Source organism: Gossypium hirsutum, chromosome A06, assembly GCF_007990345.1.
Source record: "Gossypium hirsutum isolate 1008001.06 chromosome A06, Gossypium_hirsutum_v2.1, whole genome shotgun sequence".
NCBI classification, from domain to species: Eukaryota; Viridiplantae; Streptophyta; class Magnoliopsida; order Malvales; family Malvaceae; genus Gossypium; species Gossypium hirsutum.
This window is the reverse complement of record NC_053429.1, coordinates 37,053,874-37,119,183: the sequence shown is the minus strand read 5'-3', so window position 1 is coordinate 37,119,183 and position 65,310 is coordinate 37,053,874. Positions and strand designations below refer to the sequence as shown.

General features: G+C 32.8%; 5 protein-coding genes across 11 annotated transcripts; 3 read left to right on the top strand and 2 right to left on the bottom strand.

The window, feature by feature from the left end:
- The first annotated feature begins 11,744 nt into the window (after positions 1-11,744).
- Positions 11,745-14,065, top strand: LOC121230627 (TSET complex member tstD). 2 transcript variants are annotated; one of them, XM_041115649.1, is made up of 4 exons: positions 11,745-11,838; positions 11,982-12,099; positions 13,409-13,488; positions 13,626-14,065. In XM_041115649.1, exons 2-4 carry the CDS (start codon positions 11,987-11,989, stop codon positions 13,715-13,717), a joined length of 285 nt encoding a protein of 94 aa, XP_040971583.1. In that variant the 5' UTR covers positions 11,745-11,838; positions 11,982-11,986; the 3' UTR covers positions 13,718-14,065. The 2 variants fall into 2 exon arrangements, with proteins under 2 accessions (XP_040971583.1, XP_040971582.1); XM_041115648.1 differs by lacking the exon at positions 11,745-11,838 and having other exon boundaries at positions 11,934-12,099.
- A 1,157-nt stretch (positions 14,066-15,222) lies between these two features.
- On the top strand, positions 15,223-19,317 carry LOC107962896 (SPX domain-containing protein 2). The gene is made up of 3 exons (XM_016899446.2): positions 15,223-17,278; positions 18,278-18,404; positions 18,739-19,317. The coding sequence occupies exons 1-3, from the start codon at positions 16,985-16,987 to the stop codon at positions 19,173-19,175; spliced, it is 858 nt and encodes a 285-aa protein (XP_016754935.1). The 5' UTR covers positions 15,223-16,984; the 3' UTR covers positions 19,176-19,317.
- Positions 19,318-19,617: 300 nt separating this feature from the next.
- On the top strand, positions 19,618-20,768 carry LOC107962895 (probable carboxylesterase 17). The gene has a single exon (XM_016899445.2). It carries the CDS (start codon positions 19,618-19,620, stop codon positions 20,548-20,550), a length of 933 nt encoding a protein of 310 aa, XP_016754934.1. The 3' UTR covers positions 20,551-20,768.
- LOC107962897 (protein BUNDLE SHEATH DEFECTIVE 2, chloroplastic) lies at positions 20,595-22,187 on the bottom strand. 4 transcript variants are annotated; one of them, XM_016899449.2, is made up of 5 exons: positions 21,899-22,187; positions 21,713-21,819; positions 21,538-21,601; positions 20,973-21,069; positions 20,595-20,892 (listed from the first exon to the last, which is right to left on the bottom strand). In XM_016899449.2, exons 1-5 carry the CDS (start codon positions 21,954-21,956, stop codon positions 20,820-20,822), a joined length of 399 nt encoding a protein of 132 aa, XP_016754938.1. In that variant the 5' UTR covers positions 21,957-22,187; the 3' UTR covers positions 20,595-20,819. The 4 variants fall into 4 exon arrangements, with proteins under 4 accessions (XP_016754938.1, XP_040971581.1, XP_016754936.1 ...); XM_041115647.1 differs by having other exon boundaries at positions 21,713-21,816; positions 21,899-22,182; XM_016899447.2 differs by having other exon boundaries at positions 20,595-20,898; positions 21,899-22,173.
- A 1,050-nt stretch (positions 22,188-23,237) lies between these two features.
- Positions 23,238-28,002, bottom strand: LOC107962898 (DEAD-box ATP-dependent RNA helicase 15). Of its 3 annotated transcripts, none has more exons than XM_016899450.2 (12): positions 27,776-28,002; positions 27,536-27,655; positions 26,902-27,002; positions 26,382-26,554; positions 26,039-26,270; positions 25,819-25,937; positions 25,196-25,252; positions 24,922-25,106; positions 24,111-24,255; positions 23,929-24,012; positions 23,786-23,849; positions 23,238-23,572 (listed from the first exon to the last, which is right to left on the bottom strand). In XM_016899450.2, the coding sequence occupies exons 2-12, from the start codon at positions 27,649-27,651 to the stop codon at positions 23,562-23,564; spliced, it is 1,287 nt and encodes a 428-aa protein (XP_016754939.1). In that variant the 5' UTR covers positions 27,652-27,655; positions 27,776-28,002; the 3' UTR covers positions 23,238-23,561. The 3 variants fall into 3 exon arrangements, with proteins under 3 accessions (XP_016754939.1, XP_016754940.1, XP_016754941.1); XM_016899451.2 differs by having other exon boundaries at positions 27,536-27,652; positions 27,776-27,894; XM_016899452.2 differs by lacking the exons at positions 27,536-27,655; positions 27,776-28,002 and having other exon boundaries at positions 26,382-26,651.
- Positions 28,003-65,310: the final 37,308 nt, after the last annotated feature.

Here is a 65,310-nt window from a genome sequence, read left to right as displayed (position 1 = left end):
ATGGAAAATCGTCCCTTGGAAGTGGGCCCTACATCTTGATGTCGAATTCCAAGTCATGGACATTAACCCTCTTATAACTGCCTTTGGGAAGACCTTGGATTCATTCTGCTGGAGCAGTCCCTCATCCCTCCATCAAAGTGAATTCATCATGGATGGCTGTTTGGTACAGTCGAGGGCGAAGAAGACATCTCGCATCTATCTCTGCTGATGCGCCATACCTGGAAGTAGCAAGGATGCAGTGGAATGTTCCTTTCGATCCCTTGAATTCATCATGCACTTTCGTCGCTGAGGGAAATAGAATTTCGATGCCAAACTGTCGAGAAATACCAGATAGGTGTCAAGTTGACCGTAGGAAGGGGAGCTCGTGCGAGAGAGGTTTGGGAGACATCTGCAAAGATAGTGAGGGCTTTAAAGCCAATGCACCACAGGCCTGATACGGTTTGGGGTTCCAGCCTGACATGCGCCAAAGAAGAAGACAGTGGAAGAAGGATCAAGAGAGAAGAATTGCAAGAACTTTGGGCCGAGAACCAGAATGGGAACCAATAGAGTACCCTCCTTTGTCAAAACATTTACATCTGCGGGAATGATGTACCCTGGACAAGAGGATCCATGAAACATGCTGGGATTAATTGAAAAGGATTTTCCGATGCTAGTATAAATGTCATTGACAAGAAGCTGGTGCAAGTAAAGATGTCTCGAGGTACGCCCTTGTCCTCCTGGTTTCATGTTGAACAATTGGATTGCTGAGGAGCTTCTTGTAGTTTATAGCCTTCAGAGTAATGTCAAACACCAACCTTCTATTGTGTCCTTAGATTAATAGAGTTCTTTTGTAGAGTTTGCATTCGCTCTTTATCATTTAAATGATTTCAATGAAGATGTATTTTGTCATGATTTTTCACATTATCACTAATTTCATAATCATTTTCTCATTTCATAGCCTATCCTTACATTTGCCTCATTGCCATGACATAACATTTTGTTTGTTGTTTTCAATACTTGGATGCCCCCGATAGCTTCATTTTCCATTCAACTTTCAGGTGTCAGATATTGATGACATGAATAAGCCCGTTACGAATCTTGAAATTGATGTTGAGAAGGCTGTTTGCTTATGAGATTTGAAGCCGAAGAAATGCTGAAGATTATGTCTCGTCTCCTGAATTGTTAAGAATGGTGGAACAAGAGGATAACAGGTTCTGCCTCATGAAGAATCTGTAGAAACAATAAATTTGAGCACTGAAGAGAGGAAACAAGAAATGAAGATTGGGACTTCTATTTCAGAAAGTACCAGGCGTAGTTTGATCACTTTACTCCGCGAATACAAAGATGTTTTCGCGTAGTCATACCAGGACATGCCAGGGCTAGATGAAGATTTAGTGGTCCATAAGCTCCCATTAAAGCCAGAATGCAAGCCCATCCAGCAAAATTAATACGGATGAGGCCCGAATGCTGTTGAAATAAAGAGGAAGTCAAGAAGCATTTGACGCTGGCTTCCTACAAGCCTCCAATATCCAGAATGGGTGGCTAACATAGTCCTGGTACCAAAGAAAGATGGAAAAGTATGAATGTGCGTGGATTATCATGACCTGAATCGAGCAAGCCCAAAAGATAATTTTCCCTTGCCACATATTGACACGTTGGTGGACAACACAACAAAACATTCATTGTTTTCTTTCATGGATGGATTCTCGGGGTATAATCAGATCAAGATGGCTTCTGAGGATATGGAGAAACTACCTTCATAACAATGTGGGGAACTTTCTGCTACAAGGTGATGCCATTCGGGTTAAGAATGCTGGGGCAACATATCAGAGGGCTATGGTGATGTTATTCCATGACATGATGCATAAAGAAATAGAGGTCTACGTCGATGATATGATTGCTAAATCTCGAGGAGAAGAAGAGCATGTAATGAACCTCAAGAAGTTGTTCGAAAGGCTGAGAAAGTTTCAGCTAAAGCTTAATCCAGCCAATGTACATTCGGGGCTACCTCGGGAAAGTTGCTAGGCTTCATTGTCAGTGAAAGAGGTATCGAAGTTGATCCAGATAAAATAAAAGCCATCCAAGATTACCACCTCCGCGCACGCAAAGGAAGTTAGAGGATTTTTAGGGAGATTAAATTACATCGCCCGATTTATCGCTCAAGTTACCAACCAATGTGACCCAATCTTTCGGCTTCTTCGAAAACATAACCCGGGAGAATGGAACGAGGAATGCCAAGTGACCTTTGATAAGATAAAACAATATTTGTCCAGTCCTCCAGTGCTAGTACCGCCAACTCCGGGAAGACCATTAATTTTGTATCTGACAGTGTTCGAAAGTTTAATGGGTTGCGTACTGGGACAACATGACGAGTCAGGAAAGAAAGAAAAGGCGATCTACTACCTCAGCAAAAAGTTCACTGAATATGAGGTAAATATTCGTCTGTTGAGAAATATTGTTGCACTCTGGTTTGGGTAGCTCGGAGACTCAGACAATATATGTTGTATCACACGACATGGCTAATTTCAAAGCTGGACCCAATAAAATACATGATGGAATCGCCGGCACTATCAGGAAGAATGGCACGATGGCAGCTCCTCCTTTCGGAATATGACATTGCCTATGTAAGTCAGAAGTCAATAAAAGGGAGCGCAATAGCTGACTTCTTAGCAACTCGAACGATAGAGGAATATGAGCCTTTAAGATTCGATTTCCCAGACGAAGACTTAATGTGCATCACAGAAATAGAATCCGAGTCATCAAAAGAGAAGTCATGGAAGATGTGCTTTGATGGTGCGTCAATGCTTTAGGGCATGGAATTGGAGCAATCCTGGTATCACCAGACGGGAATCATTATCCGTTCACTGCAAGACTGAACTTCTTCTGTACCAATAATATCGCAGAATATGAGGCCTATATCATGGGGCTTCGTGTAGCTATCGAATGAAACATCGAGATCTTGGAGGTGTACGGGGACTCAGCCCTAGTTATTTACCAATCCGTGGAGAATGGGAAGTGAGGGACTCAAAATTGATAAGTACAGCGATTTAGTGGTGGATTGATCAAGGAATTCAAAGAAATAACTTTTCATTACTTCCCACGAGAAGGAACCAACTGGCTGATGCCCTAGCCACTTTGGCTTCAATGTTCAAAGCAAGTAGAGAAGCAGAATAATGCCCCTCAAATGAGCATATACGAGGTCCCTGCACATTGTTGTAGCATTGAGAAAGAAGTAGACGGACGGCCTTGGTTCCATGATATCTTAGAATATATCAAGAATCAAGGTATCCCGAACAGCGAATGAGAACGATAAAGAACAATTAGAGAATGGCAGCGGGATTTGTTCTTGATGGGGATATCCTGTATAAAGAGGAAAGGATCATATGCTTTTGAGATGTGTGGATGATGTTAAACCAGAAAATACTTGAAGAGGTCCATGAGGGAATTTGCGGAACGCATGCCAATGGTTTCATATGGCCAGAAAGATCATGAGACTCGGTTATTATTGGCTGACAATGGAAAATGGCTGCATCAATTTTGCCAGAAAATGCCACAAATGTCAAATCTACGGCGATAAAATTCATGTAGCCCCTTCACCCCTTCATGTCATGACTTCTCCGTGGCCTTTTTCTATGTGGGGCATGGATGTCATAGGGCCAATTTCTCCAAAAGCTTCAAATGGACATCGATTCATTTTTGTGGTTATCGATTACTTCACAAAATGGATTGAAGCCGCTTCGTTTGCCAATGTGACGAAGACTGCAGTGTGCAAGTTTTTGAAAAAGGAAATCATTTGCCGATATGGTTTGCCTGAAAGAATCATCTCAGATAATGCCACGAATCTGAACAATAAGATGATGAAAGAAGTGTGCGAGCAGTTCCAAATAAAGCATCATAATTTCTCGCCCTATCACCCAAAGATGAACGGGGCTGTTGAAGCAACTAACAAGAACATTAAGAGGATCATTGGGAAAATGACTGAGACATATAAATATTGGCACGAGAAACTTCCATTTGCTTTGTTTGCATATCGCACATTTGTGCGAACATCTACGGGAGCAACTCCTTTCTCTCTAGTCTATGGAATGGAAGCTGTGCTACCTATCGAGGTTGAGATCCCCTCTCTGGGAGTATTGATGGAATCAAAGTTAGAAGAAACAGAATGGGTTCGAGCTCGATATGATTAGTTGAACCTCATTGAAGAAAAACGTCTAAGGGCAATTTGTCATGGGCAAATGTACCAAAAGAGAATGATCGCAGCCCATGACAAGAAGGTACGACCAAGAGAGTTCCATGAAGGAGAACTCGTTCTGAGAAAGATTCTCCCAATACAAAAAGACCTGCGAGGAAAATGGGCACCAAATTGGGAAGGACCATACGTTGTAAAAAAGGCATTCTCAGGAGGAGCTTTAATCCTTACCGAGATGGATGGGAAGGAGTTACCGAATCCGGTGAATTCGGATGCGGTGAAGAAATATTATGCTTAAGATGAAACCCGAAAAGGGCATCTAAAAAAAGGGCGAAAACCCGAAAAGGGCGTCTTGATTAGTACAAAAGATTAGGATGAAACCCGAGAGGGCGTCCTAATGAAACAAACCTGGCGGTCGAACGATAGGTCAAGTAGTGAGACTACAGTATTTGAAGCACTTCTGAAAGCTCGAAATTTTCTACGCAAGAAGTCATGCTCGAAAAGATTATTGATTGAGGAACGTGGAAGAGTTCATGTGTTGAATATCTAGAGCATTTGTATCCGTTGAATACGACCTTTTCTTTCTTTTTGACATTTTTACTCTCATTGGTTAACTTTCTTTGTTTGCCACACTTGAAATAAAGGAATATGAGATATCCTTTGTGTCCCTACCTGACCATTTTCATGCATCTCATTATGTGTTTATTTAATGATAAATAGTGAAATGACATACTCTAAACAAAAGAAATGTCAAGCATTACCCGGATAAGAATTTGATAAGTGCAAGATCTTCAAAGCAAGAACAAAGTTTAACCAAGGGCAAAAGGGTGATATCTGAGAAACGTCGATTACTCGTAAAGCTCGAAGACAGGTATGAGGCCTAAAGAGAAGGTCGAGAATCAAAGCAATGAACGCAGATCCTCAACAATCATGGCGAAAATGACATACGACCAATATGCTTAAGGAGCACTGCATAATCATGTAGGCATAAAGGCATTTAAGACAAACATGTGCATATCATGATGACATCATGCATGGCATATACAGGTAATCCAGTAAAGCAAGAAATCTTGAATGAGAGTCGCACTGAATCAAAGGAAAAGATACCCGAGTTCTACCAAAGGACTGGTTTTGGTATTTTGATGTTTAATATTCATGCTTTCCAAGGAAAATCAACTCATATTGCGAGAAATGAGTTGAGCCTCAAGACACGTTGAGGTATTTTTAAATTTTTTAAAAAATCAACTCATATTGCGAGAAGTGAGTTGAGCCTCGGGGCACGCCGAGGTATTTTTAGTTTATGTTTTAAATTGACTCATATTGCGAGAGGTGAGTTAAGCCTTTTAATTTTTGTTTTTCAAATCAACTCATATTGCGAGAAATGAGTTGAGCCTCAAGACACGTTGAGGTATTTTTAAATTTTTTAAAAAATCAACTCATATTGCGAGAAGTGAGTTGAGCCTCGGGGCACGCCGAAGTATTTTTAGTTTATGTTTTAAATTGACTCATATTGCGAGAGGTGAGTTAAGCCTTTTAATTTTTGTTTTTCAAAAGCAACTCATATTGCGAGAAATGAGTTGAGCCTCGGGGCACGCCGAGGTATTTTTAGTTTATGTTTTAAATTGACTCATATTGCGAGAGGTGAGTTAAGCCTTTTAATTTTTGTTTTTCAAAATCAACTCATATTGCGAGAAATGAGTTGAGCATCAAGACACGTTGAGGTATTTTTAAATTTTTTAAAAAATCAACTCATATTGCGAGAAGTGAGTTGAGCCTCGGGGCACGCCGAGGTATTTTTAGTTTATGTTTTAAATTGACTCATATTGCGAGAGGTGAGTTAAGCCTTTTAATTTTTGTTTTTCAAAATCAACTCATATTGCGAGAAATGAGTTGAGCCTCAAGACACGTTGAGGTATTTTTAAATTTTTTAAAAAAATCAACTCATATTGCGAGAAGTGAGTTGAGCCTCGGGGCACGCCGAGGTATTTTTAGTTTATGTTTTAAATTGACTCATATTGCGAGAGGTGAGTTAAGCCTTTTAATTTTTGTTTTTCAAAATCAACTCATATTGCAAGAGGTGAGTTGAGCCTCGGCTCACATGCTGAGGTATTTTCAATTTATGTTTTTTTCAATCTATGCTTTTCAAAAATCAACTTATATTGCGAGAGGTGAGTCGAGCCTCAAGGCACGCTGAGGTATTTTCAATTTCTGCTTTACTAATTCTACTTTTCAAATCAACTCATATTGCAAGAGGTGAGTTGAGTCTCAGGCTACACGCTGAGGTCTTTTCAAATTCTGTTTTTAATTTCTGTTTTTTTTTAATTTTCGTGTTTCAAAAAAAAATCAACTCATATTGCAAGAGGTGAGTTGAGCCTCAGGGCACGCTGAGGTATTTTCAATTTTTACTTTTCAATTTCTGTTTTTCAAAATCAACTCATATTGCGAGAGGTGAGTTGAGCCTTTTAATTTCTATTTTTCAAAACCAACTCATATTGCAAGAGGTGAGTTGAGCCTTTTTCTATTTTTCAAAAAATCAACTCATATTGCGAGAGGTGAGTTGAGCCTTTTGCAAATTCTGTTTTCAAAAATCAACTCATATTGCGAGAAGTGAGTTGAGCCTTGGCTCACGTGCTGAGCTATTTTCAATTTCTATTTTTAATGTCTAGTTTTAAAGAGTCAATTCATATTGCGAGAAATGAGTTGAGCTCAGGATCACATGCCGAGTAAAGAATAAAGATTGGACAATTGAACAAAATTTAGTGCTTTTAAGTCTTTGCACTATCCTTGTTTCACAATGATGAGCAAAGAGGGGCAGTTGTAAGCACTAAATTTTTGTCCGACTAGAATTTGTGTTTAATTTTCAAAATTTCAAAAAAAAAATTTTAAAAATAAAAATTGCATTTTGACCCCTAAACTTTTCCTAAATTTCATTTTGACCCTTAAACTTTCTTTAAATTTCACTTAGACCCCTAAACTTTCATTAAATTTCATTTTAATCCTAAATTTTCTAAAAATTACATTTAGCCCCAGAAGTTTTGCTGCATTTGTGATTTGGTCCTTTAGACAGGTTACGTGATTTGGGGCACCCACTTCCCAGATTTTCAGGCCACAAACATGGGTGGCTGCTCCTTCTTCACCTACCACCTGCAAAAAGGAAGCAAATATCAACTATAAAATGGGTTTAAAACCCCAAAATCAAACCCCCACACCCACGAAAAAATCAAAAAACTTGCAAAAAGAGAGATTTTTTCGAAGGAAAAAAGAAGAAAAGAGAAGAAAAGAGAAAGAGGAGAAGAAAAGAAAGAGTACCGGCATCGGAGGAGGTAGCGGCGGCGTAAGCGGTGGTGGCGGCTAGGGTTCGTGTAGGAGGAGGAGAAGAAGAAGAAGAAGAAGAAAGAAGAAGAAAGAAAAAAAATTTAACAATCGGGTCAAACCGACCCGACCCGACCCGTGACCCAAGAAGACCCAGCAGCAACCCAAACCCAAACCCAACAGCCCAAAAAAAATTAATTAAAAAAACAACACAAAAAAACAAATCAGCCCAAAAAAAAACCAAAGCAAAAAAAAGCAACCCAAAAAGAAAAGGCCCAAAAAAAAAAGAAAAAACAGCCCAGAAAAAGAAGCAGGCCACAGCAGCCCACCAGCATCAGCAGCCCGCGCGGCCCAATCCCAGCAGGCCCAGCAGTCCCAGCCCAATCTGAAGCAGGCCAGGAAAAAAAGAGAGAAAGAAAAAAGAAAAAAGAAAGAAGAAAAAAAGAAAAGAGAAAAAAAGGAAAAAAAGGAAAAAAGAAGAAAAAAAGAAAAAAAGAGTTTCAATTCGTGTAACCCGTTCAACGAAGCTCGTGTTTCGGGAGTTTTTCGGTAATTTCGTTTATTTTATTTTAAATTTAACCATCGTATTTTTATGTTGTTTCCTTATAATATTATTAACATTTTATGCATCTTTATATTTTTATATTTTGGTATTTATATTTTTAATTCAATTTTAATTTTATTTATTTTAGATAATTTTAATAAATAAGGCAACGAATCGATTTAACATAAAATCGTTGATTTCATCGCTACGTTGGGTGAATATCACCGGTTCGCGTTAAAATCGATACGCCCTTTTTAAAATAAAAAATATTAAAAAAGTCTCATATTTACAAAAAAAAAATTTATATTTTTCAAAATTTTTCGTGCCTTCAAAAATTTTTCTCGTGTTTCAAAAAAAATATATTCGTGTTTTTAAAATAAGACAATGAATCGATTTGACACTAATTCGTTGATTTCATTGCTATGTTGAGTGAATATCACTGATTCGTGTTAAATACGATACGTGTTTAATAAAAAATCAAAAATTTTGTGTAAAAAATCCAGTGTTTTCAAAAAAAAAAATCCATTTTCCAAATTTTTAGTGTCTTCTAAAATTTTTGTGTTTCAAAAATTTTCGTTTTCAAAAATTTCCGTGTTTCAAAAATTTTCGTGTTTTCAAAATTTTTCGTATTTCAAAAATCCTCTTGTTTTCAAAAATTTCGGTGTTTTGAAAATTTTCGTGTTTTCAAAAAAAAAATCTCGTGTTTCATAAATTTTGGTTTTAAAAAAATATTATGTCTTAAAATTCTCGTGTTTTCAAAACAAGAAATTCTCGTGTTTCAATCGGATCACGATTAAATATTAATTGAACTCGTATTTTGAAAATTAAGATAACACGCGTTTAACAAGATACCAATTTTGGGCGTCGCGAGGGTGCTAATACCTTCCTCGCGCGTAACCGACTCCCGAACTCGAATTTTCTCTGGATTCTTACGTAGACCTAAAATTACCTCTTTTTTAGAAATTTAAAAATAAAATTTTCTTCTAAAAGAGAATTTATTAGGTGTCCGATCACACCTAAAAAAAAAAAGATCGGTGGCGACTCCTTTTTCAAATAAAATCGAGATTCAGTTTTCAAATTTTCAATAATTACTTCGACTAGCGCCCGTGCCCAATTTTTAGGTCGCTACAACAAGTTATCTCTCCAATTGAACTTATAGATAACATAACAATCCCCAATTATTTCAAACATTTGCTCAATCTGATCCTATGGACTATGGACAATTTAAATTACCTACTAATAGAAATTGTCTTCTCACATTATAATTTTTCTATAAATGAAACTTAATATTTGTTAACCTTAGATAATCGATGAGTCAATATTTGTTTATACATTTTTATTTACTTGCAAAAACGATTGAGGTCAATACAACATAGAGATAATGAATAACATTTGTTTATTTCCATGAATAATCAATTTTGTCATTTTAGTAATTTATTAAATATGATGAAATTACTACACTGAGAGCACAAAAATCATAAGACAAGTAAGACAATGAATCTTCAACAAGCAATTATATGTTTCAGTAGTATCAAAATGATCATGGTTGGACTTTGGTTATATGTCAAAGAGGCTAATGAAAAACATCTCTCCTAGGCACGAACTTAAATTGTCACCTTGCTCCTAAAGACAAATTTAAATTGTTCATCTCAAAGGAAGAATATGATGCTCCAAAACATGAGCTTAAATTGTTCATCCAAAATATAATCTCTTAAGCACAAACTTAAATTGTTTATCCAAAAAATAAGGCTCCTAAAATGCAAGCTTAAACTGTTGTATCACTCCAAAGCACTGTATTAAAGTGCACATCTAAAAAAATAAAACTACGTCAAGACCTCATCTTTCAAAAAAAGGAGGTTATATAGGCAACCAGGTCTAATTGTCAAGTTTAGTCCAAATGAAAAAAAAAACTTTGACGACTAAAAATTGTAAATATTATCAAGAAACATTAAATATGAAGAAATTCTCGGCATCGGAAGCAATTCAAGTTTCATGATTTGCCTACTTTTACACTCCATAAAATTCATGTACGTGACCAAATATGGGGAAATGATTGTATGAAACAATGGCGCCACGTCATCTGTATCCCTTTCTAATAGTTTTATGCTACATCAGTATTCTTACCCAGAATTTCAGGATTTTATGCTGAAAAAAATTAAATTCAAATTAAAATCCTGAAATTCAGGATAAGAATATTGATGTGGTATAAAACTATTGGAAAGGGATACAGATGATGTGGCGTCACTGTTTCATACAATTCTTTCTCCCAAATATGAGGGACATTTGTAAAAGGAGAATTTTTGACCAATCAAAATTCATTGTGGGCCATTATTATTTATTTCTAATTAAATTAGATAATAAGATATTAATCAAGAAACTAAAAATTTAAAAATCTTTTATAAAGTTGTCATATAATCTCCTTTTGAGCGAGCTTATGAAAATGTTTTAACCAAACAACTCGATGCAATCAATTCCAATAATTAGGGGAAAAACCATACAACTTTTTTGTTTCTAGTTGTATTTGGATATTATTTATTATTTTAGTTTGCTTTAGATTATTTTCATTTCATTTTATTAATTTAATAAATTTAATGAATATTTAAAGTATTATTTTATCTCTAATTAATTTAAATTATATGAGATAAATTATAAATGAAAGATTTTAATCCTTACTTATCATTCAAATAAAAAAATTATGTTTTACAATAACTCCCTCTTACTTGATTGGCTAGCACTATAAAAAAGGATCACTTCTAAGCTATTCAACACAACTTGATAAGTTCGTAAGTGTAAAAATTCATAATTTAAAGATTGAAGAGAAGCTTTTGAAGCCTAGATGCTTTTTCTAAAACTCCCAAGAAAACTTTAAAAACTATTATATGATATCGTTTAATCAATAGAAAAGAGTCTAAACCATTCTTCAATATTAAGTCCAGAAGGAAATTTAAGCAAAATCATCCATCCAAAATAAGCCTTAAATACCTTTGATAAAAACTCTCCCCATTTGGTTGCATCAAATTAAAAGAGATAAAAATTTATTTTTCAATATAAAGTCTTGACAACCTTAGAAGCAAATCTCATTGATCCAAGATCAAGTATTAAAAACTCTCGAAGAAAATTGCATCAATCCAACATCAATCCAAAATCAAATCTAGATGATACTTGGACTAAAACTCAATAAAATAGAAGGATTAAAGTATTTATCCAAAGATTTTAATTCAATTTTATTAACAATTACTTTTATTTCAACTTTTAGTTCTTATTTTAACTCAAAAAATTTATGTCTACAATAACACAAAATTTTCACAAAGTAGTACGCATTCAAAGTCATTGGCATACATATACATTTTTATTTAATTTGAAAATTTACAATATTATCTCTTAGTGTGATAATGATCTTATGTATATACTATGCCTTAAAGTTTGGTTCTTTTTACAATTGAAGTTCATCCAAGCAAAACCCATCTTTCTATAATAACCTCAAAAATATATATTAAATTGATGCAATTTATTGGGACCTTCCTCGGGAAAGAACCTGTTTGAATTGGTCTAACACTGTATTCCTCACATTTTCTAGGGTTATTAGCCAATGATGATGAGTAAAATCATTTCTATAGAGGTGGTTTTCTAGGCATATCAAAAAAAAAAAATTTAACTCCTTCCTTGTGTTATTGCATATTTAATCCAACATAATAACATTGGTATAACCAAAAAAAAACAATTATATTCAAACACACATTTACATCGACAAACCAGATCATATGTTGCTGGCAATACTCTTCTCTAACTTTGCTGGACACATTATTCTAAAGAGGTACCTTCAAATGTGTTTATATGTACGTATGTTTGTTTGTTTACTTTCTAGTGCGAGAATATATATATAACTCTAAAGAAATTACATTGAAATTCTGGTTTTTTTTTCCTTTGATTTGATAGTGCATATTTTTGGTACTGCAGGTTCAATGGAGTTCCATCTGAGGAAAGATTACACTGGAGAACTTTCTTGGTTAAATTGGGAGCTGATAATCTCAAGGGTGCAAGAAATGAAGAGCGCGCTTTTTGTTTCTTCACAAAAGTATGTTAAAAAGAAATTTTCCCATAATTTTTGTTTGATTAGTTCCATTATCAAGCTGTAGTGAAAAAAACTTACATGGGTTCAAATTATTGATGTTATGTCAGGTTTAATTGTGTTTGTAACTCATTCCCTTTTGTTATTGTATTTACTTGTACCTAAAAAGGAAAATTCAATTATCATAAGATAATCTTGCATTTGATTAAGCAAACTCATCTCAATATCAGATTGTTTGAAACATGAAATTGAAATATTTATTGTCACATTAATGATAAAGTGAGATAAGGGTAGAGAATAGCCAATAGCCAATAGCCCATAGCCAAGGCCAATAGCAAAGGGGAGGGTAAATGGCTACACCTTTTTGTCCTTTCTTTTCATCTTCTTAATAATGACATTAGTTGCTTTAGTCCTCCCTCATAAAAGACAAAAAGCTTTAGTTGGTACGCACATTAATTTGTTTTTGTTGAACTATGTATGAAAACTAAGATAATAGTTTAGTTATTGGTAAACACAAGAATTTGAATTTTTTATATTTGTTAATTTGTTGTGTATAAATTATTAAACCGTAGATTTTTATTGTGTCTTATATATAAATTGATAAATTGTTGAGTTTTAAATCTGCAACGGTAAAGTCAATTATGTTATCGAAATTAGATTAAATTCTCAATTTTTTTTGTAAAATATAATGACTAAATTTTAACAAATTAAAATAGAGAAATTAAATTATTAGTGTTCATAAAGTGGAGGATGAAATTCATAGTGAAACTAATTCTTGACTTCCCACCTAGTTAACTTTAAGGCCTACATCTTTAATTACTATAGTTGTTAAAAAGTTTTGGACTTAAAAAGTGAACATAGTCAAGTATATAATGTATATAGGGTTAATATAATTTGTAGTCCCTAAATTTAGTAATTAAATATATTTTGATATCTATATTTTTTTTGTCAATTTTGATATTTAAACTTACTAATTGGGTTCATTTTAGTACTTGAATTTGATAAACATAAAAGTTTAATAATGTGACATTCTAAGATTGTGTCACATCATCACCTAAAAAAAATTAAGTGATAACGTGCACAATCTTAGAATGTCACGCAAACATATTTTGATAGAATTCAAATTCAATTACAAGTATGAACTTAGTTGTCAAATTCAAGTATCGAAGTGGACAAAAAATACAAGGATTAAAATAGGCCTAATTACCAAATTCAATTACTAAAATTTATATTTAGCCATATATATGTTCAATTATGGATGATTGAACCCCTTTTTATAAACATTGACTTTTGCTTCTTGGTTTGACTTTATCAGGTCAGTTTACATTGTTTACACAGTGCTGGGAGGTGTCCGCATATACATTGTCGGCAAGGATGAGTATGATGAACTTGCTCGTAAGGGCTTTTTGTCCTCTTAGTGCATGTAAACTCTGTACAATAGACCAAAGAAAAAGGGATCAATTCTACTAAAAAATTGTTAAGAAATACATGTTAAATGATGAACTAATTCTGGGTTTTGAATGTTGGTGTAGTGACTGAGGTGATGTTTGTAATAACCTCTTCAATCAAGGATGCCTGTGGGAAATCTCCAAGTGAACGCTTGTTTCTTGATAAATATGGATAGATCTGTTTATGTCTTGATGAAATTGTTTGGAAGTTAAAGGGATTTTTTTTTGTCTGTTTGGTTCCATTTTTAACCAATGTTTGGTTCTGAAACACGTTTTTTAATAATGTTGTTGCCAAGGGAATCCTGGAAAACACAGAGAAAGATAGAATCAGAAGGCGGATAGGATTAAAGCCTCCAAATCCAACAGAGATTTGATCAGTTCTTGTCTCCGGTTGAAGGCTGTGGTTCTTGCCATTCCCCCTTTCTCTTAGAAGATTGGACAATAAACTTTCTGCAAATTGGATATTTTAATTCTTTGATCTTTCCATTTGTTAAAAGCTTTGTTTTTGATCAAATTAAATACAAGAGGAGTTGTGAAATATATATATATATATTTTAAACAAATTTTTTGGTCAAAGTTGTCACCTTCGGAATAAAGGAAAATATGGAGCGGTGAAATCAAGAAAAGATTGTATACTAGTTTAGTATTTGAAAAGCACCTAGCAGTCAGCTTCGAAATCAAGAGCAAATTATATGCTAGTCACTATACTTAATTCCTTATGAATGCATTACAGTTGCGATTGAAAAGTGTTGTATGCTTAGTTCCTTATAAAAGTGTAATTTAGCATTACTGTTGCAGTTCAAAATTGATTTTGAAAGCATTTAGCTGTCAATTTCTTGGTTTGGTTCCAAAAGTAAAAAGTGTTTTGGATGGCAAAAGTCTTTGTTTAACATTGCTTTTGCTGTCAAAAAGTGCTATTGGATAGCCAAAAGGCAATGCTATGGTACAAATCCCTTTGTTACCATACCAGAAGAAAAGGCATATTTGATGTAAATACTTTTACGGTAAATGTCTCCAAAAGCTTCAATTGAAAGCAGTAAACCACATAGTCTTGGTGGTAGTTCAGGTCAGGGGACTCTCTATTCAGGCCAGCACGACCATATATTTATGGCTCATAGCTTAGTTTTCTTAAACGTAAAAGGCTAAGCTTCAACTTCAAAGGCTTCAAAACATTAAATATTTACCTTGCAATCTACCTGTGAGCTAAGTTTGAATGTGGATCACTATCAGCTTGTCCATGTTGTTAGCATGGGGAAAAAATAGTGAATATAGCCTGTAAGGACCATTTTAACAAAAGATTCATCTCATACAAGACAAACTAAACCAGTTCTGCATTGGACCATCTATGCCTAGATTCAAGAACTCATCTAACACCATGATATACGCAATAAATGCAGTCAAGAGTTGAAAGGCCAAAAATATCTACCATGCATATAATACAGTAAGGGAGAAAATTCAGCAACATAATTCCTAACAAGCATGGAAATCAATTTTAAATAATAAAATAGGTCATATAGCTAGCAGTAGAAATGATGTAACATTAGAAATCAACATTACAATTTATGCTTCAACAAATTGTACTGGACAAAAAGATCCGAATGCCACTCGTACTCAATCAGCTACGTAGCTCACAAGAGAGTCAACGTTTCCCATTCCCCGGCGCCTTACATTTTATTGTAGCAAGCTATTCCATTCCAGCGTTGTATAGGTTGATGAGAAGCAATGCCCCATCATCCTGGCACCACATTGAGCAACATTTGGGTTTCAAGAACTTCCCCATCCAGCCTCTTCTAGGCATTATAAACTGGACGCTATGTTGACATTCTCTTGATTGATGTGTCTCAGCAGGTTAAAGACAAAGTCCTCTGATAACTGATATATGCCTTGGTTGGTGTGCATTACAGCATTCACCAGAAACTGAACCCTTTGGTTGTGATGACTATAATGCAAGGGATTCGGCATGGATGCCCCCGGAATTAGGCTCATCGCTGATCCGAAGTGGCAATCTGAGGTAGTCCACTCCACTGCCACTCTTTGTTGGCATTTGAACCATGAGCAGCACAAATTATGACTCTGTATGTATTGCACCCACCGATAGCTCCATCAAGGGTGAAATCTGTGGTTCAGATCCACTAATCATCATCGTCCTCAGCAGTTCTATACCAGACCCAAGGTGAGCTTGAAGTCCCATTTTATCCTTTGTATCTCTGAGAAACAAAATTTGCACCAGGGTTCCAATCTCCAGTGGGACATGAGCTAAATTAATAGGTATGGTAGTCCTCCTCCGATGATTCAAGTAGTAAGGATCTTCAGGCCCCAATCTAAACCTTCAATGGCTCATTATCCAAAACACTAACTTGTCTCACCATTCCATGATCTCCTTTTCACTCCCTTCTCAACTCCATATATTTCAGGAATTTAAGCTTTTTCCCTCTAACACTCAACATAATCATGAAAAAACTTGATTCTAAGAAAATAACACTGATTAACTTTGCATGAAAACTTCTGCAATATTAATTCTTTACATCTGCACTTTTATCTCAAATTAAACTTTGAGCATATGTCAATTTTGGAGATTAACATAGACAAAAAGAATTTAAAGAATAAAGCGAAAAAAATTGTCAAGTTCAGTCACTAATTGTTATTTTATCAAAATAAAATACCTGTAAAAGTAAAATGGTGATTTTTGCTTTATTTTTTTAAGGAGTAAATCTTGTTTTTATTTTTTTATCTAATTAAATTAACATTCAATGACACTAAATTTAGAAAATAAAAATTAAGTTAACTAGATTGGGTGTTAAAATTTTAAGTTAATTAAATTAAATGGTACAATGTTGGTAGAAGATTTTATTAAAATTTATGTAAAAATTAAATAAAGTTTAAATCAAAATGGAAAAGCTAAAATTAATAAAAAAAATCATGTTGTAAATTTTAAATATTTAAAAAAAAAGAAAAGAAACTGACAAGTAAAATAACATTCTTTTACTATTTTCAATAATATAACTTACTCTGTAAAAATGTTTTTTAATTATTTTTTATGTTTTACAAATCAGATTGACTATCAATTGATTTAGTCATATTCAAATAATAATTAAATAAAAAATTTATAAATTTGATTTATCTATGGATTTTTTTTTAATTTCGAATAATTTATCTAAAAATCAATTCCAATTAATGGGGTTGGATTGTAGTAACATGGTTGTATTTGTAGTATAATTTCACTAAATGTGTGGGAACTGCAAAACCCAAAAATATCGTCTCCTAGCAGGAACAGAGAGTAAGTAATAATATAATCCAATTTTCGAATATTCTAAGAAAAATATGACTTTCACTTTTCTTTCTCTTTTATTCTCTATTATAAACATCGCTGGCCGCAGAATTTACTCTATTCACAAACAAAAAAAAGGGGTGGTTTTGATCTTTGATCAGGTGAGTGGAGTAGCATGAAGTTTTGTAAGAGCTTAAGCATATTGATCGAAGAAGCGTTGCCTGATTGGAGAGATAAGTTTTTTCCTTACAAGGATTTGAAGAAGCAGTTGAAGTTGATATACCCCAAAGATGCGAGCGAGAAGCAGCCTAACAAACGGCCCAGATTAGATTCATTGGACGGTGGGGATGGGGAGGAGAGCGAGGTTTCCAAGGAGGTGATGGATTTCGTTTTGTTGTTGGAAAATGAAGTGGAGAAATTCAATACCTTTTTCGTTGAAAAAGAAGAGGATTATGTTATCAAATGGAGGGTAAATTTTCTAAAAATTCCCCTTTTATTTTTATTCCAAAGTTTTAGTTTTTTTTTTTGGTGGGGGGGGGGAATCCCATTAGGTATTCTGGGATTAATTGTTGATTAAATAAAGGGGTTTTGTCTCTTTTTTTATGCTATTTATAGAGGATTATTTTGGAGCTTTGCTCTGAATTTAGTGATGGGTTTTTTGAAATTTTGAAGTTAATGAAGTAAAAAATGCATCTTTTCCCTCATTCAGAGAGCTCTATTTATAGAATTCTCTGTTGAATTGCCTGTTTCAATGTGAAAGATGGATGAATTTGATACTTTGTGGTGAATTTAGTGATGGGTTTGTTGAAAATTTTGAAGTTAATTAATTTAAAAAAAAAATAAAGAATCTTCCCCCATTCTTCAGTGTGAGAGATGCATGAAAGGCATATCTGTTTTGGTACTTTGTGGTGAATTTAGTGATGGGTTTGTTGAATATTTGAAGCTAATGAAGTAAAGAAAGAATCTTTTCCCTCTTATTTTTGTTATTATGTCCTTTATTATGAATTCAGAGAGCTTTGTTTATAGAATTCTCCGCTGTAATGTTTTTGTTACTTTTGAGATGTTATGTTTGAGTCTCCAACCATTTATGTTTCCCTCTCACACTCTAGAGTCCATTCCTGTTTGAGTCTTTCGAGTCCACACTATTTCAGCCCAGTCCTTTGGGAGATGTAGCATGTTTTCCTTTGAAAATAGAAAATTACAACAATATTCATGGTTTGAAAATACATTTTCACGTCCACTGCCACTAACAAAGAAGTTTCAATATGAAAAACGGATATTACAATGGCAAAGCCCACCTTGAAAATGCCTTGTCACAAAAAGAAAACTCTCCAGAGTTCTTATGTCTCCCACAGTCAGTTGGATGCAAGTCGAGTTGGTGGGGTCGGATGCTTGGCTTCTTTGGCACTTCCGACAGATTTCCTTTTCCCTGCAGCGTGTTTTATTGCTTTCTCCTTGTGACTTGCAGGAACTGCAAGATAGAGCAGAAAAGGCCAAAGCATCAGATGGAGAGTTGATGAATGTTGGAAGGGAGATTGTGGATTTTCACGGAGAGATGGTTCTGTTGGAGAATTACAGTGCCCTTAACTATACAGGTACTAATCTGTTTTTTTCTTCTTTTTTTTTTTTTTTTGCTTCAGTCCATCTTGTCAGCAAATGACTTAAAGCATAGACGGAACTAATTGATGTTCCGATCTCGGTGGTGCCTTACATTTTTCAAAATTCAAGAATGTATTTGTGGAATTCAATCTTCTCAGTAATTAGCAGTGTTTGTGCTTTGCTAATGTTAGCAACTTGCAATCTTGATGGCTTATATGGTCTAAAAGGACTGTATGAAGTTCATACGACCTTTCATAGATTCGAGAGTTGGTTGAGACTGCGTTCCATTACAATGTGTGAAAACTTTTGAACCTATATGATGTTACACAGGACTAGTGAAGATAATAAAGAAATACGACAAGCGAAGCGGTGCTCTTGTTCGCTTGCCCTTCATTCAAAAGGTCTTGCAACAACCGTTCTACCGGACCGATGTTCTTAATGAGCTTGTGAAGGAGTGTGAGATGGTACTTGATCGTCTTTTCTCCACAAATGAACCATCGGCATTACCTGATGTAACCAACGAGAAAGACCACAAACCTGATACTTCTAGCAGAAATAATGAAAACTTGCTCAAAGTTCCAAAAGAACTTGCAGAAATCAAGGATATGGAGAACATGTATATGAAGCAAACTTTGTCAGCACTACACGTCTTGAAAGAGATCCGGAGCGGAAGCTCAACCGTGAGCGTGTTCTCACTGCCGCCTTTGCAAAATCGTGCATTGGATGATCAGAAGAAAATTACTGTGTTAGAACAGGCAGCCAAATAAGCTCCCACCTTTTCTTTTCTTTTCTTTTTTTAACATATACTGCTGCAAGATACTTACAAAGCTTTGTATCCTAAATCCATTTTCTGATTGGAACATGTATGACACCTTTTCATGGCTAAAAACCTTTTAAGTGTTAGTTTAACATTGTTGTTGCGGTTTTGATTTTTTGTTTGGTTCTAACAGTATTCCCATGTGTTTTTGGATGGCAAAAGCCCCTTGTTTTAAAAGTGGTTTAGAAAAACAATGCTAAACACACTCTAAACTCTAATCTGAGACCTTAAAAGCAGATATCCAATGCACTTTACATGAATGAGCTAACATTCAAGAACCCTTTTTTTAACTTTCCCATGAAAATCTTCTGTGAGCCTGTGCTTTTTAAACCTCTAAAAACCCCACAAACCTTTCCAATGGTTCAGTCTACAACCCACCATTTCCAGTGAAAATGTCTATAGTAGCAGAAGCACCCAATTACCTTCAGGTCTTTTCTGATGGTTCCGTAAAACGGTTTGCACCTGAAATACCTCCCACCTCTGAAGAATCCTCTAGTGGATACAAGTCTAAGGACGTGATCATCGATCTGTCAAAAGCTATAACTGGGAGGATTTTCCTTCCTGATATCCCAGGACCATGCACCTCATCACTTCCAGTTCTTGTCTATTTTCATGGTGGTGGGTTTTGCATCGGCTCAACCACGTGGCTTGGCTACCATCATTTCCTTGGAGATTTTGCCGTCGTGTCACATTCCATTGTTCTTTCGGTTGACTACCGTTTGGCACCTGAACATCGCCTCCCTATAGCTTACGATGACTGTTATAGCTCCCTGGAATGGCTGTGCAGCCAAGTTAGTAATGAACCGTGGTTGAAGCAAGCTGATATCTCTCGTGTGTTTCTCTCCGGAGACAGTGCCGGTGGGAACATCGTTCATCAGGTTGCTATTAAAGCAATGAGAAACGAAACTTTACGTGTTAAGGTTAAAGGGTTATTATTGATACATCCATTTTTTGGCAGTGAAGAAAGGACTGAGAAAGAGAGGGCAGATGGTGCAACTGGCTATGTAGCAATGAATGACATGTTTTGGAAACTAAGCATACCCGATGGTTCAAACCGTGATTACTTCGGATGTAACTTCAAGAAACAAGAGGTTTCAGAAACCGAATGGAGAGAATTTCCTGCGGTGACGGTTTACGTGGCTGGCTTGGATTTCTTGAAGGAAAGAGGAGTGATGTATGTAGAGTTTTTGCAGAGGAAAGAAGTGAAAAGGGTGAAACTCGTCGAAACCGAAAACAAGTCCCATGTCTTCCATGTGTTTCATCCGAAATCAGAGGCGACTTGTTCGCTCCAGCAACAGATGAGTGAGTTCATGAAGAACAATTAACTTCATTGGCTAGGCTAGGTAGCATTGCAGGTTCAAGCATCAAATTAAATACATAGAAGTATTCCATTATGTATAAAGGATGGTAAAATATACATAGATGGTGATAGCCTTGTCTTGCGTTAAAGTTTAAGGAATGGGGTATGAGATGGGTTGGTCAAGCATCAAATTCCGCAAATCCTAAGAACATACATACATATATACATACATCTTATTCAAAAGCTCTGGAAGAATCTAGGCTGCGACGCTAACTTTTTTAATGCAGGGGAACCCTAGTCATCATCAGTGTTCATAAACCCCCCAATGAAGCCAGCACCATTGCAATTTCCACATAACATCTCCTTTCTGCCCCTGCAAAACGATCATATATTACCAAGTGATTCATGGTATAAGTACATGAACATCTAGGTTTAGGTTTCATCTACCCGCAAAGCCAACAGGAATCACCGGCTTTGAATTGTCCATTAAAGAAATCAACAGGGTTGACTCCACTGCCTTTGCATTGAGAGCAAACAACTGCACCTGCCAAATTAAATACAAGGAAATATAACACGACCTAACTTTGGTGTTAACTTTGGTCCTAACTTTGGTGTTTCAGTCCTTTCGAGTTCATTCAAATTTAAAGCTATGGTTTTTCAAAGTCGGTCATTATATGTTTGAATCATTTCGGGTTTTGGTTGCTTCAGGTCAATTCCGAATTACTTATTTAGATCGTTTTGAGTCCAAATGTTTTAGGTTTGAATAGGTAGATTTGAGGTTCTAATTAAATAACACTGTTAGACCTTAAAATTAAATCAACTGTGCAACAATTTATATAAAAAAATAGCAAAAAATTAACAATAATTTATATGCAACAAATTAGAAAAAAAATCAACTGATCAATTCATGTTCTGTATATATAAGAGAGTTGAAAATCATGTGTTTACCAACAAGGAGAGCAACAACTGAATTTTCCGTGAAGTAGAAGGAGCAGATTTATAATGAGCTTACCATTTCCATCGCAATCACCACAGATGACACTATTGGGTTTGGTGTTTCGGTTACTTGGGGCAGCCTATTATCAAAAAACACACAAATAAGAAGAAGAAAAAAAAAAGCAATACAAGAACATGGAAACAGAAGAAGCATCTATGTGAAGGGGAAGGGGTTATAAATAAGCTCTAACCTTGGCTTTTATCACAGATTGAAGTTTAGTAGCGGAGCAGGCTCGAAAGGCACCATGATAAGGAAAAACCTTGGGATTGCAAGCACTACAACTGAATATTGTCCCTGCTATCATGTTCCACAATATGTTTTAAAAAGAAAAATAAAAGCAAATGTCAGTTACAAGAAAATGAGAGAGAGGAAGTACTTGGTTTTTTTGTGGATGGAAAGGGTAGTAAATGTGGCGAGTATGAAGCAGAGGCCATTGGGTTTGCAGACTGGTTATTGGAGTTGCAATGTGAGAAGAAGCATTGGTTTTTTGCTTGCTGCTATGGTTGGTTGGTTGGCAATCGAAGGACAAACAAAATGGATTAGATATTTAGCCCAACATGTTAGATGGGTTGCCAGATTACAGTGGCATTCCTTACTTCCTCAAATTGTAGTTATAATCCTTCTATTATGCTCAAATTACAATCCACTCATATCGTTTTATCCTTTAATTACCGGTCTTCGATTGTTACAAACCAATACAACCAGTTTCTACTTGTATCGGCAGGCATCAATTCGTGGTTGTAGGTATAATTTTTTAATATTTTGTTTGTTTCAACCATTTTCACTTTTTAAAATTACATTAAAAATAAATTTATTCATTCAATCAATTTAATAATTTTAAAATCTATGTTTATATATAAATATTGTTTTTTATTCAATGCATATAACCATATTTAATCATACACAAGTAATTAAAATATATAAAAATATTTTGAGAAATACTAATAAACCCAAAACTATAAATATAGACACCAAAATCGATGTGTTCTACCACTCCTCGTCCCCTTCCGCTTACCTTCATCTCCTTTCTGACACCACCTTCCCATACCCAATATTTTTCCCTGCTTCTTCCCCACCCTTGACTTTCTCATCGCCACCCACACCCTGCTGTTTTGGCCTTTTTTACGCCTCCCCAATCTTTTTCCCTCCTCTCTTTGCTTCAGGGTGATGGTTGAGCTTTCTTGAAGCGTTGATAGCTCGTGTGATCGAATCTGAAACTGCTATTGTTTTCGAACCAGTGTAAACCAAGTCTTTTGAGCCTTTGATAATTCATTTTGTCTATATCTGACTCAGTGAGCTTTGATTTGACGAGGCTGCGCAAGTTTTACCAGAAACAACATGACTATCCTCGATGGAATCAACTAGTTCTTTGACTTCAACCTGATGTCTGACACCAAACGATGTGGCTTGCTTCCGTGATGTTCCTGATCTGATCATCATTTTTTTTCATGCTATGGCAGTGCTATAAGGTTGAGTGTTGTTCTTCGATCAACCATTCATACCGTTGCTACGATATGAATAGCTTAGAGCTTTAAGTTCATATGTATAGGGCCATTTCAATCTCCTTTCTTTGATTATAAAGCTTGCAGTGCCTCAAAACAAAAAAAAACAAAAAAAAGCAATATAAATATGATACGGCCTTGGATACCATGATACCTTCAATAAAAAACATCACCATATAAAATCCCAAACCAGTGAATTGAGTAAACTCCAACTCTACCAAATGAAATTTTTATTTAATGAAAGATGAACAAAATGGAAAAGAATGGAACCTACTCCACAATTACTACCACTACATATAAGGAAACAGATTTAAAAGACAGTTATGCTCCAAATTATATCTTATGACATGCAATTCTCTGGAATAGCGGCAAAAAGATGTCCTCAAAAAGGTAATTTACCCTTACAGATTGATTGACATCAAATCCTACTAATAGGCTACAACACTCTTTTAAGCAGCAGTCAGAAGCCACATGGCCTCCGGAAACCCCGCAAATTTAGGCCTCTGACTCCAGTATTGCCGACTGTAAGCTACTTCATTATGATGGCACTACCAAAAAGAAAACAAATTGTCAATACAGAAGAAAATTTGGACACCAACCTAGTATAGTGAGAAATCAAATTAGAAAGCACATATTATTGCCAATATATCAAGCAAAAATAATTTAAGACAGAAAGGGACAAACCAAAACCAAATATCCTACTTATGCATGGAAGCAGGTTATTAGTATGTAGATATGGTAGGCCATAAAAAGAATCATACTGTATGTAGATGTATCAATCTGCTCAGGAAGCTCCTTTATATCCACCTCAAACCTCTCCTGGACCTACAATGGATCGTGAAATTTTGATTAGAGGTTGACACGTCATAGGACAAAATGATGCTAGAAAGGTTTAAACCCAAACCTGATTGAGCACATCAGAATCTGAAGTAGATGAAACAAATGTAATTGCAAGACCCTTGGTACCAAACCTACCAGCCCTACCAACCTGCCAATAAACCAAGACACAACATTAGTCAGTTTACATGCATAAAACAGAAGCAATACTATACAGATAATTCACTTTAAACATTAAACAAAACCCACCCTGTGCAGGTATGTATCAGCAGAATCTGGCATATCGTAGTTGATGACAATGTTAACACGTTCAATGTCAATTCCCCTTCCAACCAAATCTGTGGCCACTAGAATTCTTTTATGCCCCTCCTTGAAACCCTTGTACCGAGTCAGCCTACAATCATCAGTTTTAAAAAAAAAATACAAGATTAGATACTTCTATTATTAAATATCAGCTAAACCTAATTAGAGAAGCTAAACCATGTAATATTTAAGCAAGGAGAATTATACTACTGGAACAGAAAAAGAAACCCAAACTTCTAAAAATATATAGCAAGTAAATAACAGTTTCTAGAAAGAAGACATAAGACGCACAAGCCAAACCCTAAAACAAGGGACCAAAATATGGGATCTTGAGCAAGATAATGTTACAAAGTTAACTGAAAACTATAAATCAAGTAAAGAAAAGCATTATTTTCTCCACATATGTTCTCTATGAGAGGAAAAAATATAACAAAAAAATAAATAACCATACTGCATAACCCAACTCAACCAAATCATGTTCATACTAAAGACTCCAGGGTTCCAAGTGCACAAAACCACCACAACATCCAGTGTAGCAGAAAACATAAAATAAGCAACTGAACGACCATACTTGGTGCATTAAGAAAACATGATAAAGAAATGCCTCAAAAACCTTTGAAAGAAGATCTTTAAAAGTATATAAAAGTCCTTGAGTCATATATAGTATAAGAAAATATAAAGTATCCTAAGCCCTCATAAATTTAAAATAAAAAAGGGACAATGTATAAAGAACGAATGAAGCATGATAAGTACAAACCTTTCCTCCTGGGACATGCCAGAGTGGATGCATATAGAAGGAAAATTACACTCTACAAGTAACTTGTTTAACTCAGCAGCTCGGTTCACACTTTTGACAAAGATAACAACTTGGTTGAAGTCCAATGCATCAAGGAGGTCATTCAACTTGCGGTTTTTCTCCAGCTCACTCAATTTGATGTAGTGCTGCCATTGGAACCATTTTGGTGATTAGGTCTTGAATTATCTTTAAAAATAACAAGTTCATGAGGGTGAACTAGGCTCATGGAACAAACCTGCACAAGACCGTGAAGGGTCAACTTGGCCTCGTCGTCCACATAAATTTCCATTGGCTGAAAGGAACAAATGTGACAGTAAATCATATTAGCGAGCTTCCTCAAGAAAATGGAATCCAGTACAAAATGAATTATGGATGCACATCGCTTGATTTGAGATTCTGGTCCATCTGACTTGCCTCCTTGCAGATTCATTACTTAATCACAGCAAGTACGTGCTATTCTCCTCAAAAGCAATGATTCTATTACAAAACAACACAGCACCCAAAGAAGGAAACATCCAACCCTTCTTAATACCCCCAGCCTAAGCCCAAACCCATAGCCTTAATTGAAAACAACTAAGAAGTCAAGCTTAAATTTAAATAATAATAAAAAGATCACAAAGATCCACTACTTCAAAAGCCTAAACACTGCAAACCTATCACTTCACTACTAACCTTCCCCAATCAATCTGCATAACCCAGAAATGATTAGTTGAAGAAACTGCACCCAAGCAACACCAGTAGCAAGCATATAGTGATGGACCTACCAAGATTAAAATTTTACATAACTCTTGTTGAAAGCTGGGAATGAATTAAAAAGATACTTTCTAAATTCAAGTAGTATTGGCCACGGAATATTACATCTTGCATAAATTTCTTGCAAACGGGGCGAATTTCTTTGCTGAGCGTAGCAGAAAACATCATAACTTGCTTATCATGGGGGGTCATCTTGAAAATTTCCTGCACATCTCTCCTCATGTCTGCAGGAGATAAATAAAATAAATACCAGAGGGAATGCAATAAGTAAAAGAAGCATAAAAAACTTGTACATTTATCTAGCTCCAGGTAAAGAAAACCATACCGAGTGATTCAAGCATCTTGTCACATTCATCAAGAATGAAATGCCTGACATTCTTCAATGAAAGGTCCTTGTCTCTAGCCAGAGCCAATATCCTTCCAGGTGTCCCAACAACAATGTGGGGGCATTCATTTTTCAGCAGATCTTTGTGTACTTTGACGTTGACACCACCATAGAAGACAGCAACCTTAATATCAGGCAGGTAAGTACTGAACCTCTCAAACTCATGACAAATCTACAAGGGGATAACTAAAATGAGATAACATATATCATATAACCTCAAGAATGTAGAAGGAAATTTTATGACCAGAAAGCTTACAGAAAAAGATGCAGAACATGTTCTTACCTGATAAGCTAACTCTCTTGTATGGCATAAAACGAGGGCAATAACTTGTCCTGGAGTTGGCTCAATCTGCTGTAATGATGACAAAACAAAAACTGCAGTCTTTCCCATCCCTGATTTAGCTTGGCAAATGACATCCATACCCAGTATGGCTTGGGGAATACATTCATGTTGCACTGATGAACCAAAGAAATGTGCATCAAGGAATCCGACGTAAGTAAAATATAACCTCCGCGATCCTTTTAATTTAACTTTATGATAGTTGCATATTACCTGCAAAAACAATGCATCAAAATAGAGGTTTTAAGCTGAACAAGAAATTCACATTAAACATACACAAAAGAGGCTATAAATCTAAATTGGACATTTTGAGTAGAATTCCCAAGCTTGAGAAAATAACAATAAAACTGCCAAAGAGCAAGCCATCAATGTAATTTAAATTGCAATTTTGGTTCTAGGAACGGAACTACATATATCTTTTAACAAATATATAGAAACGAAAGAGTAAGAGTCAGAAACTTGCCTTCGGAAGGGTGCTCAAACCCAGAGTCAACAATTGCCCGAAGAAGCTCTGGCTTCAAAAGGAAGTCTCTGAATCCTGAACTGTGAATCCCAACATAGCCCCTACAGAAGAAAAGGAGAATATATTAATTACCATCATATACGAAAGCAAAATAAAATCATTTGAGACCAAAGAAAAATAAAATTGACGCAACTAGTATATGTTCTAACCTTCTGTTACCAGAAATTGCTCTCTCCCTAAAGATTCTCAAATTCACATGTAAGTTCACAATTAGAGATCACTAACGATCAAATTCAGTAAAACTAATGTTCCAATTAGCATACAGTTTATTATAAAATTACTGATTAAAAGAAACAATTCACAAAAAAATTATATATATAGAATTATGTATTTATATAAACACAAAAACTACATATATTTAAGTTCCAATAAATCGCAATCCGTTCCCACTAAAAGAATCTATCGAATTTAATTTTATAGTAGTGAATTGTACTCTAGTTTTCATTCCCGGTACTGGACCGATCCGCATTACACGTAACTTGTTCGAAGCAAAGTTCGTTCGTTCTTATATGAGAACAAATATAATTTAAATAAGAAATGAAAAAGGAGTAATAAAGAGAAAGTAAAAGCTCACTTCTTCCCGGCCTCGCCGTTGACTTTAGCAGTCACGGAGTCAGGTGCTTTCTCTTCTTCTTCCTCGTAGTCGAGAAGCTCTTCCTCGTAAGCATCGTTGTCCCTCGTTTCTCCCATTCTTCTACAAATCCCAATAACAAATAATTAGGGTTTTAGCAAAGTAGGAGATCGAAGAGTAACTGAAAACATGGTCCTCATAAAAACAAATTTCAAAGAAAGACTGTAGATTTGGAAGATTTACCTGAGAAGTTAATTGAAAGAGGAGGGAATTTTGGGGTTTAGGATTAAGTTCAAAGAGAGTCTGCAAAGGAAAAAGGTTAGCACTTAAAGTGGAAGAAAGAAAAGATTTAGATTTGAAAAATAGAGAGAGAAAATAGGGTTTTCGGGTTCGACTATCGATCGTCGATATTGCCCGAAATGACCTCGCTTCTTCTCAATATTTACCATCGACTACTGCTCTCCCTAGTTGGATATAGCGTTCGAATTGTGAACATCTTTAACCTTTATTAAAAAATATGGAAATTAAATTTATTTTAGTATTTATATTTTTATTTTCGTACTTAAATTTGGTAATTACACTTATTTTACTTTTAAATTTTAAAAATAAAAAAATTAATAATGTGACACTCTTATATTGTATTATGTCATTATTTGAAATTTTAAAATATACATAATATTATCATATAGTATTGCGTTATCAAATTTTAATGAAATATAATTTAAAAATTAAAACAAATTTAATTACCAATATTAAGTATCAAAGTAGATAAAAAAATATAAATATCAAAGTGAGACTAAAAGTTATATTAACTCTTTTTAGATTTTTAAGTATTTTGCATTGTTATAAAAAGTACTTTCAAAAGTTAAAAGGATTACTTAGATATTATATTTCAAAGTAAAATTAAGTTAATATTTAAATCATATTTTTAAGCAATTAATATAAAATATTTAAAACTTTTAGTTTGAATGTATAAACCATATTTATCATTTATCATTTATAATCTATAATTTTATAATATGAAACTCAAATTAGCTTTTGAAAAATCGAAAGATAGAATTTTCATTTTTTTTTAGTTTAGTTTGAAAAAATAATTTTTAAATAAAAACTTATGATTTAGCATTATTTAAAGGATAAGAATTTCGTTTGGCTTGAAAAACCCCATTTGAAAAGAAATGCTAAATGCAATCTAAATTTTATTTCGATAAAAAATTTGATGGGTTTTTACCAATGCAATATAGTTAGTACTAGCAAGAAAAATTGAAAATCGATAAAAATTAAAGTGTTCAGATAATTTATAAAATACAAGTTTAAAAATTATAATTATTCGAACTCGAGTCAAATTTTATTTTTATTTAATATATAATTAATATATTTTTTATTATATAAAAATAAATATTTTATATTAAAAATAGTAAAAATAATTTAAAAGTTCTTGAAACATTATTGTTTTTAGAAATATTTACGAAAAAGATTTTAAAAGTTTATATAATAATATTCAAAAGTTATAAAAAAAAGCTTATTTTGTTAAAATAAGTCAAAATTAAAATGAAAAAAATGAGAACCAAATCGAATTATGACAAATGGTTCAAAAAAATCTAAAAAAAAAGCTCGATCAAACTGAACTAATATCACTCCTAGTTAGAGGTGTCCATAGATCGGGCCAAGTCCAATAAAAAATTAAGGCCTGTTTGTTAGGCCTGAGCCCGGCCCGAAAATGAGCTTAAAATTTTGCCCAAGCCTGATCCAGATAAAAATGCTAAAACCCGAGCCCGGCTCAGCTATATTAATTTTTAAAAAAAATATAATACATTAAAAATACTAAAAGCATTAAAATGTTTCCTAACAAATTAAAAATAAATTTTAAAAATATGTATACTTAAATAACACTCAGATATGTGCAATTTAACAAGTAAATGTCTCTAAAATAATAACAAAATTAACAATAAAACAAGAGTTATATAGTATCCAAATAATAACAATAAAATAGTAACAACATAATTATGAAATTGTAGCAAATAGTAAAAAAAACAACAAGAAAATAGTAATAAAATAATAATAAGCAAGAAAATAATAAAAAAATAGCAAGAAAATAATAAACAAACAAATCATTTCTGGTCAAAAAAGTCTTACCCGAGGCCTGACCCGTTTTCTAAACGAACCTTATTTCTTGTCCAAATTCATTTTTCGGTCTTATATTTTTACTCAAACCCTCTCACTTTTCTGGTAGGCCTTCAGGCTCGATCCGGTCCATAAATAGGTCTACTTATTGTCAGTACTTATGCATACAAGTTGATTTCAATTAATACAAAATTTTGATATTTTAAATAAATTTTTAATATTTTTATCTTAACATTTTTTAATAATTGCATAAAATTAAACATAATTAATAAATTAAGTATTAAACCTAATTATTATTTTTAAAATTTATATTTACATAAAAACATATGTATACATTATGTTAATATAACATTTGGTACTTGATTTTAGGGGTATTCACACTTCGGTTAAAATCGAATTTGTAACACACCCTACCTGTATCCGTCATTAGAACAGGGTACGAGGCATTACCGAAGCTTATCGAATCATTCTTAATTAGGGGAAAAAGTAAAAGAAAGTAAACATGTAATATTTAATAAATTCGTATAACATGGTAATTAACTTACCGCTTCTCTATATTCAACATAATTATACAAAGCATAATTATTCGAATTGATCATGAGTCCTAATATCTATTCTTATCACATTGTTAGTCATACAATTCATATAAATATCAAGAAACATGTATGTGCTCAACTTTCATTAAATTTCTCATATGCATAGACTTTTACGCATCATTTATTCACATAACTTATAACAATCATATCTATGTATTTTAAATACGCTTTCATAACAATTTGTCTTGATTTCAGACTATCTCATATTGGAGCTTTACTCATCAAATCATTTGAAATACTGTCTTTATACAAATAGTACACTTGAGTTGCATAATTCTATAATTATAAATGAACACATTTATAAAATATATTCCATGTTCATATATCATAGTCTCATGTCTCCATATATCAAATATATAACCATCATTTTCTTGTGTTTCAGATAAATACATATAACCATATATAAGCATGCCATTCACTATTTCTTCCTGTCTATCACAATTTCAAATGACAGATTCATGTGAATGAGCTCAATAATAACCATGAAAATACTTACCACATTCTTTCACACATGTTCCACTTATAACATTTTTTTTTATATTTGGCTTGACATTTACTAAACAATATCGGATATTCTTTTATTAGGTAATATCAAATATTCAAATTATTCTTTAACATATATAACATTTAATTCAAACATGAATTTATAACATTTTTCATTTTAACAAAGTTTAACATTTACCAAATATAATCGAGCATGTGATCAATTTATGCATAAGTCACTCACATATTTTTCTCCTCCTCCTCTCCATTCCACATCCTTAATGTATATAACATGCTTATAAGTAACATTATCTATAATTTCACTATTTACTTATATTTATATTCTAAAGTTGTTCATCTGTGTCATAGTCACTAAATTATTTTTAACTTGAGCTATGGAACTCCAAATTAAGATCCACTAATTTTCTCTGAAACTAGACTTACATATCTTCTTACCATAAAATTTTTAGAATTTATGGTTTAGCCAATAAGTACAGTTTATTCTTTAAACTCACCCATGTTCTGCTGTCTGACAATTCCGACCCTTCTTCACTAAAAATTAATTATCTCCTCATACGAGATTCGAATAATGTTCCCGCTTGTTTTTCTTGAAAAAAAACTCATTCAGGATTTTAAACATATAAATTTAAGCCCCTAATTATTTTTTTTCAAATTTTGATGATTTTTCAAAGTCAGAACAGGAGAACCCAAAATCATTCTGACCTTATCTTACAAAATTTATTATATCTCATGATTTACAATTCCATTGCTTACATCGTTTCTTCTATAAGAAACTAGACTTAATAAGCTTTAATTTCATATTTTATTCATCCTTTCATTTGATTTCTAAAATTTTTGGTGATTTTTCAAAGTTAGACTACTGCTGCTGTCCAAAACAGTTTTAATGCAAAATGTTAATTTCCATTTTACCCCAAATTTCACAGTTCATACAATTTAGTCCTTGCTCAATTAACCCCTCAATTGAGATAATTTTCTCAATTAATGCTTTATTTTATCATTTTAAACTACTTCATAGCCCCTGAAAATCATAACTTTAGCACTAGACCTTAATTCCAAACTCTTTCATAGTTAGGTCCTAAAATCAATTTCCATCAATTTTACTTAATAAAATCATTATATATCAAAATTAAAACTTCAAATCTATATTTATTCATCATATGCTTCCAGCACTCATCCATAGCAACTTTAAAAATTAGCCATAGAATTAAAAACTAATGACATAGTAAGTTGGACCCAATTGTAAAAGTCCAAAATCTTAGAAATTTCAAGGAGAAAGCAAGAATTAAACTTACGTGAAGCTAGAGTATGAAAACCAGCTTGAACCCTCTTCCATGGCTGTTTTTCAGCTGATGAAAAAGAAGAGAAAATGAAGAGAATTCTAGATATTCCAATTTGGTCCCATTTTTATTTAGCTAATTTTGGCAATTTTTCAATTTTGCCTTTATTTCACCAATTTCCTGATTTTTCTCGGCTATTGCCGCCCAAAATATCTCCTTTGGGCTTATTTTCACTTTAGGTCCTTTCTCATTTGACAATTAAGCTATTTAATCCTTCTAGCAACTTTTACACCTTTTTCAATTTAGTTCTTTTTATTTAATTAATCACCCAAATGTCAAAATTTTCTAACAAAATTTTAATACTACCTTATTGACACTCCGTAAATATTTATAAAAATACTTATGGCTCGGTTTATAACACCGAGAGCTCGATACTTTTTTTTCTCAATTACTTGACTAAATAAATCTTTGTAAAACACAATTTACTATTTCAAAAATATTTTAAAAGCTACATTTGACTCATAAATAATAAATAATATAATCTACGAGTTTATTTTTTAGATTTGATGGTCTCGAACCACTATTTCTGACATCACTAAAATTTGGGCTATTACAGAATTAATTGACCGAACCGATCTAATTCGATTAATCAGTCGATGACCGGATTTAGTTCGATCGGAAGTCGGTTAATGATTTTTTGAAATTTCGGTTAGCAGTTAATTTGGTTTGAAATCGGGTAATTAACCAAATTAACTAAAATATTTGTTGTTTTCAAGACTTATATAGTGTTTGGTTGTTAACTTTCAAAACTTATGTAATGTTTCTAATATCTTATTTGTTGTTTTCACCTACATTTAATATTTTTTGAATTATTAAATAAAAGAAATAAACATTAGTAATGTATTTTTTATATGTTTAATTCTTATACTTATTTTAACCAAAAGACAAAAACATATAAATTTTGATTCGGTTAACGATTAAAGATTTTTACATTTTGAATAATTCGATTAATAATAATTTGGTTCAAATATTAGCCAAACCGACCATTTAAACTTGACTTGACTTGACTTTAACGTTTAATTTTGGTACCTAAATTTTTTATCCAAATAAACACAAATTTTAATTTTCGCCACATTTTAGTCCAATTTTTGTAATACAATTAAAATGAGATTACATGACCAATTAGGTTTGTACAAATAGAATGTACTTACCACATCAGCAAACACCTTAAAAAAAATCTAAACAATTAGGAAATTTTGAAAAATTAAAATATATATAATCAATCACTTCCGTAAATTTCGAAAAAATTAATTAAAATTTTAGAAAATTTAAAAAAGTATATAAAAAAGTTTATAATATATGTAAATTAAAATTGGATTAAAATGTGTGACAAAAATTAAATTTGAATACCAATTTGGATTGAAAAAAAGTTAGCTCTCAAAAAAAAATATTGAAGCCAAAGTTAAGTACTAATTTTTATGTCAATCCTTATACATACATAATTTATATATATATACGTAATTTATATATATATACATATACATATATCTTTACTATATTTAAATTTTTGATTAAGTTGGTAACTGGATACTATCTCAATTGGTGTTACAAGTGTATTTTTATCTTTTAGTATTTATATTTTTATCTTTTAATATATTTATAAATTAATAAAAGTTACATATGGTAACTATTTGAATCAAAGCTTCATTTTGTGTTTATTATAAATTTTTAATAAATATTTTTATTACATTTTTTTACTCCAGACTATAATCTAATATTTCAATAAAAAATAAAAAATTGATCTGTAAAATAAAATTTTTTAAAGTATTGATAAACCTAAAATAATAAATCAAATCACACTAATACAAATACTTATATAAGTATGAAAATAAAAACAAAAACGATTCACCTCCTAAACTGGTATTGGCAACCTTGTACTATGTTTGAATTAGTCAAAAAGGAGGGAAATTTACGTAAAATGATGAGAATGGTTCATTTGGATAACACGTTTTAATAGGGAAGAGAAAGTAAAAAAAGAATTAATAGTCTCTCCCTTTCTTTGTGTTACTATGTAGGATTCATATGGATAACATGTTTTAACAGGGAAGAGAAAGTAAAAAAGAATTGATAATCTCTCCCTTTTCTTTGTGTTACTATGTTTTTATTTCGATAGAAAATAATAGTATACAATGAAACATCAACCAATTAATTTTTAACTCGGCATCGACTGAATTAGATTAGCTAACAATAAACTTTTCACCTTATTTGGGGGATCGTCGTACACTTGCAAACTTGAAATTTCGAAATTAGAACATTTAGTCATATGACCGACAACTTCATTATGAATTTTTGGAATATGATGAATCTTTACTCTCCAACTCCTTCTCAGGATTTGATGCAGCAAACATAACGCTACCAAACTATTATTGTCTCCCCCACTAGCCAAAAGTAATTCTACCAACAGTGCATTATCACATTCAACCTCTATCTGTCTAAAACCTTCTCCCAGGCCATAAGTAGACCTTCCAAAACTACCCTTGCCTCTACTTTGAAGACAGAATCCTTGCCAAAAGCCATCGAGAAACCATAGAACCAGTTACCATCTGAGTTTCTAAACACACCTCTAATGGATGAAAAAAGACTAGTGGCTGAGACCGCACCATCCGTATTAAGTTTTATCCAACCTCTCTTTGGACGAGAACAATGCAACAACATACGCATAGAACTCGGATGAAACAAACTAAAACCAAATTCTACATAACTCCTCGCCCAAGAATAGCCTATAACCATAATAGCTTGAATACAACTATGGTTGTTAGAAAAAAAAATGAGTTTTGGTCTTTCCGAAGCAACTAACATATTATGGAAAACAAAGTTTGCCAATCCGTATTCTCTATACCACAATTCCCTATATTTTGCATATTCCAAAGAAACCACTCATCAAACGGAAGAGAAAAAAAACACCCTAAACTCGCTTTAAAATTACTGATAGCTACACTAATCTAGCAAATGAGCAATCTTGGATCACATGGGACCCCGTTTCTAACACACTACTACATCTAGGAAAACTACCATCACTTTTCATGTGTCTTCTCACCCACTCACCATTCGTCAATAATTCGTTTTGCCACAAAAGCCAAAGGAAAACCTAAACCTTCAAGGAGTCTTCTCTTTCCAAATCATCTTCAAAGCTGTAGGAGCTGTTAAAAAATCATATTTCCTCATCCATTTCCATGCTAAATGATCTTGACCTGCATTAAGAGAAGGAGGTAAAACATCTACAATTTGTGTGACGATATGATCCAGTACAAGATAACTCAGACGAGACCAGTCCCAACTTTGACAACTTGTAGTGTATCATACGACTGTCCAGCACATTTATAAAACATATGAAAGGGCCCTAACTGCTGAATCCACACATCATTCCAAAAATTTGTAAGCTGGCTATCCCCAATAAACCAATAAACCAATAAATGTTAGCAATCACTTCAGGCCAGACTTTCATCAGTGATCTCTAAATAAACAAGCAGTTGCTTCTAACAATGGACCTTAGCAGTAGGCCATTGTACATTGTATTTATTCCTCAACACTTTGACCTATAGAGTATCTGTTTTTGAAAGAAGTTAAAACCCAAACTTCAAAAGGAAAATTTTATTCTAATAAGCTAACCTCCTTAATTCGTGCCCTCCAACATCAAGAGGACGACAACAGTCATCCCAGGATACTAATGTAAGTTTTTAGAAACTGAATTAGAGCCTCAAAGGAAATTTCGAGCAATCTGCTCAATTTTCCTACAAACAGATATAGGGATACAAATTGTATTCATGAAGTAGTTAGGAATAACCAAGAAAATTGACCTTACCAACGTTAAATGACCTACTAATGACAATTTCTTTGCCTCCCAACCAAACAAATTTTTCTTACTTTACCCACCATGAATGTAAAAGTACCTTCATAACTCTAGTATAGAATAAAGGCATTCCAAAATAGTCACCCAAATCTTCTACATAGGTAAACCTCACACCAATACAAATAACATCATTCAAAATCCTAGGCATATCAGGGGAGAAAAAGACTTACGATTTGCTTTTGTTTACTTTTTTACTTGAGTTATAATAAAATGTATCCAAAATACTGTTAACAACTCTCGTCTGAATCCTACCAGCCTCGTGAAATAGAATAAGATCATTTGTAAAGAAGATATGAGAGATGTATTTGGAACCCTCCTTGACAGAGATAGTGGTTTCGAAAGTACCCTGTTCAACTGATTCTCCAATAAGGTGCCTTAGCATTTCTATGTAAAGAACAAACAAATAAGGGAAAAGTGGGTCACCTTGCCTTATTCCACGTATAGGCTGAAAAGAATCTGTCATAGCACTATTCCATAGAATTTGAAAAGTCAACAACGAAACACAATTTAAAATTACAGATACTAGTAATAGAGGAAATCCGGCTTCTAAAAGGGAATCCTTTAAAAAGTCCCATCTAATTTTATCATATGTCTTCTCCAGGTCAATTTTCAATATTATCTCATACTTATTACCTTTAAAACCTTTCATCGAATGCACTACTTCTTGCGCAACCACAATTTTATTAGTTATATATCTCCCTGGAATAAAACTTTCTTGATTCTAACAAATAAGTTTCACCATCAGAGGTTTCAACCTGTTCATTAACGTTTTCGTAATAATCTTGTAAAGTACCATACATAAGCTAGTCGATCTAAATTGAGAAATCCTCTCAGGACTTTTAGTCTTAGGAAACAAAACTAATAAGGTCCTATTCAATCTAAGATCCAATAATTGCCCTCCCAAAACCTGCTTTACAAAAGAACATACCGACGAGCCAATAATATTGTAACACCCCTTACCTGTGTCCGAGGTCGGGACAAGGTATGAGGCATTACCGGACTTAAACATACACATACATGCAAAAATTGGGCCATAAAATTTCATTCGTATCAAAACTTTTCATACACATACATAATATCATGTACACGGGCCTATGATGCCCTAAACATGCATTGAAAGTAGTTAAGGGACTAAACTGAGAACTTTAGAAAGTTAAAAACTTAGAAAATTTCTTTCCATAGAATAGGGTCACACGCCCGTGTGGACATATGGACACGTCCGTGTGCCTTTGACATGCTTGTGTCCTCAGGCTGTGTAACTCTTTATTTATGACGCCAGCATGTAAATCGAATCACACGGCCAGACCACACACCCATGTCACCCGACCGTGTCCTTCACATGGTTGAGACACACGACCGTGTCTTGGCCTATGTAGTCAACACTTAGGCTATTATCCAAGCCTTCATATTACCCAAAAACCCCTACAACCTTATACATTTTAAAACCACAATTCATGGCATCATTTTAGTGATTAAACACTCTTTATTAAGACATATTCATAACATAAACATGGCCTCTTACAAGCAATGCATCTACTCTTGCAATACCAAGTCTAGCTTCATTAATTCATATTCACAAGCTTGTCATTTTGATGATCACTTTTACCATTATACTAAGGTTACCAACCTATCCATCAAGCATTCATGTCCAACCATTATCACGTTATTTTTATAACATGCAATTACTATATAGCTATGACCACCTCAATTGGTCATAGAGCATACATCTAACACACATCTCATATTACCAACAATGCATGGTAAACAAACATAATCACATCATAAACATTAGACATGACATGAATAGCTAGATTTATAAGCCATAATCAATATGAGCCACATCTCATGGCCATCTACATATAACTTAATATAAGCCAATACATTTGGCCAAAGCATAATAATACATGTCAATAAACTAGATCCCTATACATGCCAACACTTGAAATTTCTAATATATGCTTCTTTATCCCAATGTTAGTGACTTGATAATGTAACGCTGCCTTCGACGATCTCCAACCTTGAGCTAACCTGACAAAGCTAAAAGAAATGGAAATGAGAGGATAAGCTTTATAGCTTAGTAAGACCGTATGAGAATAATAAGCAATTTATCAACTTGCTTCTCAAGGTAATACAACCCTATTTGCATTTTTACTTATGTTCCAGTCAAGCTGTTTTCTCAAATCATAGTTACTAAATTGTTATATTTAGAGCCATGGAACTCTAAATCAAGATCTGCTAATTTTACCTGAAACTAGACTCACATATCTTATTACCATAAAATTTTAAGAATTTTTGGTCTAGCTAATAAGTACAATTTATTCCTTAAAATTACCCTTTTTTGGTTGTCTGACAGTTCTGACCCTTCTTCACTAAAAATTAATTATCTCATAATAGGGACTCGGATGACTTTCTAGTATTTTTCTCTTGAAAATAGACTCATTAATAATTCTAAGCATATAAATTATAACCTATAACTATTTTTTTTTACAATTTCCAATGATTTTCTCAAATCAGAACAGGGGATTTTGAAATCATTCTAACTTTGTCTCATAACAATTTAAATATTTCATAATATGAAACTCTTTTGCTTACACCATTTCTTCTATGTGAAACTAGACTCATTAAGTTTTAATTTCATATTTTATTCAGCCTCTAACTCAATTTTCACAATTTTCGGTGGATTTTAAAATTCATACAACTGCTGTTGTCTAACACTATTTTGGTGCAATATAATGATAACTATCATAAGTTCACTTTCAACTAATCATAAACTCACCATTTCATGAATTCCATGTTCAAATACACAATATAAGTTAACATGATATTGCAACAAAATTTATAATCAGAATTCATACATCTTAGCTCACCGATGTCTCAACATTTCAAAGTCTCAATAACTATAAGCTTAGTGTACATACTTGTACTCATCGTAATATATCATATGACCATACCTCTTTAACATGCCCTCCTCAGGACTTTCATCACATCTATTGTATTACCCATTGAACCCTCGAAATACTATTGGATATGTAGAAAACTTGCACATAAGTGCCACATATACATATGTAACCAAAGCTACCTCATAACATGTAACGCTCACAATAGAGCTACTCACGGGTTTCCTCATAAAAGCTATCGGTCAAGGTTTAGCTACACGAGCTGCTCACACGATTTGTCAGTATCCGACCAACTTAAATATTACCTAGCCACCGGCAGGACACACAAGACCATTGTTTGGAACCTAATTACATGTACCGCATCCATTATGAACTCAGACCAATTCAACAAGTTTGGATGCTCGCATCCATAATGAACTCGGACCAACTCAACAAGTTCAGATGCCTCATATATATCACGAATTTGGACTAACTCAACAAGTTCAGATTTCTTAATTCCTAGTGACATGTCACTTGTACCCTAGACTATTCCTAAGGTTCAGTCTAGATTTTTCGATACTCCATCTTTGTCGAACTTACTCGAAGTGTCGATCTCACTATCCATAGTATCAATTGCCCTTTCATAGAATAATAAGGCATAACTCAAATAGCAAATAAGCTTTTAAGAATTTATATAACATATATCACATATTACATATATCACTTGTCATGGATTATCATTTTCTTGTAATATTCTTCCATGTCATATTTCCACATCATATACACCATTTCATCAAATTTTCCAATATATATTTATTAAATCATACAATATATGCAATAATAGTAAAGAATTATAAGTTAAATATAACATTGCACTATTATTATCATACGAACTTACCTCTAATGTAAATTTCGGTCAATTACTCCATTTTAGTCCATAACCTCGTACTTTATTATTTAAGCCCAAATCTCGATTTCCTTGATCTAACATGATTAAATCCACTCATTTAATCATTACATTAATTAAAAATCCTATAATTCACAATTTAGAAAAATGACCATTTTGCCCTTAGACTTTACAAAAATTATGATTTTTCCTTTAGGCTCGTAAATCGATTTTTATCGAATTTCTTCTTTTACCAAGCCTAGCCGAATTCTTTTTATAACTATAGCAACTCAAAATTTCAATTGTTTCACACATTTACAACTTATTTTACAGCTTTACAAAATAACCCTTTTTAGGTGTTTTCATGCAAACTTCTTTCACAAAAGTTGTTTATTACACAACCAAGACTCATTTTCTTCCATAAAAATTCAGCAAAAAACATAAATGCTCACATGGAAAAACCCTAGACTTTCAACCATTTTACAAAATAGTCCCCCTTTAGTTAACTCATGCTACAAGGGTCTCAAAAACACAAAAATCAACAAAAATGATCATCAAAATCACTTACTTGCAAGGGATGGAAGTTGCTGAAATTTTGAGCTCCCAAAACCCTTATTTTACTGGTATTTTTGGTGGAGGAAGGAAGAAAGATGAAAGTATGACATCTTTTTTCTTTTTGTTTTATTTTAATACCAAATAAGCTACCTAACACCCACCAATTTTGACTTTTCAATTTCTTTCTCTCTATGGCCTACCAAGCACCCTTTTTAGGGTCTAATTGCATTTTAAACACCCAAATTTTGGTTCTCTAGTTATTTAACATATTTAGCTTGCAAAACAAAACTTTTGCCCCTTACGCGATTTAGTCTTTTTTTTGTAATTAAGCTTACAATCGCTAAAATTAATTCACCAAAATTTTCATGCACTTATATAAACATGTTATAACACATAAAATAATATTAAAAATAATTTTTTCGGCCTCAGAATAGTGGTTCCAAAACTGTTGTCCTGACTAGGCCCAAAATTAGGCTGTTACAAATATCCCATTGCGACTGAAAGAATTTTTCCTGAAATCCATCAACCCCTAGAGATTTCAACGAAGCCATGCCAAAAACCGCTCTGTGAATCTCATTGTTGGAAACCATAATTGACAATCTATCTAACTCATCAGAAGGAACAAATAATAATTTACCATGGTATGGAAACACACCACTAACCGAATAATCCATAGTATAAAGGTCTTTGAAAAAATCTACAACATGATTCTTCAACTCCTCATCCACAAGACACCACTCATTTCCAATAATAAGACCTTTTTATTATGTTTTTCTTTCACCTGGCCAATGTACAACTATAGAAGTAACTCGTATTCTTGTCGCCATTCATAAGCCACATGGATCGAGATTTTTGAAACCACAACTCCTCATGCTGTAAGACTTCTTCTTTCTCCTACCGAAGTGCCAATTTACAAGACCGGAGTCTAGAAGAACTTCTCCATTCCAAAATTTTTTTAATTCAATTTAATTTAGAAATCAATTCCTCTTTGCGAATAAAAATGTTGCTATAAAACCTTTTATTCCACTCCTGAAACACTTTCTTAAGCTACTCTAAGTTCATGCCAATGTCCCCCTCGTTAATCTAACTCTCCCTGACAAGGTGTTTAAAATCAACATGTTCCATCCATCTGCAAGACAGCGAAATAACCTATGACCTCTATTGAGTAGTGGCTAAAGCGAGATTATAATTTGTCTGTGATCAGATTTTAGTCTATATAAATTCCTAATGGAACATACAGGTGCAAAAGAATCTCAAACCTCATTACAAATAGCTCTATCCAACCTCTAAAACAAGCTCCCTTTGCACCAAGTAAATTGAGATATGTAGGCTCCCGAATCCTACATTCCATTATCCAAAAACTCACAGAATTGTCTACACTCGACCTTTTAAACAGTAGTACCAACCGCTATTTCAAAACTATAGATGATCGAATTAAAATCCCCAGCTAACATCCAAGGCCCAATCGCTAATACTGCTGCAGTATCCCAAAACTGCTAAAGTTTTCACCGCTTAGTTGGTTGTGGGCTAGCATGTATAGCTGAGCAAAGGAAACTATTGTTGGAAAATCGTGTTTGGAAAAATAAACACTTATTCAAAAACTAGAGTTTTAAAATTTTTCCAAGACAAGAACTTGGTTGAGATATCTAAAGTAATAAATACTTAATCAAAATTGTACCTTTTTTATTCGTCTAAGATGAACACTTCGACTGAATAGTCTTCTCCGCTATCCTCAAGCTCACGTCTCCCAAGTGTAGGCTCGCTTTGAATAAAAAAATTCACAAAAATTACCAGTGGGTAATTTCATAATTTTTCTAAATTTTTGGGTCAAGTTGTAACTAAGAAAAACATCTCTAGAAATCTTCTGAAATAATTTCTTCAGAGAATTTTCTCTCTACAACTTTCTAGTGAATTTGAGTGTGTGTAAATAATGACCGAAGACTGTCTTTATATAGGGAGAGTTTAGAGAGTTCAACTATGATTAAACCTAATCACTTTAATATTAAATTTAATCTAATACAAGATAAATATTAAATTAAATTAATATTAAGATAATCACTTTAATATTAAATTAATAAAATACTATTAAGATAAATATTAATCTATTAAAATAATATTATTTTTGGAATAGTTAACCTGAAATCAACTTCTATGGTAGAGTCCTAGTAGGAGTGTAATTCTTCCACTGCTCAACCACCGACGAACCACCACTGCCAAAAATTTTACGGCCATCAAAATGTCATCGTCACAGTTGTCGGTACCCCGAGCTGGTCTGGTTTCTGTTGGTTTAGTGCTGACCAATGACGGCCTGGTCGGTTCGGTCTAGTCATTGATTGGACCATCAGCCTAATTTCACATACCAGGCACGGTTCGACCAGTTTTTGAGTTCCCGAGCCTAATTTACGATCTCAGTCAATTTTCAAGTTTTATTACCCATTGGGTCAATTGTCTGACTTGAAAATGAATTTCCAAAAATATCATATTAATCTTAATTAATTTGATTAATTTAATTTTACTTTATCAAAATTAATTTTCCCGAAAATCACTTAGATTTTTCAAATTAATTTTTCAAGAAAATTCTTTAATCAAATTCTCTAGTTGAATAATTCTTACGTTCGTGTAATTTAATTTCATATCGAATAAATCGACTCAATTAAATTATTTCCAAAGTCGTAGAATTTTCTTCTGATTCAAATGCAGTCTGATCGAGCTTTTGTTGAGCTAGTAGAGAGACCAATTAGACATATACAATTAGGCTCTGTAATTGCAATTATGTCCAGAGGGATCGTTTCGATAATTTACAATTACTTAATCACGGAGTCAACCTACAAGAAGTACCATGATTGAAAACTCCTTACTGTATACTCTTTACAGAAGCAATTCATCCAACTGCTTTGTCCAATGACCTCGTCCTCTGTGTGCTACCCTTATATGATATTCTTGATTTCTTTGAGTTAAATTTGTTCACTCAATACAATCCTATTTTATCTCATTGTCACCATTGTGTTTTCTTAATGATTAATATGATCACTGTCAACAAATGACTGTGATAAATTGCACGTTCAAGAACAAGCAACCCGTGGCCACGTTCCATATTTATTAATCTACACAATTCCAATGAGAGAATATAGTTAACTTTTTAATTGAGCTATAAATTCCACTGTTGCTAGTAAAGCCATGCCATACACAAGTCATGAGATATAATAAATTTTGTAAGACAAGGTCAGAATGAATTCGGGTTCCCCTGTTCTGAATTTGAAAAATCATAAAAAAAATTAATAAAAATAATTAGAGGCTTCAATTTATATATTTAGAATCCTGAATGAGTTTGTTTTCAAGAAAAATAAATGGGAACATCATTCAAATCCTGTACGAGGAGATAATTAATTTTTAGTGAAGAAGGGTCGGAACTGTCAGACTGCATAACAGGGGTGACTTTAAAGAATAAACTGTACTTATTGGTTAAACCAAAAATTATGAAAATTTTATGGTAAGAAGATACATGATTCTAGTTTTAGAGAAAATTAGCAGATCTTAATTTGGAGTTCTGTAGCTCAAGATAAAAATAATTTAGTGACTATGACACCGATGGATAACTTGAATATTCACATAAGTAAATAGTAAAAATTATGGATAATGTTACTTACAAGTGTGTTATTTATACTAAGGATGTGGATGGAGAGGAGGAGGAGGAAAATATACATATATATATATGAATGACTTGTGTATAAATTAATCACATGCCCGATTATAATCGATAAATGTTGAATTAGAAATGATATAATATTTTATTTGGAATATTTATTATGAAATTATGATTATCGCTATAATACAAAAATCAAACTTGTGAGTTTATATAACTAAATTTTAGTGACAATTTGTTAATATTATTAAATTTCAATATTATTTTATGAATGGTGATTAATATTTATGTATGTTAATTGTTGAAAATAAGTAAATTATGTACAAAAGTTATGAATTTGAACTGAGTATTTCGGAGAAACGGAATGTAGGAAATGAGTATGATCTTTCAGTGAAAAAGATGAATTGACGGTAAATTACCCAAGTAAACTGAGATTCAACATTTGTTGCGAATTCTAGTGTTTGCTTTCCGTTTCGCTCTTACGAGCTTTTGTTAACTCATATGAGTTTTAGTTAACCCTTTTGGGGTCTCAGTTCAGCTCTGATCAGCTTCAGTTAGCCTTCGGGCTTCCGTTTAGCACTTGTGTGCTTCAGTTAGCCTTCGGGCTTCCGTTCAGCACTTGTGTACTTCAGTTAGCCTTCGGGCTTTCGTTTGGCACTTGTGTGCTTCAGTTAGCCTTCGGGCTTCCGTTTGGCACTTGTGTGCTTCAGTTAGCCTTTGGGCTTCCGTTTAGCACTTGTGTGCTTCAGTTAGCCTTCGGGCTTCCGTTTAGAGCATAAGCCTCCATTTATATCAAAACACATGAGTTACATACATATTTTCAGTCACTAACTCAGGATTTAGGTAAATCACATTATGAATGTCACAAGTGAATCAATTCATAAACAGATTCAGAATTGATTCATCTTAGGTCTAGTCCAATGTATCATTTTGCCAATGAATACATATATGTCTATACCTATGGAGTCAATTGCTTCGATAGCCAAGACTATACATCTCCTCAATTAGAATTATAGACAACATAATAATCCTTTTCAATATTTGAATAAAACATTCAATTTGATTCTTTTACAGGATTACAGACTCGTTTAGATTATCTACTGAAGTAATTTGTCTTTCTCGCAATGTAAACGTTCATTGAATGCCACTTATTATCAATTTGAACTTAGACAATCAATAAGCTAATATTTGCTTGTCACATTTTCGCTATGCATGCAAAATATGAAAGACAGAAATACAAAAGAAATAACATGAAATGTGAAATTTATTTATTTGTCGTTCAAATACATAGAAAACAATTGCATATTTACTAAAATATGGGCACATTTCCCAACAACTATCTGAACCTTGCTTACTACGAACCCTTAAATGGACAACTTGCAAATGAACAATCAACACATCCAAATCCTTATTTCAGCAAATCAAAATACCACCAGCAAACCCATTAGCTTCAACACTAAACGAATTAGGATACCCAATTTTAGAAATAATACCATCTACTCTTGCTCCACTAACCAGGATTTCAAACAAACAAACTAAATCAAGAGAAAAAACCTTCCTATATTCCTTCACAATATTACGAAATTGGGGATGATCGACTTCTTGACAATTCTAACAATAAAAATTCTGTATCCATAAAACAAAAAAAAAGTAAAAAAACCAACCTTAAAATCAAGTAGACATCTCAACAACTAATATAATCATTATAGGTGTTCTGTCTTTCATAACCTCTTTTCTTGATAACTCATCATCCTCTATCGACATTCTTTCGGCTCCTTTTTCCAAATCACTAACAAGGTCCACCATTGCCTTTGAGAAAACCACCATGGTACGAGCAAACCCTCTAGAATCATCATCTGATGGTTTGTCCCGCAACCTTTCCCATGTATTATTTTCTTTTGGTAAAAGACACAAAATAATTTTGCTTGATTACCTAAAGTTAAAAATTCAATTATGTTTCCTTTTAACCGAACCTAACGAACTGTCATGTGTTTCCCTTTGTCTAATTTAATTGACACATTAACAAATTGAAGAACCAATTTATCCAAAATTACCTTATCTAATTTTGGCCTTATAATTGCAACATCATCAAAGGACCTTTTCTCAGAAATAGGCTGAATATTATTATTGCCATTTGTTAGCATTAATGGACTATTCCCTTTATTCGACCCATTTGCAATCACTATAGTTTTGCCTTTGGCTTGCTGACCCACTCTAGAAGGACCTACAAACCTTTTAACATTAAACCCACTAGCAAAACCTAGTGTCCACGACTAGCATCCATGGCCCAAAAGCTTCATCCTTTACCCTCTAATTTAAACCTGAAACCTTCGATATAGTTTCAAGCTGTCTTGCTCCATTTTTTGGTGGTGGAGTTTTAGCTCCCAAATAGACATTCACACTGTGACCATAACGGCCGCACTTGAAGCAAATGTTTTGTAGAGACTCATACTCTACATGCTTTAACTATCTGTTGATTTTTACCTTTGACACTAGCGACTTTCTCAAACCCACGCACACTGCTAGCCATGCAAACCTCCCCCAACGAGCACTAATAGTATGCACGTCCAGTTTTTTCACTTGAACGATTTTCTGCCCAATTGCTTGAAGGAGGCAATCCGAGTAATACCCTTCAGGTAAGCCCAGGAGTCTAATCCACACCACCTGTTGCTCAACTTTAATCTAGGTCATCGAGAACTCTGACAATCATGGTCGAACAGATAAGTAATGACCATAGATTACCCACGGTCCCCCAACTAAACCCTATTATAATACTCCTCATCTTGCAACCTAACTAGAAAAAGAAAAGTTTTCTAGGTCCATCATTTGAATCGGGTGTCTAGGATTCCACAATAACGAAACCTTATTCAACAGTACGTTAAAACCAATTCTTTTGCCTAATAATTTAACCACAATTGTCCTCGCCATCTTACGTTCAATTAATTCTTGTACCTGATTCAAAAAAGTGATCAACAAAACACCATCAACCACCTCTGTTACCATATCCCCATTTAGAAGTGAAAAATCCTCCTCCATGGATACATTATGCATAAAGTCGACGAGTCCCCTACCAATATCGGTTTATATGAGGCCTTAGTGAATCTCAAAATCTGTGTCTGTTGTCCATTACTGTCCACTGTCGAATCATCCTTGTCTAATGTTAAATCTAGTCTTGTACGAACTTTCTTGGTTGCTCGATCAACGCCGTTATTTGATCCCACCATAAATTCCGCCATAGGTAGAGTATTATCGTTGTTCATGACAAAGTATAAATTCTTTATTATAAGGAAAGTGAGAGTAAAAGAATTATTAATAAATTTGTAACATTTAAAATATCAATTTTACCCTTCAAATATTTTATTATTATTTAAGAATCTATCTTATTTACAAATCGTAAAAATAGCAAAAAGAAAATCTAACTTGGATGAATACTATAAAAAATAACTCATGACAACAAAAAAGAATATAATGGTGGGATTTAATACATTTTCATTAAAATTTAGAACAAAAATGTGTTGAAGATGATAATAGACAATCCTAAAATAAAATAAAAATAGAATAAATAGATACTTTTGGATTATTAGGATTTCATTTTTCAAACTTGTTTTGAAAAGTTAACAATCATATATTTCGTCGATTGAGTTTTATCTCGATTGGCATAAATATTGTTGTCAATGTAGGAAGGCGTGGGTTCAAGTGTATTGAAGCGCATTATCCTCTTGTTTATGAACCAGGGTGGGGCTATAGGTAATTTTAAACATTGTGTCAAAAGAAAATCAAATATGATTTAAATCTATAATAAGATTGTTAAAAATAAATCATATATTTCTTTTCAAACTCTTTATTTTTTAAAATTTGTTTTCAAAATTAACAACGATTTTATTCTTGGTTTAAGTATTATGATTTCATGAACATTGATTTTTCTTTTAATTTTTTTTAACTTAATTTAATTATATGTTATTTAAATTTAGAAAGTTAATTTAAAATATATATATATTTACGTTTTAACCAAACAAGAGATGGTAGAATACATGTGCTTTATTTTATTAATTTTAACTATCCAAACAAGAAATAAATATATCATAGGATAATGTGATATTTAGTATATGTACTTTCATAAAATATCCAATTTGATACATGAACTATCAATTTGTGCATTATTTGGTACATATACTTTCATAAAATGTCAATTGTTGTACTTATACTTTGAAAATGTTCAATGTGGTACTTGAACTATCAATATTTATATTATTTTGGTACCTAGAGTTAACAATCTTAGTAAATACTAAACTAACTAATGAAAATTCGACATGTGAATTTTTTCCAATAAATTCCATGCGGATAATATAACATTATATAGAAAGATAAACAAAAAAAATTAAATTAAATTTTTAAAAAATAACTAAACTTATAACTTTAACTTTTAAAAAAAATCAATTTTTAACTCAAAATTTCTTCAATTTTTTTAAAAATCCAAAATTTTCTAAAATTTATACAAGTTAAAATTCCCCAAAATTTCTCTTGTTTGACTTATTGACCTTAAATAGGAGGATAATTAACTTGATTTTGACTACCATTTCTTCTTTTTTCTTTTTTGCATTATTTATCTTGTCATGTAATATTATATTATCCATTTGGAATTGATGATTTGGAAAAAAAATTCGTGAAAAATTTCATTGGTTGGTTTAGCATTTAATATGGGTGTTAACTGTAAGTACCATAGTAATACATAGATTGATAATTCAGGTGCCACATTAAATACTTTCAAAGTATAAGTACCACATGGACATTTTATGAAAATAAATTTACCAAATAATACACAAATTGATAGTTCATGTACCACTGGAAATTTCAAAGTATATATACCACATTGAATATTTTATGAAGGTACAAGTCCAAATACTACATAAATTGATAGTTCAAGTATCACAATAAAAACTTTAAAATACAAATACTACATTGGACATTTTATAAAAGAGTAAGTATCAAATATGACATTATCTCATATATCGTTAACTTTCTTTTCCTTTCCTTTCCTTTTATTGTCATTTAATAAAATTTATGCATATGATTGTGTAACAGGGCTAAATCTTTAGTCTAGCAATTCATACGGCCTTAGGTGATTCCTTCACTTCAAATATGCTTAAGTTAACCTAACTCCTAAAATTGAGGATTCACTTAAAACTCTCTAAGGCACCAATGGAAAGCGGAAGTAGCTCACTAAAAGTACTTGAAAGAAGAGAAAAGCCACAGAAAAGAAAAAGCAAAAGAGTTTAAGTGAATGCTCTTAAAGAATTCTATTACTCAATAATGAAGTGATCACAATGAGGGAGAGTGGCCTTTATTTATAGTTGAGCTTTCCCAAATTCAATGGTATAGATTAAAGTACATAAATGGCTAAGATTAAAAGCAATCTAGAAAATCAAATCTATAAGATTTACAGAATCAAATTTACTAAGATTAAAAATCTTCTAAGATTGCATATATTTAAAGGTTACTTTCCATACTTGCCATGCTTTGTAGATGGGCCTTCAATCTTTCCAAGCAACGGGCCAATCTTGTTGGGCCATGTGTCCCCTTGCGAACAAGATGGATCATTTAAATGTGCCATATTTTGGCCTTCATTGCACAACCTGTGACATTCTCCCTTTCATGTTTTAGCGATGCCTCGTCGTGTCCTCCGAATAGAACTGTTCTATCTTAACTTAGAACCGTCATAATAATTCAACAAGTTCTCAACTAGTTTCACTTTTGGGAAGTCCCTTCCATCAAACTAAGTATTCATACCTTGGCCTATTGTACTTTCATCAAATCACTCAGTTTGCCATGATGCATTCAACTTCATGATCATAGGAGACTTTTACCCTCATCGGTGCTTGTTCGGACTTGCTTCGATTTGGATCCTCTTGATCCTTATGGAATGACTTAAGCATGCTGACATGAAATACCGGGTGAACTTTGAGTTTTACAAGCAACTCAAGTTTGTAAGCCACATTGCCTATTCTCTTCAAAACTCGAAGGGGTCCTTCATACTGTCGCACAAACCCCTTGTGCAAGCTATTGTGGCACAAAACCAAGTATAATTTCACAAGGATTGAATCCTAATCTGAAATTGCACATCCCTTTGATTTTGATCACCCTGCTTCTTGTTGCGCTTACTTGTTTTGTGTAGGCAAGTTCTAGCTAAGTCATTTTGCTTTTTCCAATCTTTCGTAAAATGATAAGTTGTTGGATTAAGTTCTGCATAACGAGTCACAACAATTTGCCCATAGTGCTGAAGGTATGTCTTTAACAAAGCATTCACTCTCTCAGTTTGCCTATCAGTTTGCGGATGCGTGTTAGTGGAAAGTTCAAGTCTGAGCCCATCAATTTGAATAACTCAGTCTAAAACTAGCCCGTGAATCACTCGTCTCGATCACTAATAATAGATTATGGTACTCTTCAATATTTCACCACAAGTTTAAGGAACAAACGAGCTGCCTCCTTAGCAGAGCACTCCATGGATGTTGGAATAAAGGCTATAGACTTGGAAAACTTGTCCACCACAACAAAAATACTAACAAACCCATCAGATTTAGGCAAACCTACAAATATGTCCATGGATACACTCTTCCATAGGCGCTCCGAAGTGGACAAAGGTTGTAATAATCCAATCGAAGTCTTCAACTCTACTTTATCTTGTTGGCATACTAGACAATTTTTCACATAGGTTTCCATTCATCACCTATGTAAGGCCAATAATAATGATCCTCCAAAGGAGTTACAGTGTAGTGCATACCTAGATGGCCAACCCATCTCGAATCATGACACTTCTTCATGACTTCCTTACGCGAATTCCCATATGGAGGCACATAAATATGATGCCCCTAAGTATACAACAATTCTCCCTCATGCCAAAATCATATTATTTTTCCCTCATTGGAAACCTTGATCAAATTTTTGGCTGCGGGATCTTGGGACAATCCCCCTCGAATGTGCTTTAATATAGAGCTATAAACTGGCTGATTATTATAAACTCCACCTTTTGACTAAGTGCATCAGCCATAGTGTTGGCTGACTTATAAACCATGTCGAATCAAACTCTACAAGGAGAACCTACCAACAAGCCTGCTTGGGAGACAACTTTTTTTAGGTTAGAAAATAACTATTTGCAACATTATCCGTAAATACTATGAACTTGAAACCTAGGAAATAATGTATCCATGTGCGCAAACAATATATCACAGCGGTCATCTCTTTCTCTTGGATTGTATATCGTCATTCCTTTTCGTTAAGCTTCTAGCTCTCGAAAGTAACCGGACGCCCATGTTGCATCAATACTCCTCCAATTACATAATCTGATGCATCTGCACGTACCTCATACGGTTTCAAATAATTTGGCAAAGCAGTATGAGCTCCCTCATCATTTTTTACTTCATTTCCTTAAAGGCGTTCTCACACTAAGAATCTCAATCCCACACTTTACCCTTCTTTAACAATTCTATCAAGGGTGCAATGATTTTGGAGTAGCCTTCAATGAATCATTAGTAATAGTTCACCAACCCAAGAAAAGACCACAACTCTGTTACCTTGGTTGGTGGTTTCCAATCAATAATAGCTTGAATTTTGCTTTCATCCATCCAGATTTCGCCACCTTCCGCAATATGGCCTAAAAATAGAACCTCGCGTTGGGCGAATGAGCATTTCTCTTCTTTAACATGCAACTCATTTTCCCGCAAGGTTTGGAACACTTTCCTAAATTGTTCCATATGGTCCCCAAATGACTTATTGTACACCAACAATATCGTCAAGATAAAAAACCATAAAATGGTCTAGGAAGGGTTAAAGTACCTTATTCATTAGGATGCAGAATGTGGCTGAAGCATTCGTCAGTCTAAAGGGCAGCACAAGGAACTAATAAGAACCATAACGAGTCACACATGCGGTTTTTGGATCGTCTCTTTCAGCTACTCTAACTTGATGGTACCTCGTTCGCAAATTCAATTTGGTAAACCATCTTGTGCTACCAAGCTAATCAAACAAATCTTTAATAAGGGGAATCAAGTACATGTTCTTCATGATAATTTTTTTCAATGCCTGATAATCGATGCACAATCTCAATAACCCAATATGCTTCTTCTAAAATAATACTGGCATACCGAATGAGGTTTTAGACGGTCTAATGAACCTGACATCTAAAAGCTTATTCAATTGTTTTGACTATTTTTCCAAGTCAAACGAAGACATTCGATATGGTGACCTAGTTAGCAGCTCAATATTGGGCATCAACTCGATTCTATGATCTATCTCTCTTTGGTGGTAACTTTTTGTGTAACTCTATAAGCATCACATCTTGAAAAGACTACAGTAACTAGTCCACTTCCTTGAGAATCTCACTAACGGGTTTCACAACTTTATCGATCTTTAAGGTGGCTAAATAGGAGACTTCATCTCTACGTAATCCTTTAGTAAATTAGATTTTTGATAGTGTCTTTACTTCCACACCCCATTTTCTTTTCATTAGCCCCATATTTATGGTTCGTATTCGAGATGAACATAGATTCAACAAAAGGAAAAAGACACGCATTAATTCAAAAAAAAAAACTCAATCCAACCACAAAATCATAGTCATCAAGTGGTATTACCTTAAGAGTCTCCTTGCTAGTCCAACCGCAAAGTTAAAGTTCCACTCCTTTTGCCACACCCTTTATTTGAAAGCTTTTCAAGTTCACCGTCTTGATCCAACTTGATTCCTTCTCAATCTTAAGACCAAGTTTTCGAGTAGTTATTCAAACATGAACAAATTTGACACACCTGTATCAATAAGTGCATTCAATCATTTGCTAGCTAGCATGATGTCTACAAACATCAACCCATGATTCGACTTGTCTTCGGCATTGTTCAATATCGAACCTAGATTCTTGGTTGTTTTTTCTTGCTCATCATCCTTGTTGTGTTGCGAAAAGTGCCTATTTTAGTAAATATTGTAACAACTCATTTTTTAGTGGTGACGAAACAGTGATTTCGGGACCACAAATTCTATCGTATTGACTCGTAAATATTATTTAAAGAACATTTGCAGAGTCATTTAACTCATATTAAAATTTGGTTAAGAAATTTTAATGTTTAGATATTTAATTAAGGAAAAAGGACTAAATTGTAAAATGTGCAAAACTTGTTAATTATAGCATTAAGATGGTCAAATAGCTTATTTATTAAATGAGGGTGAACTTGTATGGTAATTACACTATAGTAAAAGTATATGGACAATTTTGGATATGGATATAGTTAATTTACAAGGTTATAAATGAGGGTAAAATTGTAATTTAATAAATAAAACTTAAGAAAAATTAAAGTAAATCATCATCTTCTTCCTTAGTGACATTTTCCACTAAATTTTAAATGGTGAAACACCATTGAAGGGTTGTGGAAGTTCGGCTATCTATTAGGCTTACATCGTATGATTTTTAAACTCATTTCTTGTAATTTTTATGTTTTTGAGATCGTTGCAACTAGGTCCAACTAATCCATACTTTTGTTTTTGAAACTGTCAAAAATTTTGAAATGTACCATTGTTGAATTCTTCTTGTTCATGATGTGAGTTGGTGAAATGGAAGTTTTAATTGTTGTTCAAGATTAATTTATATAGTGATTTTTATTAGATTTTGGTTCATGGATTAAAATGATGAAATGTTAGAATTTATAATGAAATTTTGTAAATTTAGAATAAATATAGGCTGGGAATAGACGGGTAAAGATTCGGCTAGCTTGAGTATTTGGAAAATTTTACTAAATTGGGAAAAATTTAAGCTTAGGGAGTTAATTGTAAAAAAAGATAAAAGTTTAGGAAAATATTAAATTGATAAAAAGTTTAGGGTCATATACTTGAATTGCTATAAAATGTACGTGTAATTAATAAATTGTATTTAACTATTATATAGATCAAGAACCGAACCAAAAAGACATTAATCGTGGCAACTAAAATATTATAGAGTAGTCCCTGCATAAAATCTAGAAGTGAATCTTAGGTAAGTTCATAGTGTTTCAATATGTAATTAGATTTCTACTTACATTCTTATAATATAGTTCTTTAATTAAATAATATAGTTCATGCGACCTCATTTATGCGAGGCTTATGCGAGCTCCCCTTGCGGGCTTCCCGCGTGAGCTATGTTTGCGAACATCTTGCATTTCCACGAGGTCCTCAGCTGATTATGCCTATAGGCGAACATTCCTTTTCCGAGTCAGAGGTCTAGATCCTATCAATCACTTAGGTTATCGATTCCCAAATCCTAATTAAAAAAAAAATATGAAAGCCCATGTCAAATTGGAAATGAAGCAAAGGAAATGGGGCCAAAACCTCAAACATTCAAAGGAAAATGATGAAAAATCAGAAAAAAAATAATACCAAAGCTTTGAGGAAACCTAAAATCACGAAGCGAGCTTAGGAGAAGAAATTGGGATGTCATGGAAAAATAAAATTCTTCAATTACGTTTTATATCAAATATAATATAATTAAAAATTCTACTAACTTATCATCTCCTTTTCGAATCCTCTCCCCTCTCTCTATAGCGTTCTTTAGCTAAACCCAGGAACCACCATATTGTCCAGTTTTCGACAGCCTAGTTACTGCCACCAGTTGTCATGCCTTGACCCAAAAAATACTCAGATTTATTCATATTTCTTACTCCACACTCCTTTCTCTTTTTCAAATTTCAAGCACCCAAACATAGGGGTGTTCAATCGGTTAACCAACCCGAAATAATATTAACCGAATTAACCAACTCTTCAAAAATTTTAACCGTTAACCGAACCAAAATTTTTTTTAAAAAAATTAACCGAACCGAAAATTGTATTTTTTTAATTTTTGGTTAAAATAAGTATAAAATAAACCGAATTAATCGAATTAACCGAATTACTCGAATTACCCAAATTAACCGAATAAACTGAATTATTTGTATAAAATTATATGTTTTTTTATATTTATATTTATATTTTTATTTATTAAATTATTTGTAATTTTTAAGATTGGGTTGGGTAATTGAGTTGGGTTGGGTTGGGTACTTGGGTTAATACATATTAGATTGAGTATTTGGGTTTATGTTGGATTGAGTTTGAGTGAATAGTGGGCTATTTATATATTATAATTTTATTTATTAATTTTTTCGGTTAAACCGAAAAAATTCGGTTAACCGACCGGTTTCGAACCGAATTAACCGTTAACTAAAAACTCAAAAAATTATTAATCGACCCCCGACCGAATTAATTCGATTAACCAACCGATTAACCGAATTCAGTCGGTTAACTGAATTTTTTCGGTTTTACCCGAATTTTGCACACCCCTTCCCAAACATTCTTTGATGTTTCCTTTTTGCCTTTCAAAATATCCAACATATTTTGAGAATTTACAATGGATGGCAAGCAGAGTAAAATGCATGAATTTGGTTCTGATTCGTGTGGCTAAGATCGTTTGATACTTTGCTTGGAAGAGGTTCCCTTGGGTTAGTAAGAGATCAACCTTTTTGTGAATCATCATCATACATATATTTCTTTGCCATTTGCAATTAATTCCTCTCTCTTATAAGCTTTAATTTATAAGAATCAAATTTTTTCTTGGTATAATGTGGTGACAGTTGATTTCATTGGTGTTTGGGGAATTCTTTTATAGGGCCCATTCATTTTGGCATCGAATAGACAATTTTGAGGGGGAAGACCCGAATGGCTATTCAGGCCATTTTGTTGTTGCCTGTCATAGGCTATTCCAAGTAACAGAAATTTGATCAGAATGACTGTTGTTCTCTGAATCGGCCCAACCAAACATGCCGTTAGATTTTTAGTTAACCTTGAATTTTAGACATTAATTGTAGCATTTCGAATTTTTTTAGTACTAGATATTTTTATAATTTTTATTAGGAGTCAAAATTAGAACTATATAAAATATCATTAAAACCAAGGGAGATAGATACTTACAAAATATCAGCTTGTTGAGGAGAGGTTGATTCGGTCGAGAAAAAAGTGTTGTCCGCTAAGGTCTGCTAGCTCCAATAGATAACACTCTGCATAATTCTCTCAAAGGAGTCGACTTAGAGCATATTATCCCGCTGGAACACAAGCTAAACCCTAAAACAAGAGACCAAATTTCGGGGGAATATTACCAAGTGAATAAAAACTACAAATCAGTGAAGAAAGGCATTATTTTGTCTTCGAATATATGTTCTGCATCAATCTCCTAAGAGGAAAAAATATAATAAGAAAAAAAATAGTCATATTACTATAGCTGATACAGAAATAAGCAACTGAACCACTATATATATGTAGTTGGTGTATTAAGAAAACATGATAAAAGATGACTCAAAAGCCAGTGACACATGCAAAAGACCTTGGTTAACTTATGCTATTAGACCCTATATTTTGTGTAAGTTGTTGATTTAGTATATGCATTTTAATTTGGTCATTTTCAATCCTTGTACTTTTAGAATTTGAAAATTTTAGTACTAACCAAATAATAATTATTAAATTCATTAAGTTATGTTATTTTTAAATTTTGATTATGTTATTTTTAAATTTTGATGTGTCAAACATATAATCAAATGTGTAATACTATGTTTGTTTGTTATTTTCACATATTACTGACAAAAAATCAGCTAATAGATTTAACGACAGTCATTGGCATTAAGACTAAAATTTTGGAATTCAAAAAATATAGTCACTAAGAATGATCTAATTGGTGAACATGGACTAAATATATCACTTTACTTATAATACAAGACTAGTGACATAATTTAACCACACAAATTTAACTGTTACCATTGGGTTAGGACTAAAATTTCAAAATTTGAAAAGCATAAGGACTAAAATTGATCAAATAAAAATAAAAATTTTAAATCCAAAATTTACACAAAGTACAGGGTCTAATAGAAAAATTTGACCAAAAACCTTTCTTCTTAAGACACATGCGGCACACCGACCAGCTCCATTTTTTTTCATTTTTTGAAAAGTGGTTAATTTCTGATTTTGGTCCTTTTAACATGTTTAAATTTGAGACTTAATCTTTATACTTTAATTTCTCTATTTTTTATAATTTTATTAATTAGTTCAAATAGTTAATATCGTTAGATTTTCAATTAAAATATTACATGGTTATATATAATTTGAAAGCGAATCTTTAAATTCATAAAGTTGAGAGATTAAATGCTTGAAAATAAAAGTTGGAGGACTAAATTCCAATTGTACCAAGTGCAAAGACTTAGAGTCATCGTTATTTGAACCGATCTAACCATCGGGGTACCAGTTTAGGGTGAGGAATTAGACCAATTGACCAGCAAGTCGGTATGGGCCGGTAGAACTAGGCTAAAAAATCAATTGAACTGATTTTTTGTTTTATGTCTTTTAATGATTCATTTAATTGAACCATATGATTTAGTGGTCTAATCAGTTCGACTGCCATATTGGTTCTAAAAAAAATGGCTAGAGCACATTTAATCTTTAAAATTTTACTCTATAATTTGACATAAATAAATAATCAACCTAGTGTGAAGCATGGGTGGACCATACTAAAAACTATATATAAAAGGAATGTCACCTTCCTTCTACTTATGTCATGGAGATAAAACTTTAGTCTCACAATCCATGTGGCCTTATGTAACATCCCATACCCGTACTCGAGACCGATATAGGATATGAGGCATTACCGAAATTTTCAAAATAATTTCAACTAATTTATATCGTTTAGCATTCATTTTCATGTTTCATGTAACATTATTTTTATATTATAATTCTCATATCATATCAAATATTCTATCCGTTGAATCATTGGAGTTCTGATGGATTTTTCAACAGTACACTCAAAGCGTACATTTCCATATTCCATCAATTCATATTTAGAAATAACCCTTAGGACGTTTAATCATCAAGCACTCTCTCGAGTCACATCTCATGTAACTGTAGTGAATCAGGATTACCTTTTCAGGTCAAATCCTATCCACCTTAGGTTACCATAATGAATCATATATCATGTAACTGTAGTGAATCAGGATTACCTTTTCAGGTTAAATCCTATCCGCCTTAAGTTACCATAGTGAATCATATATCATGTAACTGTAGCGAATCAAGATTACCTTTTCAGGTCAAATCCTATCCACCTTAAGTTACCATAGTGAATCAGGAATAAATCCTATTCACTTTAAATTACCATAGTGAATTAGGAACAAATCCTATCCACTTTGAGGTATTATAGTGAATCAGGAACGAATCCTATCCACTTTATATTCTCGAGAAGGCTTTTGTCAAATTAACTGTCCGGGTTGTCTATTTTTGCAACACATGCAGAAACTCTTTCATTTGGGAAATCACCTATATCCATCCAGAACCCAATATTTAAACAAATTTTATCCCTTTCAAGTAGTTTCAGAACATGTATTATTTCTTTCATTTCAACATCCATACATTTCATTTATTCAATTCAAACATCATATAAAATACAATATAATATTTAAATTAACATATTTATATGCTCATTCAAGTTATACGAACCTACCTGACTAAATTGCAGAAATACTAAGATTTAGAGGCATTTTGGTAATTTATCATTTTTCCAATTTTCACCCGATCTTAAATTAATAATTTCATTCAATTTATTAATTTAGATAATAAAACAATTCATTCCCTTCAATTTGGTCATTTTCCCCCTAAAGTTTTACTTTTTTTCAATTTAGTACTTGAGCCTAAAACATGCAAATTAACCATACTAGCTGAATATTCATATATATTTTTCTCCCCCTCCTCCCCATTCCACATCCTTAATGTATATAACACACTTGTAAGTAACATTATCTAAAATTTTTATTATTTACTTTTATGAATATTCAAGCTGTCCATCTGTGTCATAGTCACTAAATTATTTATATCTGGATCTATAGAACTCCAAATTAAGATCAGATAATCTTCCCTGAAAATAGACTCATATATATTCTTATCATAAAATTTTCAGAATTTTTGGTTTAGTAAATAAGTACATTTTATTCTTTAAAGTTACCCCTATTCTGTTGTTTGACAGTTCTGACCCTTCTTCACTAAAAATTAATTATCTCCTCGAAAAGAATTTGAATGATATTACCGTTTATTTATCTTGAAAATAGACTCATTCAATATTCTAAACGTATAAATTTAAGCTCCTAATTATTTTTCTCCAATGTTTTATGATTTTCCAAAGTCAGAACAGGGGAATCCAAAATCATTCTGACCTTATCTCACAAAATTTATTATATCTCATGATTTACAATTCCATTGCTTAGATAATTTATTCTATAAGAAACTAGACTCAATAATATTTAATTTTATATTTTATTCACCCTATAATTGTATTTATACAAGTTTTGGTGATTTTTCAAAGTTAGACTACTGCTGCTGTCCAAAACTGTTTTAGTGCAAGATATTAATTACCATGTTTATAACACCCTTATTTTCTTTTTCTACACTATTTCTCATCACTTTCTCTTATTTTCTCTTCACTAACATATCAAGAACATAGGACCATATGTAAGAAAACTCTACATTAACATTAATCCCATGCTTTTTCAATAATATCAAACTTAAAAATATATTGAAATCATGATGTTCTTACCTTGTTCTATTGATTTCAATCTTCATCTTGATTTTCTCCCTCCTTCGGCTTCCATTTCTTGAATCCAACTTGATATTCTAACTTCCCATAGTCTTCTTAACATTTTTCTCTCTTGGTAGCTATGGAAATTCTTTTGATTTTTGGGTGAAAATGGTGAATTTTTTATAGAAGGACCAAATTGTAAAGAAAGCAAAACTTTCTTTCTTTCTCTCTTTCTCTCACGTTAGTGCATGGGAAAAATGTCCATCCTCCTCTTTCTTTCCTTACATATATATATATTAAATAAAATAATAATAAAATAATAAAAATATCATTTAAAAATCAATTTAAAGTATTAATAAACTAATATTTATTTAATTTATCTAAAATATCTCTAACATCAACATTGTCTCTAGATTTCTCTCTCCTTCTAATTGACCGTATTACCCTTGATGATCTTTTAAAATTCCATCCTTGAGTCATCATTTTAATTTGGTAAAATTGCAATTTAGTCCCTCATAATTTTTCACTTATTCAATTTGGTCCTAATTCATCCATTTTCCTTAGTTTCTAGATCATTCCACCCTTAAAATATTTGCACTATTGGTTCTTAAAATTTTTCATATTTTCACTTTAACCCCTCAATTTTTGAGTATTTACTCTTTACAACAAAACTTTTCACACATTTACAATTTAGTCCTTTCCTGAATCAAGATATCATAAATTACTTCCCAATGTTGTCATAACTTAAAACTTCCCTTTTTATCACTTATTTTCTTATTTTTCTATATCAAAGATAATATCTTACTATAGAAATTTTCGGGGTATTACATTTCTCTCCCCCTTAAAGAATTTTCGTCCTCGAAAATCTTACTAGTAAAAAAATTAAGATATTACTTTCTTGTAGTTTTCTTTTATTCTTAGGTAGCTTCTTTTGTATCATGTCATTATCAGAAATTTTTTTACTAAAGCTACCTTTATTCTTCAGTATACAGGTTTTGTCTTAGAATAATAGACAATCATCAGATCTAATTTGAAATCCTGAATTAGAAGTTGACCCACTTTGTACTTATTTAACTTGCAACTCATTATTACATCTCTGAGTTTCACAGATCTGTTGTATAAACATTGATTTAGCTTTAAGTCTACTATTATCAGACAATTGCAATCGGGTATCCTTTACTTATAAGACAAACATAAATATTATACTCGGAGTATCAACAATTGCATTTGTTTTTCCTAAATAATGATCAATTACCACATCATATTCTTTCAGCAGCTCACAATTCACACTGTCTCAAACTCAAATCTTTTTATAACATCAGATACTTTAAACTTTTGTAATCAGTACTTATATAGCATATTTCACTAAACGGATAATGTTGCCAAATTTCTGATGCAACTACAATGATTGCCAGTTCAAAATCATATATCGAGAAATTCTTTTCTTGTGATTTATCTATCTGGAAGTATAAGCTATTAGTTTGCTTTTCTTCATCAAAATACAGTGTAATCCATTCGATGATGTATCACTGTAAATTACAATTTCCTTACCCGATTCGAACTGAATCAGAATTGATGCTTCAGTCAACAAGACTTTAAACTGATCAAAACTTTGCTATCATTTATCAATCCATTCAAATCTTATATATTTCTGTAATAACCGTATCATTGATCTAACTATTTCAATAATTAATATCGAAGCTTTAAACTATTCCAAAACCATAATCATCCAATAAATTAAAAATCATGGTGCTATAATAAATCTGACGTTTCAACAGTATAGATGAAATAATACCTCAACTTCAATAATATTTCCCAAATAGGAAAGGAAAAGCCGAGAGTATTCCCAATAACTAGTGTCATGATATAGTTTCTATAATCTCTTATCCATATTACCAAATTTCCATGTTCAAGTTAGGATTTACAACAGTAGTAAGTATAATTACCATTAATCAATGAATATCTTTTTCAGTCAAACCATAAAATGAAAAGAAAACCGAGATAACAAATCCAAATTGCGAAACTATACCAAATTTTCGAGAAGATAATCTATATTGAATAATATAAAAATTGATAACATCTCAGAGAAAGTCCAGAAGAATAATATTGCACATTCACCATTTAGAGTTTCCAAACAGAAATAGAAGATAATATCATGTGAGTCTTAGTATAAAGTGTTCTATCACATATATTGACTTGGATAACCAAAGAAAGATAGAGTAATACCACTTGTGAATCAATTAGACTTGCGACAATTTTTGTCTGTTAGCATATTTATCTAACCTTTTCCATATAATGATTATAGCATCCAAACATGAACAGTTGCATATACTTCTGAAAATATCAGTACATATAAGACACCCATATAAAATCCCAAAAATTTATCCCAATTATAACAACTATATTCCAATATTTTTGCAATTTATTCACTAATCCATTGACTAGTATAGTCATCAATAATTTTTCATATCATTTAGTTCATTCAAGAAACTAATTCAGAAGAAATTTTCAGTTAACCATTCTGTAAGTACTATATCTAAATAAATCAATTTTCCTATAAATAACTTCTTTCTTTAGCAATGGTACTGTATATCCCAAGTAGTTTTTTTTAGAAAAATCTAATATCTATATTCAGAACCCATCTTATCTTATTAACTCATTCTCAGTTCTGACTGCATTATCAATTGCTCAATCATTGAACTTTTTTACTTTCACACTTCTGAACTTAATCAATATAAATCTCATGAATTTCATTGCATATAACAGTACTGGTAATGGGGTAGAGATCGTAAAGTCTCATAATTTAATTTTTCATGTATTTATTCATATAACATAGCATTTTTCATTCTCAAATACTAATAAACATTTATCCGTATCTTTAAGAGTTCTATTTCATCATAATCAACATTTTTACTCAGAGATAATCCTTTATCTTGTAACAAAAATTGTTTACTTTTTATTTAGCAGAGACCCAGTAGACTAGATAGAACACTTAGGATATACGAGACTGATACAAAGGTGCATTATTATGTACTATTGAATAGAGAGCACTAAAGTGCCATACAGAGAGCACGAATGTGCTAATAATCGGGGAGTACTGACATGCTAAGGTCTTGTAATAGCACGCCATTAATCCTAGTAGTTCTAATCTCGTCTACTTGGGCAAATTATTTCATGCACAGATATCACTTTTACACTTTTTTGTATAATGCTTTTACATGCTTTACAATTTAATCCTTGTACCAATAATCTGTACATTTTTATCTTCTGCATCTTTAATACATATAATATATTTCAAAATTCACTATTCATCCAAAATTTGTAACACCCCATACCCGAGACCGTTGCCGGAGTCGAACACGAGGTGTTAACGGGCTTAATTCAATACTTAAACAGCTCATACAATTTGTTTTAAAATTTTCTAGACAAGTTGGCTAACTACATCACATTCGATTTAAAAATCATATCTTGAGTTCTGAAACTCGAAATCCAATTCTGTAAATTTTCCCTGAAACTAGACTCATATATATATCTAATAAAATTTTTGTAAAATTTTTGGTTGGGCCAATTAGTACAGTTTATTAGTTAAAGTCTCCCCTGTTTCAGGGTTTGACTACTCTGACCTCTGTGCATTATGAATCAAATATCTCCCTGTACAGGGCTTCAATGCCTATTCTGTTTGTCTCTAATAAAACTAGACTCAATAATGAGTCTGTACATATAAAGCATGACTTCTAATTATCTTTGTAAAATTTATGGTGAATTTCCAAAGTTATAATAGGGGATCCAGAAATTGCTCTGGCCCTGTTTCACAAAAATTTAAACATCTCATAAAATATAGCTCATATAGTTGTTTCGTTTCTTCCATATGAAAATAGACTCATCAAGCTTCGATTACATAATTTGTTCATTATTTAATTCCATTTATACTATTTTTAGTAATTTTTCAAATTCACATCACTACTGCTGTCTGAATCTATTTTTTTTGGTAAATTTTACCTATTTCATGGTTTCCATGGATTAACTAGTAATTTGACATACATAACACCAAATATGATCATGATTAGCCATTCCAATGGCTAATCATTACCAAGCATTTCCATACTACTCAATAACCAAATCATAAGTGTAACACCAAAAATGATCAGCCATGACATATGGCATAATAATCAAATAGACTTAGACTATTACTCAACCAAAACCGAATTTGAACCTAAGATTAAAGTCATTTTCAATGCATGAAATGCTTACCACAAACATCATCCATTCGTAGTACTGATCACTTTAACTAAAACGAATTTAAACCACTATCAATCATAACCAAATTATCAAGACCAAACTTACTAAACCTTATAACTCAGCACCCATAAGACCAAATCCAAACTTAACATTTAAGCCATATTCGCATGGCTAAAAGTATACATATCAAAGTTCAAACAAAACATAATAGCCTATACATGCCGAAATGTTCTCTTAGACCAACTAAGAAGAAGGTACCAAAAAGTTGCAAGCTGGTGTGATGACTTCGACGATGGTCCCGAGCACACAAAATGGGTCAAAGAAACCTAAATAAGTAACAAGTAAACACACCAAATGAGTATATAACTCAGTAAGTCATAAGCATTACACTACCGTCCATTAATAAAAGATCATAAGAGAACAAATAATGCAAGATAAATTACTCCATCCATACCGAACTATGCTATAATTTCTTAGATTTTCGGTTCAATCTCATGCCAAGTCCTACAATCAAATCAAATACCAAAACAACCCAATTGATTTAGATTCAGTTCCTCACAGCATGGAACAATGATGCACTAGGTAAATTTATACATACACATCACATGTCTCAAATTCGATATTTTAGTTAATAGTTCTATCACTTAGTTCTTTCATACACCTTTTATATTATCAACCGTATTTGCACACATAGTGCTAATTACACTCGCACACATAGTGCCATAGTAAATCGCACACATAGTGCATTGGATTTTCTCTCATGCTTCAACATCCAAATCGGCACACCTAGTGCCACTTAATTCCGCACACATAGTGCCATATGTCAACTCATTATGATAAGGCAATTTACTTAATTCAAATAGCACATATGGTTACATTAATAAATAGGAAAATCACTCTAAAAGAATACCTAACAAAAGGAATTCTTTTATGATTCACTAATATTATTTATATACAAGCTAATCAACCTTACAAAAATGCTTAAGGACTTACCTTAGGTCGGATGAAGTGATTCCCAATCAACTACTCAATATTCTTTGCTTTGCCTTTGCTTGATTCCCCTCTGGATTCTTGAGCTTGATTAAATAAATAAGTTTAGTAATTTAATTTACCTTGCAAGATACCTATATATATAATTTAATAATTCCATTTTTTTTACAATCATCCTTGTTCAAGACATCCAAGTCTCAACTAATGTTCATATTATATCTCAAAGCCGAATGTATTATCCCTTCCAAAATAATATTATGCCAAATATGATTACATTCAAATATACATAATTATGAATCAAACTCAACTTTGTAAACCAACCTCCTCATTTGGTCGATTGTATAGAATCAAAGAAATTTCACCAATGTGCATACTATATAGCCGAATATGCAACATCAATCTAACATCACCTATGTACTTAATTTTAAATGCCGAATATACAATTTCGATGCAATATCATTTTTTTTCATTTCATTTAAGCACATAGTTCCTCCACATAATAATTTGGCCGAATGTTTCTACTACCAAAAACTCCACATCTATCCATAATATCATACCAAGGTTCATATATCTATTAGCTATTTCATTACTCATCTT

What these genes read in the sequence shown, in the direction of transcription:
- LOC107962895 (XM_016899445.2), top strand. Translation starts at nt 19,618, where the DNA reads ATGTCTATAGTAGCAGAAGCACCCAATTACCTTCAGGTCTTTTCTGAT.
- LOC107962897 (XM_016899447.2), bottom strand. Translation starts at nt 21,956, where the DNA reads ATGGCCTCTGCTTCATACTCGCCACATTTACTACCCTTTCCATCCACA. An exon ending in TCCATCCACAAAAAAACCAA is followed by an intron (nt 21,820 to 21,898) that starts GTACTTCCTCTC and finishes GGAACATGATAG; the next exon opens with CAGGGACAATATTCAGTTGT. An exon ending in AATCTGTGATAAAAGCCAAG is followed by an intron (nt 21,602 to 21,712) that starts GTTAGAGCTTAT and finishes TTTTGATAATAG; the next exon opens with GCTGCCCCAAGTAACCGAAA.
- LOC121230627 (XM_041115649.1), top strand. Translation starts at nt 11,987, where the DNA reads ATGGAGTTCCATCTGAGGAAAGATTACACTGGAGAACTTTCTTGGTTA. An exon ending in CTTTTTGTTTCTTCACAAAA is followed by an intron (nt 12,100 to 13,408) that starts GTATGTTAAAAA and finishes TGACTTTATCAG; the next exon opens with GTCAGTTTACATTGTTTACA. An exon ending in TGAGTATGATGAACTTGCTC is followed by an intron (nt 13,489 to 13,625) that starts GTAAGGGCTTTT and finishes ATGTTGGTGTAG; the next exon opens with TGACTGAGGTGATGTTTGTA.
- LOC107962898 (XM_016899450.2), bottom strand. Translation starts at nt 27,651, where the DNA reads ATGGGAGAAACGAGGGACAACGATGCTTACGAGGAAGAGCTTCTCGAC. An exon ending in AACGGCGAGGCCGGGAAGAA is followed by an intron (nt 27,003 to 27,535) that starts GTGAGCTTTTAC and finishes TTTCTTCTGTAG; the next exon opens with GGGCTATGTTGGGATTCACA. An exon ending in CCCTTCACGGTCTTGTGCAG is followed by an intron (nt 25,107 to 25,195) that starts GTTTGTTCCATG and finishes TTCCAATGGCAG; the next exon opens with CACTACATCAAATTGAGTGA.
- LOC107962896 (XM_016899446.2), top strand. Translation starts at nt 16,985, where the DNA reads ATGAAGTTTTGTAAGAGCTTAAGCATATTGATCGAAGAAGCGTTGCCT. An exon ending in ATTATGTTATCAAATGGAGG is followed by an intron (nt 17,279 to 18,277) that starts GTAAATTTTCTA and finishes TGTGACTTGCAG; the next exon opens with GAACTGCAAGATAGAGCAGA. An exon ending in CAGTGCCCTTAACTATACAG is followed by an intron (nt 18,405 to 18,738) that starts GTACTAATCTGT and finishes GATGTTACACAG; the next exon opens with GACTAGTGAAGATAATAAAG.